At 42.7% G+C, this 72,089-nt stretch overlaps 1 long non-coding RNA gene across 1 annotated transcript; it reads left to right on the forward strand.

The window, feature by feature from the left end:
- Positions 1-29,698: 29,698 nt before the first annotated feature.
- Positions 29,699-30,710, forward strand: LOC131402547 (uncharacterized). The gene is made up of 3 exons (XR_009218761.1): positions 29,699-29,753; positions 29,890-30,011; positions 30,649-30,710. It is a non-coding gene; the product is annotated as an uncharacterized LOC131402547 (long non-coding RNA).
- The last annotated feature ends 41,379 nt before the right edge of the window (positions 30,711-72,089 follow it).

The following is a 72,089-nucleotide window of genomic DNA, read 5'->3' on the forward strand; positions in this document are numbered from 1 at the left end:
TGGCAAGGATGTTGAGAAATTGGAACCCTTGTGCTCTGATGGTGAGAGTATAAAACTGTGGAAAATAGTATGGCAGTTCCTTCAAAAATTAAAAATAGAATTACTATATGATCTAAAAATTCCACTTATGGATTCTGAAATAATAAAAAACATATTTATCGGCCTCTGCGTCCAGTTCTTGGCACAGAGCTCCTAAAGTCTTTGTAATTTCCCCAGTGATAAGAACACTAAGAGAATCTTTTGTTCTATTGAGGCAACTCTGGGTGGGCTCCAGGATGGCTCCTGGATGGGGGTTGGTCACCAGAAAGACCAAGCCCTGATTAGAAGCTTGGAATTTTTAGCCCTACCCCTTATCCTTCAGAGAAAGGAGAGGGGCTGGAAACTGAGTTAATAATTGATCATGCCTATGTGAGAGAGCCTCCATAAAAATCCCAATAGAAGGCGGTTCAGAGAGCTTCCAGGTTGGCAATGACAAGGACTGCTTGGAGAGTGGTGCACCTGGAGATGGCATGAAAGCTTTGTGTACTCTCTCCATACGTTCCGCTATGCACCACTTCCAACAGGCTTTTCTTGAATTATAACCTTTTATAATAAACTGGTGATCTAGTAAATGTTTCTCTGAGTTTTTTGAGTCACTCTAGCAAATTAATCAAACCCAAGGAGGAGGTTGTGGGAACCTCTGATTTATAGCCAGTAAGTCAGAAGTACAGGTAACAACTTGGGCTTGTAACTGGCATCTGAAGTAAAGGTGAGGTTGGGTGGGTGTGCAGAATTATAGGACGGAGCCATCAACCTGTAAAATCTGATGTATCTCTGGGTTGTCAGCATCAAATTGAGTTGAATTATGTGGCAACCAGGTGGCATTCCAAGAATTGCTTCTTGGAGGTGTGGGGAACCCTGTTATATGTGAAAAAGTGAATCTGAGGACACCATTTATGGGTATACACCCAAAAGAACTGAACGCAGAGGTAGAAAGACATATATGTACACCCATGTTCTTAACAGCATTATTCAAAATAGCCGGAAGATGGCATCAAGCCATGTGTCCATCAGTGGATGAATTGACAAAAAAATGTGGTGTATACACATAGTGGAATACTATTCATCCTTAAAAAGGAAGGAATTCGGACACATGTTATGACACGGATGAACCTTGCGGACTTTATGTTAAGTGAAATAAAGCCAGTCACAAAAGAAAAAATACTGTATGATTCCACTCATATAAGGTAATTAGAGTAGTCAAATTTATAGGAATAGAAAGGAGAATGGTGGTTCCCAGGGGCAAGATGGAGGGATAACAGGGAGTTGTTTAATGGGCTCAAAGTTTCAGTGCAATGTGAAAATAGTTCTGTGGATGGTTGGAGGTTATGGCTACACAATTATGTGAAGGTGTTGAATGTCGCTAAGTGTACACCTAAAAATGGTTACAATTTTATGTTCAACATATTTTATGACCATTAAAAAATTAATTATTTTCAACAAATGAACAAACACTAGCTACATGCAATAGCATGGATGAATATCATAACCATAATGCTGCATAAAAGAAATTATATTCAAAAGGCTATATATTTTATAATTCCATTTATATAAAATCCAGGAAAGAAACAAAACCGAGGTCTGGTTTCTACTAATGGTGGAGTAGCTTGTTGAACTAACACTCTCACAGATAACAATGATAAAATCTGCACAAAATATTATATATATTTATACAGACTCGTGTAGTTATATATAAAACACATATAATAAATGTGTATATGTGTGTATGTTTAAATCACTTCCACAAGCAAGCTGAACTGAGAGGGAATCTTCCCTTAAATGATGGGAATTGCACCAGGAGATATTTGCAAGCTTGATTCTGTTGCCTCAAAGCATTCTAAAATCTGTACATGCCTAGACAAGGGAAAAACTACAGTCTTACTTGTAAAGTTAGAGAATGTATTTTTGGGCTGGCAGAGTAGCTGTAAAGTTAGGGGAGAAATTCTGGAAGGGAGGGAGACACAAAGAGGAAAATCGCAAAATATATATGTAAGTCTCTCCCCCACACACACCAAATTGGCAGATCTTTGAACAACACACATACAGGGTAGGCCCCAGAAGGCCTAGTGAAAAAACAGCAGTTGGAAGATGAAAGAACTGATTGAGGATTTCAGCTATGCCCACTGTAAAGGAGCTAGGATTGGAATTTCAGTCCAGCCAAGTTGATTCCCTGCTAGAAAACTAACAACACTCTTCAAAGAAATACAATAGAATCCGGAGCCTCTATACCTATCTTTCATGATTTCCAGTACACAATTTAAAAGAAGCATGAGATTTGAAGAAACAGGAAAATGTAATCCATATGTGACCAAAAGCAGGCAGTAGAAACTCTCCCCAATGTGTTGTAATTAGCAGTCAAGAATATGAAAGAAGCTGTTATAAAGATGATCATGGTGGTAAAGAAAAATAGTCCTATAATGAATGAAGAGATGTGGGAACTCAGCAGAGAAGTGGAAATTACACAAAAGAACCAAATAGGAAGACGAAATAAAATAAATACTTTTGAGTTTACCAGTAGATTAGATACAGTAGAAAAAACATGAAGATACAGCAACAGAAATTATCCAGTCTGAAGAAAAGAATGTAAAAATTTTGAAGAAAAATGAAGAGAGCCTTATGACCTGTGAGATGGTTGAGTCCCCAGCAGAGAGGAGAAGGACAGAAAAGTTAAATGAGGCAGAAAGACAAATCAATAAGTAATAGCATAAAACTTCTAAAATTTGGTGGAAAATCTAAAATTTTAGATCCAAGAAAGTCAGCAAACCCACAAAATAAAACATAAAATAAAAGCATACTTAGGTACATGATAGTCAAGCTACTAAAATCCGAAGATAAAAAGAAACTCTTGAAAGCAGTCAGGGAAATACATATATACAGGGGAAGACATTACATACAGGGAGAAATAAAGTGAATGATGGATGATATATTATGAAAAACAAAAGAGACAACTGAACAACAAAATGACATCTTTCAAGTACAGAAAGAAAACCCAAAATTCAACACAAGATTCTATATTTAGCAGAACTCACTTTCAAAAATGAAGCAGAAGCCACAATAAGATACGGCACGCCTATTAGGTGCCTGAAATAAAAAATAAAATTGCAAATACCACTTGAGGAGGGGGGTGAGGAGTAAGAGCAATTAGAACTGGAAATACAACATGATAGTTGCATTCAGAAAACAGTTGAGCAGGTTCTTATAAAGCTAAATGTACACTTATTATATGACTGAGATATCCCACTCCTAGGTATTTACTGAAGAAAATTGAAAACTAATGTTTAAACAAAAATCTTTGTGGGAATCTTTATAGACATTTTATTCATAATTGCCAAAAGCTGGACATAAACTAAATGTCCTTCGTCAGGTGAATGGAGAAAGAAACTGTGATGCATCAGTACATTACAATACTACTTGGAAATCAAAAGGATAAACTCTTTTTTTGTGTGTGTGAGAAAAATAAGCCCTGAGCTAACATCCATTGCCAATCTTCCTCCTTTTATCCCCCCCAAGCCCCAATAGATAGTTGTATGTCATAATTGCACACCCTTCTAGTTGCTTTATGTGGGACACGGCCTCAGCATGGCCAGAGAAGCAGTGTGTCAGTGCGTGCCCTGTATCCGAACCTGGGCAGCCAGTAGGGGAGCGCACGCACTCAACAGCTAGGCCACGGGGCCGGCCCCAGGATAAACTCTTGATTCACACAACAAAATGGATGAATCTTGGATACATTTCTCTAAGTAAAGGAAGTCAGATTCAAAAAGCTGTATAGTATATGATTCTATTTATATGACTTTCTAGAAAAGGCAGAATTACAGAGATGGAAAATGATCAGTAGTTGCCAAGGGATGGAGTAGGGGAAGGGGTTGAATACAAAGGGATAGCATGAGAGAACTTTGGGGGTGAAAAACACAGCTCTGTATGGTACTGTGTGTATGGATGCATGACCATAAAGTCAAAACCCATAGAACTGTACACCACAAAGAGTGAAATTTACTCTGCAAATTTTAAAAATCAATCAGGATGCTGGGGAACTCAGATGGAGTGCAGTGACAAATGAATCTCACTGTATTACAAACATGTGACCTAACCATACAAAAGGGGTGGGGATGAAAGGTCTTGACCTAAGTTACTTTGGAAGACAGTGATTTGACGGGATACTGTAGAACTAAAGTACTGGACACAAACACTATACTCTAGGTGGTAAATTTGTTTTTCATAAGGGTATGGATTAGCAATTCTGAAACTAGTTGACACATTAGGAAATATATTGTAGCTAACTGGAGTTAAGTTTCTCACTGTTGGTGAAAGAAGTTACAAATAAACAAAAGGAGAATGCTAGAATAAACTCTGTGCTGCTGGATTGGAGTTCGAAGTATCAGTATGAATCCATGTCTCTTTTAATATATCTATCCGAATAGATAGACTGATATATAGATGGATAGATCGACAGACAGATGTGTCTATCTGAGTTTATATTCATACATACATTTCCAAGCTCTGCTGAGAAGGTCTATAAGCAGTGACACTCTAGTATTAATGAGCACACCTAGCTCCCAGATCTTGTTTTCTAAATATCATTCTCCAATAAAATAAAGCAGATTTTCTTGGAGAAATGGCTAATTCTATGGCTGGAGATGGAAAATACAAGATGAGCCTGGATCATCTTGTATTGACAGAAAGTAACAAAGTACTTTCAAAAAAAAAACACACAGAAAATGATGGGACGTGTCAAAAGGAATCAATCTGAAAGACTTTCCAATGACTCAAGCTGGAAAACTGTGAGCAACAAAATAAATAATGGTAGCATTGGATAATTACTCAGAGAATAAAATAAATATCCACGAGGCTATACTGATATAAAAAAGATTAAATAAGAAAGGAAGGGAAGGAAGAAAGAAAAAAGGGGAAAAAAAGAATGAGAGAATGAGAGAAAGAAAGGAAGAAGGAAGGGGGGGAGAAATCTTGCTCACAGAATTCCAAATAATAAAAGCGCTAGATAGCATGAAATAGAAAATTGCCACTTTAACACTACAGTAATAATTACTGTTGGAAAGAATGACTGATGAATGCAAAAACTGTGGATGAAACTTAAAGAAGAAACAGTACATTTGCAGAGTCTCAAAGTATTTCCTTTCCAAACACTTAACTTATTTCTCTTATTTCTTTTTTTATGATTTTACTTATTTATTTATTTATTTTCCCCCCAAAGCCCCAGTAGATAGTTGTATGTCATAGCTGCGTATCCTTCTAGTTGCTGTATGTGGGACACTGCCTCAGCATGGCTGGAGAAGTGGTGCATCGGTGTGCGCCAGGGATCCGAACCCAGGCCGCGAGCAGTGGAGCGCATGCACTTAACCGCTAAGCCACGGGTCTGGAACCTCTTATTTCTTTAAAATACCTATGACTATCTAAAGCAAAAATTATAACACTGTATTGTGGGATTTATAACATGAGTAGATGTAAAATTTATGACAGCAATAGCACAAAGGACAGACAGAGGTAAATGGAACTGTTCTGTAACAAGGCTTCCATATTTTACATTGATTAAACTGGTGAACTATTAAATCTAGGTAGGATGTGATATCTTAAAGATGCATATTGTAATCTGGACCACCAAGTAAGAATGCAAAGGTGTGTCACTTAAATGCTAATAAAGGAATTAAACAGCATGCCAAAAAACGTTTTTACAAGACTGTTCGCAGGAGATGACCTGCACGTCCCCAGGAGGAAGATGAGCGCACTTTGGGGCATCCACAGAGCAGAACGCCCTCAGCTGTGCCGAGGAGCAAATGCTGACACACACATGCTGAGAGAGACTCATCAACCTCGTGCTGAGGGAGGCAAGTTGGACAGAAAACAACACACATGAGATGATTTCAGCCAAGATGAACCTATGCTGAATAAACCAGAACAGGAGTTGCATCGGGAGAAGGAAAAAATTGCCTGGGAAGGAACAGGAAGGAGTTTTCTGAGGGTGATGGAAATATTCTATTCTTAAAGGGATGAAAGTTATATGGGCATGTTTATTTGCCAAAACTGTACGGTTGAGAGTTGTGCCTTTCAGTGTGCATACATCTTACTCACCACACATGCACAGAGGCTTAAAAGAATAATAAAGTGAGGTGGGAATGGGATGGAGTGTGGATGAAACAAAAATGGCAGATGATTAGTAGTTGTTGAAACTGGGTGACGGGCCTACTGTGCTATTTTGTATATTGTTTAAATTGTTCTGTAATAAAACACTTGTATAAGAAGACAAACTTGACAGACAGTGTTTGCTGGTAAGATATCAGTTACCTTTGGGGCGGAAATAGGGAGAAAGGGATTGTCGGGGGCCTTAATAAAGCTGGTGCTAGTTCTTTGTCACACAAGTGTGTTCACTTTGTAATAATTTTTTGTGATTTACGTGGATGACTTCTCCATATATTTCTGTACGCATGTTATACATCAATAAACATTTTAAATCCTGCATATTTGCACAAAGATACTAACTCAATATCTCAGAATAACAGCAGTGTTTTGTTTTAAAGTGGAACACATTCACTCATTACACCATTAGATGGACTTTAATACTCCAAAGTATCTATTAATGCCCTCATCCTTGCATGATCCCCTGGGTCTTTCCATTTTTGCCTCAGTTTTGTAAGTGGCATGGATTTGAGATTTTATGATGCCATCTTTCTCCAGCAAGGTCCACCCCCACCACGATGCTCACCAAGGCCTCGACACCTAGCACAGTGCCGTGTTCACAGCTTGCACTTAAGACCTGTGGGACTGGGTTGGAAGGAACAAAATGAGGAGCACACGATTTTCGTAACTTATGTCTAGGTGCCATATTGTGACTTAGGAAATTGGTAGAGTTTTTCGATAGATTTGCTATGCCTTCTAAATTTTCCTATTTAAAACAATGGGAAATAGGGTCTCAGAGTTCTTTCTCAGAGAAAGTCTGACATTTCAGGCACAGATTAATGACAATTATTAATGGCATATGACTTTCCCACCTCATCTTAGTGTTAAGTTTTTAATTCCTTACCTTGGAAATGACCTAACTTTGCTTCTTCCAAATCTTGTAGTAATACTGATGCCCCAGAAAGTCAGGCCACGGATATTCTGCTGTTGTGCGTTCTTCCTGGAAAGAAGTGGAGCTGTGGATCCACCAGTCTAAGAAGCGTGTGGTGTTGTAGTATTTGGAGTCAATCAGAAAAGCTAAGTGGAAAAACGACTTCAGAGAATTATCACCATAACCCTCCACAGCAACAAATTATTTTGTTTAATTATTTTGTGATTCTTAGGGTATATTTAAACAGGGATATTAAAACTAGTTCCCAAGGAGCCAGCCCTATAGTAGAGCAGAAATTGCATATTACCTTCCTGCACAAACTTGCCTAACACTGTGGGAAGGACCAATGGGAAGTTTCGGTGTTGTTGCCTATGTTAACGAGGCCAAGAGGTCCACACTGGGATAAGGAAGTCCAGTGAACCAGCCTGTGTGCAGCTTGGGAGTAGGGGCATGCATGTGTTCCTCTGAAGTGGCTTAGGGGTCACTTACCAGTGCACCTGAGTTTCCTGTCTATATAATGCAGGAATTGGGGCTGTCCAATGTGATGTTTTCTCCTTTTTATGACATGGCTCAGGGCAGTCCTTCTAAGACTCCTGATCAGGTATGGGCCCTTCAGACAGATTGGGTCCAAAGGGAGGATCTCTGCAGCGACCCTGACCACGGGTTCCAGAGGGAGGATCATGGCAGCCTGGTGAGATAGGGGGGATGGTAGGACAGGTTACATTGAAAGGGCAAATTCCAGGATCCCAGGCACCCGATATTTCCATTTTAGATATTGAATTTACATTTCAAATACTGGCCAAGGGGCTTCCACCAGGGCTGCAAGCAACCTCAGTAATAGCCAGGCTGGTGAGCCCCACCCCTACCTGAGTACCGGCCTCAAGGGACGCAGCCCAACCACACTGCGCATACTCTGGGGGGTGGGCAGGGCATGGAGATTGGGCGTGGTATAGAGAACAGGTGGGCAAGAGGGTGGGATGGAGAAGCTGAGGGATGGGGCCCAGGGGCCGAAGGACAAGGCAAGAGTTGGGGCCACGAGCTGTGCATGCTGGGAGCTTTTCTCTCTTAACCGCTCCCAGCTGGCAACCTGTAGGGCTGCAGGACTAGAACGCCCAGGATGCTCTGGGCACAGGGCGGTGCCTGGCCCTGGAGGGAGGAGCAGGGCGGTGTGAGCTTGGCCGAGGGCCAAACCATTGACTCAGGACTCAGGTCCTGCACCCACTCCATGTGGAATGATTCCCAGAGGGATGTGACGGGACGAAAGGGACCAGGGAGTTAGGAGGGTGTGGCAGCTGCATGGGAAGCCGCGGGCCTGCAGCGTGCAATTGCTTTTGTCCAAAATTGAAGCCCAGACTGGCGCCTCTTCCCCACCGCCTCCCTCCTTTGCTTGATTCCTCTTCCCCTCTGTGTACCTGTGGGTCCTTCCACAGCCTCCTACCTAATCCAGGGCCAGGTGCTTCTCTAAACTGCTTATTGGAACTGGTTAGGCATCCCAGAAACTTTCCACTTTGCCTTCTGCCCTCTGCCTTCTCCAGCCAAAGTGCCATCATTTCATCCGCTTTTGGGAGACATTCACCCTTGTGCTCCCTCTTGGAAGCACAACTTTGTAGTTTTGCAAGGTGGTAACATGAGCTGTTGCTTGCCTTTTTCACAGATGTGGAAGTTAAGTCATCCGTGAGGTTAATCATTGGTTTACCAGGATCTGCTAAGGGCAGAGGAGAACAACACAATTCCCAGGCAAGTATCTAGTAGGCTGTTTTCACCAACCCATTCCAGTGCAGAGGCCTCCAAAACAGCATCGTTAGGATGAGAATAGCTTAAGCATTTTGCCCTTCAGATTGATCACCTAATCTCAGCTCAGGCCTGAGCGGCCAGTCTCTCAGGGACATAAGTGATGACTCTGATCCCTCAGGAAGAGACCGGTGGTCCGGCTTTGGGAGAGTGATGTTCATGGTAGACAGCACCTGGGCGGCATTTGAAACCCGTCAGCTTTAACATCTCTGCTTTGGATTCCGGCAAGGTTCCAGGATAAACATGCCCAGGGATAGTCAGATGTAACGTATTCTTTAAAAATTGATTACAGTAGTGAAAAGGACAGAGCATAAAATATCCTGATTATTTGCAAAAGATGAAATACAAGCAAGACCTTCTTGTTAATTTTTTTATACTCATTCTCTTGGCTGTATTGTACGCTTGAATGCAGAAAAAAAATTTGAATTGAAAAGTTATCTTTTCCTGAGATTGGTAAATTAACTTAAAAGTCTTATTGAAACCTGTGGAGGAATGGTTAGCAGCTTTCACGATTTGTCTTCCCTAAAACTTTGGGTGTTGATCTCCATGAAAAAAAGTCCTTGTTTATATTACACATCCCAGTAGGTTACATTTCCAATTCCTGAATGTGGGATATTATCTAACAACTGAATAAGTTGGTCATGGAAACTGGACCCTGTCACTATGTGAAGAATTTGCCTCGTTATGAATTAATGACACGAATTCTTTAACATTTTTTTTAAAGAACGGACGAGAAACTCTGCAGTGTCTCTGAATGTGGCAAGACAGGGGATTCTCGTTGGACCACATCCTCGGGTTCATCTCTCGTGTTCAATAGACCCGGGTGATAGTCCGTGTTGTCAGGTGCAACGCCGCTCCCCCAGCCCCCAGTGTTCCATCCTACTCTGGCCTGTGACCTCTTCAGGGGGTTCTGATGACACTCGTCCACAAGGGTTGGAAGGAGACATTGTAACATGAGGATATTCATCATCTTGAAACAAGAATTAATGGAGAGGAAAGTCTCAGGGTCTGTGTGCTCTGATGCAACTGCTGTTAGGGTGTGGCTGCAGTGACCACTGTGCTCCCAGCAGTCCCCACAATGGCTGTCTCAACGTTTGATCTCCTGGTGCAACCACAGAAGATGTTGACAGAGCTGAGCGCTCGTGGTTTAGTGTCTTCCGTCAGATTTTGTGGCTCTGACCCTCCTATGCTCGCCCCCTTCCCATTCCTATCTACTGTTGATTGCTTTGTAGTTGTTTCCTAGGAGCCACTGTGTGTAACTGGATTTCACAGTGTCTTTAGGGACCCACCCTCATTACACGAGTCACTGTACAACAGCGACTTATCTTGGTGTAGCCCGTGTTCATCATCTCCAGTGGAGCTGTGAAGAACCCTGCTTTCTCAGAGCTCCTCTCATTCTCATGCTGCTGGGGCTGCTTATGAAGTTGAGCATCCCGTCTTTGGTCTCATTAACATTATTCTTTTCATCGATTATTTTGAAGCCGGATACGACTTTGTTAATAATGTGACACTGGCTGTCACAGGAACTTTTATGTATCTTTCCCAACAGCTCTGTGAAGTAGACCTGTGATCCACACATTACTGGGGGGACACTGAAGCTCAGAGAGATGGAGTAGCTTCCTTCACTTCACAGTTTCTTGGTACATTTTGTGTCTCCACCTGGAGCTCCGCCTCTCAGGTGTGCGCACTTAGCTGGTGGTCCACTTTATGCCTCTCTGCCAGTCTCCCCAAAGGCACACGCCCCATCCTGAGTCCATTGTCTGCTTGATGGCAGTCACCCTGCACAAACAGGCTCCGGGCAGGGCTAGAACTAGCAGGGCGTGGTCCTCCGGCTTACTCTGGGCAGGTACTAGGTTCATGGCGAGAGCTGGAGCAGTGGAAGATACTGACTGTCACTCACCTGGAAGGTTTGTTATGTAGAAATACTCCACTGACTTTCTGCAGGTGTCATGTCTTCTTTGTCTTCATTGCTCCTCTGGGCTTTCTCCTACAGTCCGTGCTGTGCAGTAACATAGAGTACAGAGACGAGACTGGTGAACATAATACTGTTGCCCTGCACCAAATGGTCACATCACTCATTTTTCTAATTATGAAACAAATACACATTGTAAAAAAAAGTCAAATTGCACTGATCTATGTAGAGTAAAGTGAAACATTCCTCTTTCATTCCCTCCCCTGAAAACTCACTCTCCTACTCAGAAGGAACTATTGTTAAGAGGTTGTGGCTTATTCTTCTGGAAATTTCCTATGAATTTGTAAATATACAAAGTTTTTTTTTAAACATAAATTACATAACTACATCGTTTTGCAATTTGTTGTTTCCCAAACCATATATCATTGACCTCTCTCCTTATCAGTGCACATCATTCTAACTTACCTTTTTAGAATTTTTAGAGGTATTCCAAAGAATAGGTATACCATGATCTGTTTATATCTTCTTTGATAGCAAAGGGATTACATCCAGTTTCACTATTATACATAATGCTGCTATAAAATCCTTGTGTGGAATTTATTACACTGTTTTCAACTGCTCGATTTGCTTTGTTTCCTTTTAGTCAGAGACTATGATATATTTGTAACAATTTTATGGTAATTATTTTATAGGGAAATTAATTTTATCACTGAATAACGACATGTATGGGGAAGCTGCACTTCAAGGTCATCCATCTTATTATTCTGGAGAAAAATCATGAAACTTAGAAGGTATTATGCTTGCTCCATCATATTCTAACAAGTCCTGTTAACAATTTAAAGTTAAATCTTTGAATAGCTTCTACTCTTTCTGTTCAAATGAAGGATAACTTTTTCTTGTCTTGAAAACTTCTGACTCCAGGGGCTCTCAGTTGTGCTTTAGAAAGTGTAAAATATTGGTGTTGTGTCTATTTCTCTTGAGCTATAGGCTGCGTCTTCTAAAGATCATAGAATTGAACATGGTCCAATCGATATACATGATTTGGTTCAAAAATTCAAAGTAATGAACCCAAGATAGGAATCTATAACTTTGGTTCTTAATAAAGAATTTCCTTTGATATCCTTAAGTCCCTGTCATTACTTGTAAAAACTCATCTATGGGTGAAGAGATGTGGTTCTGCTGGCAATGTCTGGCTGAACATCCATAGTTGATCCTGCCACATCTGTAGGTAGATTAGACTTGACCTCTTGATGACCTCTGCCCTTGGTCTTTGAGCTGAGAAAAATAAGAATTTAAAAAAGCTGCAGTTATTAGCACTCAATGCTAGAAAAGCCCATTAAAGAGTGAGTTTGGTTTGGTAAACCAAAAGGAGTATAAGCAGAACAAAGTCTTTAATATCTATAAAATTTCAAAAAATTCTAATTTTTAAAAATATAACTCTAATTTTGCCACAGTACAAACTGTGTATATATGAATGAAGTATCCCTCTGTCCATTTCTTAAGTTGTTTCCATTGATTTGATGGATTTATCTTCTAACCCAGATTCCAAGTGTGAAAGAAAATCTTGGTCCTTCAAAGAAAAGAAACCATTGAAATTTAATTTTCTTTTAGCTCGGCATGCCACAGGTTTGAGGAATAAATGATCATGTAATGATACAATGATTTTGAAATGTAATTGTTAATAGGGGGGTTGTAAGGGATGATTGAATGGTGGTTCATCCCCATGGTCAGGGGTATTGTACACATGGACGTGTAAACATGATTCAGGAAGCTGCTTCAGCTCCGTGACATCCCTAAGAACCACAGTGCAGGAGGATCTAGGTACACAGCCGTTTGCCTCGATCTCCTGGGTTACATGTAGATCCAGGAGTCTTAACAGTGGCTTCAGAGCAGCTAACTTTTATCTATTTCTCCCCTTCCTTATCTCCAGTTTATCTTGAACAGTCCTGACTACCATATTTTAAAGTAAGACCAATTGTAGTTATCTACATGAGTTTCTTGTTCATTATTGCAGAGTAATAATCAAGGATACCATTAAATATCATTTAATTGACCTTATTAAATTTGTTGTACCTTATAAATGATTAGAACGCTGCGTTTAGGTCGGCGTTTGATATTCACCAAGCGTGTTAATCTGCTTACAACTGCTATGTGCCTCATTCCTCTTAGAATTGTATCTTTGGCCCATCACAAGATTTTATGACTCAAATCATCATAAATTAAGATAATGTACTCTCTTTTGGATGATAGGGAGGCATATGGGTCCATTTTGGAAATATTCCCATCTGTCTTTGCTCCCCGTGGGAAGTTTCTGGTCACTAGGTCTCCAGGAAATCATTCTTTCATATCCAACCCATAACAGTTTCATCATTTGCTCTAATAAGACAATTTCAACTTAATAAATAAAACCAAAAGCATCCCTTGTGTATGAATAAAGTTAGTGAACTTTACAGAGAAAAGAGCATATTTGCACAATCTCATTAAAGCAAACAGAAGAACTGAATGATGATCAAGTCTCATTCAAGCTTATCTTTGAAAGTCAGTAAGACTAGGTTATCTTTTCAAAGATGTGTGTAGAGCTGTCAGCCTTGGAAGATAGAAATGGTGGCCTCCTCTGGAGCAAAGGTGGCTTCCACAAGCCCTATGTCTGTAATAGTTTGGTGCCTCTCCTAATTGGGGTAGAAATAAAGGAGATTAGAGTGACTTATTAAAGTTTTTGTTGCATGAAGTCTTCTATGAAGACCATCCATGCATATTGTTCTGGATAGCTCTCTGTTCCTAAGACTACTAGTTACTTTAAGGGCTTGTCGGGAACTGTGAAAGGTCTGATATTTTACCTTTGCTGCAAGCTAATAAGTTAGCCTACAAAGGTTTTACAGATGCTAGCAGAAGACACGAGACCCATGGGTCAGAGACAAAGGACTTAATGACACAACAATAGCAGTGGCCAGAGTATCAGCATTTGCACCGGTTCACTAAATCTCACTTCCTACAGGGTGATACACAGTGGGTCAGGGGACATGCAGAGGGTTGCAAGATCTCAGAGCCTAAGGAACTCAAATCTTGGATAACGGGCAAGATGTCTGCTAACCTTTGCCTTGGGGGGGGTGTTATTTTTATTATACTGGGCAGTAAGCAAGCCTGCCCTTTGCTCCAGAGGAGGCCACTATTTCTATCTTCCAAGGCTGACAGCTCTACACACATCCTTGAAAAGATAACCTGGTCTTACTGACTTTCAAAGATAAGCTTGAATGAGACTTGATCATCATTCAGTTCTTCTGTTTCCTTTATTGAGATTGTGCAAATATGCTCTTTTCTCTGTAAAGTTCACTAACTTTATTCATACATAAGGGATGCTGTTGGTTTTATTTATTAAGTTTAAATTGTCTTATTAGAGCAAATGATGAAACTGTTATGGGTTGGATATGAAAGTATGATTTCCAGGAAAAATGTGAAAGAAGATTAGTGCGCACAGAACTTTGCCACAAGGAGCTGATAGCAACTTAAATGATTTTAATTTGAATACTGTTTTATACAACTTTCTTCCATTTACTTCATCCTCTCTGCTTCCTGTAACACTCATATGGGAATGGGGCACTTTCAGGGATTCACTGAACTCATTTACAATATTCAAATGTTTTTGTCTGTTGTGGGTTTTTTTATTGAGGTAAAGTTGACATACAACATTATATCAGTTTCATGGGTACAACGTAATTATTCAGTGTTTGAGTATATATTGAAATGATCACCACAATAAGTCCAGTTAACTTTCGTCCATACATAGTTACAAATATTTTTCTCTTGTGATAAGGATATGGCATATTTCAAGGTGCAGAAGAATCAAAGATGGTGTCATACTTTTCTATATACAGCTTGATGAATTAGGACATAAGTATACACCCTTGAGATTGTCATCACCATCAAGACCACAAACATATTCATCACCTTCCAAAGTTTTCTCTCACCTCCTTTATTACTATCACTCTGTGGTAAGAACTCTTAGTATCTACTCAAGTAGCAAATGTGATGTATGCAATAGAGTTTTGTTAGCTGAAGGCACTACGCCATATCCTACATCTCCAGAACTTATTTATCTTGATAACTGAAACTTTGTATCCTTTGATAATCAGCTCCCCATTTCCCCATCCATCCAGCCCCTGGCAACCACCATTCTAACCTCTGCTTGTATGAGTTTGACAATTTTACATTCCACATATAAGTATTTGCCTTTCTCTGTCTGCCTTATTTCACTTAGCATAATATCTTCTAGGTCCCTCATGTTGTCAAAAATGGCAGGAATTCCTTCTTTTTTCAAGGTTGACGAATATTCCATTTCTTTATCCATTCATCCATCAATGACGTTTAGGTTACTTCCATATCTTCGCTATTGTGAATTAGCTGCAAGGAACATTAGAGTACAGGTATCTCTTTGAGACCTTGATTTCAATTCCTCTGGGTATACACCAGAAGTGGGATTGCTGGATCATAGGCTAGTTTTCTTTTTTGGAGGAACCTCCATACTGTTTTCCATAATGGCTGTACTAGTTTACATTCCCACAAGGTTTCCTTTTCTCCACATCTTCACCAATATTTGTCATCTTTAGGTTTTTTGATAAACGCCATCTTAACAAGTGTGAAGTGATACCTCATTATGGTTTTGATTTACATTCCCTGATGATTAACGATGCCAAACACCTTTTCATACACCTATTGGCCACTTGTATGTCTTCATTGGAAAAAGTCTATTGTGGTCTGTTGCTCATATTTTAAATTGATTTGTCTTTTTTTATTGAGCCAACAGAAAAAAAGGAGAACAAAATTTCCAGGCGTTATGGGTGCTTCCCAGTTGATGCAGACAGTTTTGTGTTTACAGTGGTACCAAAAGGTCATGTTTCGTGCTTTTTCTTCAGCTTGTTATAAGACCAGCAGTAGCTGCGGCATGGCAGATAATCGGGATCTTCTGGGTTTGGAGGTTTACAAAATAGATGAGTGGTAAGGAATTTTTTATATTTCCAAGGAAATTATTGTGATCGTAGTCCATGGAATCCAGGATTAGATAGGTGTAGGAGGAAATTAAGGTGAGGATTGGTGATCTGGCATTACTTCTGATCTTGAGTGACAGGTATCTACTGTATGAGTGTTTGAATAAAAATATTAGAGATCAGGAATTTGTGGTGGGTGAATATGTTTTCTGAATTATTTACTTTTGAAAATAACCACTAGGATTATGTGAACAGCTGGGAGATTGGAGGAAGTCGTTAACAGAGGGTGGTTGATAATATCACTATTGATTTAACCTCTATGAACACCAAGTGGTCAATGGATTAAGCAAATGAGTAGACAGAAAACACAGAAATGGTAAGATTTGGGTTTTAGTAAAGAACTGGGGACTGACTGTCCTGAGTGGGAGTGCCAGGACTTGTGCGGTTGAGAGTGACAAGGACAAGAAGAGAATAGAATCACACTCAAACAAGGAGGGGGTGTTAACAGGATGGAGGGGGAGAAATGATCTGGAGTACTCTTGAATTTTGACCTTGAGCTTTCTGTCTTGATGCAAATCTGCCTGATGACATCCCAGGACACAGGTCAGATCTGTCTCCAGAGGACAGAGGGGGGATGGAAGTACAAAACAGCCAGGATAATTGTCCTAAAAAGACAGGCTTCTTTTATCATTTGACCCACTTTCGTGATTGGTTTTTGTAGAGTAAGAGGAAAAGAAGGATGATAAGAAAGATGACAGTCACGTCTTCGCAGAGGAAGCAGCATAACTGTGAAAACCAGTCCAAACCAAAGCCTGGTTTAAACATCTCCATCCCTTTGAGGATGTCCAGTGACATATTCAAGAGGACCGTGACTAGAATCCCATCACATTCTGGCAATGACGGGTCTCTGGGAGGATTCCTTGGACCAGCCCCACCAAGTCTGCTGGGCCCAGGGACCGCAAGGACTCCAGACCTGCAGCAGTGCAGGACAACTAGTAAGTCCTTTCAATCTTGCCAAAGCATTGCAAAAATTTGCACCTAGTCACACAGGTGAATCCCTGCCAGGTGTGCTCGCAGGTGGTCTGCATTCCAGGTCCCTTGAGCACTCCTACTGGTCTTCAGATTTGGCAGAGATGATTCCAGGAGCTGATATGGGCATTCCACAGCTCGACTGCCAACAATTTCTGACGACTGAGGAAGGTATCAGGAAGGAGGAAAGGGCAGTGAAGAGCACAGGAGCGAGACTGGTGATAGCACTGATGGCGGACAGACTTGCTAGCGAGGCAGACAAAGTGAGGGGCCAAGAAGGCCGTCCTGACAGCAGAGGAAATGGAGCAAGCACCTCAGTGAGGTCTCATGGCTGCGTCCCTAATGTTTCCGTGCTTTGAGCTCTTGAACTTTTAAAATATACCAATACTTTTCTTTTATTAAACTCTGCTGTGTGACATAGAAAATATAGATAGCGGTTTCTTTCTGAGGTGAGTGGTTGAGTTTCAGGTGAGGAGAGAAAGATCTTCCTTTTTCATGCTGTTTTCCCATTTTCTTTTACTATGTACAATATATATTTGTACTTTAAAGTCAGCAGCCAGTTATGAACGTCACGGGATGATTCAGCTTTTCCCATCACAGTCACAGTAAAACCTACGTAAAGTGGATTATTCCTTTTGTGTAATATTCCAATAGACTCCAAAATATTATTTCAAATCACTTTTGTGTCTATGTTCTCAAATTAGATATTTACTTCTAGGTCTCCATTTTTCTTTTCTCTGTTGCATGCCAATTCAGAGTTGCATCTGAGGAAATACCAGATTTCCCACAGTTTTTTAGATCCATGTGTGTTGGAAATGTGATTCATGGAAATGGACATGGCAGTTGGGGAATCGTGCTATTACCGAAAGAGATCTTTTCAGCATCAGTAATGCTGAAAGAAACCACTGCTTGTTGGGATTTAATTGTCTATTTGAGGGATCAAGCTTTCACTGTTGGCACTTCTCTTTCTCTTTGGAGGGAAAATACAGCCTTCCTAGTGTTTCCATTACCAAATCACTTTCCTGGGTGGCTGTGCCATGTCAGGAAGGTCTTGAGATGACGGGAACCAGGGTTCATCCTCAAATTCTGGCTGTTCTGACAAGGCTTCCCTGGCAGAGTGCAGCCTGTGTGTCTGGGTGACACTTGCAGCCATCAGAAAGGAGAGGATACCACACAAGTGCCAAGCGATTCATCTGTCCCTTGTCTTACAGGGTGTTCCTAAGGGATGAGGTTCAAAATGCCACTTGGTAACCATTTGAAAGCTCCTAGTCATGGGGTGGGTTCTCTGTGTGAGCTCAGAACAGTGTCTGTTCACCACCAGATGGGAAGAATTTCAGTATTTTAATTGGTAAGGCTGTGTTCATGCACGTCCATGGACCATCAGTTCTGTGGCATTCCCTGCTGGAGCCCCCCACACCCCTGTCATACCTCATCTTTCAAAGCTCCAAACAGTCTTCACACCCCAGGAGGTTTTGGTAATGTAACCACAGCACAGGATTGGGGGAAAAAACATAACCACCCAGGGGTGACACTGTTTAAGGGCTCGGGCCCAATTGCCCCATTTGGACGAGTTGGTAACACCAACACTTAGTGTGTAAACTGGATGATTGTCCAAGATCATGGACCTCAGAACGACATGGGCTCAGATGTCACCTTGGACAGCAAGGGACAGTGTGGGGTCACTCACTGGCCAGGATTATGGTCCCTTATACTGTCAAAGTAGAGCTCACCGAGGATCCTCTGGCCAAGCCAGAGAGGAGGCTTGGGACCTTCTAGGGAAATTCTGCCCTAAAGGGAATTGCTTAAGGAAGGCAGGGGTGCTGAAAATCCTAGTTTACAGGGAGCAGTCATGTTTATGGAACGAGGCCCAGCAGTAGCCTTAAAAGCTGTATCACAAATCTTTCCGCCTGGATACAAAACAAGCAAGAAAAGGAATTCAGAGTCTTGGACAAGGATCACAGCAGGATTCAAATCCGTGTCAGGGGTGAACAGGGAGCCTCTAGAGGGGCTTCAGGAGAGAGGTCCTTCCTGCCTTTAGTCCATTTGCAAATGAGCTTCCTTGGGCCTTGTCCTCTCCAAGTGCACGTTTTGATCTTTTTACATTGTTTTCCCCACTTAGAGCTGATGCAATTCCAGAGATTGAACTAGAAAACTACAAGTTCCTAAAATTTAGTCAAAAGAAATCTCAAAAAGAGAAGCAGAAAACGTTCCCTGTTCCTCAAGAATGTAGAAAGGCAGCCCCTGCCTGTGGCACGACATGGTCCTGGGTAGTGCTGTTTTAAAGACACCCACATTTCAGTGGTTGTTGCTCTGCCTGTGAAAGTACTTTCAACCTTTAAATCCCAAGAGAACGGGCAGGGGGACACGTCTGCTCCTGGAGGAGCTGAATCATACTGAAATGAACTGGTCTTCGGAATTAGGGGGATTTGGGGGTGTCACCACTAGCCAGGGAAGGGGCTGGCCCTTCTCCCTTCTCCCACGTACAATAAGCTGATGACCCAGAAGAGTTCGTGATTCAAGGAGAAATGTGAGATTCAGTGTCTCACTTACATGCCTACAGAAAGCGAGAGAACCACACCACAACTCCCAGACCGTAAAGGGAACAGGACTTTAATATAATATTCAAATATGACATTTATTGTTTACAACAAATAACTTCTGTGCCTCCCCAGTGGGTGAATAGTTGCTGGGGTAGAGATGTCAGGGAGCTGAGGTGGGTGTGTTCCCTCTCTCTTGGGCGTCATGGGTCACAGGAATCAGCTTACAATGTTCCCCTTCCTGCCAGGTGGGAGGAGCTGGCCCGGTGCATGGAAAACCTCCCAGCTGTGTCCCCGCTGCAGAAGATGGGGCTGTGATCAGCCACTGGTACGGGGCTCAGTGTTGGGGCCTGGGGACTGAGTAGAAGAGTCGAGTTATCTTGGTGGCCTGGAAGAATCATGGCCCCCACCCTGTCCCCAGTACACTGGCTGCTCCAGACACTGTGCTCAGGGTTGTCAGCCACCAGTACCCCATTTGTCCCTGACACGCGAGCGATCATTTAGTATCACCTATTTCACAGAGAGGGAAATGGAGTCTCAGGAAGGTGAAGAGAGTCACTCCAATCACAGGACTGCTCAGTAGTGGAGCTGGGATCCCATTGCCAGCTGTTCGACTACCCAATGCCATGCTTACCCCGAAGACTTACTGAACCCCTAGGAGTCAGTCACCCCGGCCCAGACACTCACTCACCCCTGACCTTGATGATGGCGGGTTCTTCTTGGCCTTGAGTATTCTGCTGGCCAACTAGGTCTGGGGGTCCAGCTGGCAGGACAGGTTGTAGCTCCAGGACAGAGAGGCACCTGTGAACCTAAGAGAAACCACACCTCACATGTCCACCCACTGCCTGCCCAGCAGCTGGAGTCTGGGTGTCCCACAGGTCGCCATGCAATAAGGCCTGGGGCTGAGTGGGGGGCCACGGAGACAGGATCTCTGGACTGGCCAACAGGGAGAGTCCACCCATGCCCTCACCCAACTCCTGCCCGGCCTCAACTATCATTCTCGTTGAGCAGCTCCATGTCCTGGAACCAGGCCCCAAATCGCTCCTCGGGCTCTACGTTGTAATTCTTTGTGGCCACCTGGAGCAGCAGGATCTCCCTCATGACTGGGTATCCCTGGGACCAGAAGGAAGGAGAGGCTGCAGTTAAGGCCTGGGTGAGGGATGCTGCATGGGCCTTGTCGGGTGTCAGGGGTGGGGCGGGGACCAGTCCTGGGAATCCTCCTTCCCTCCAGTTCCTACCAGGTTTTACCTGTTCTCAGAATGGGAATAAGCAGCGCCTCCTCCAGGACTTTTTCCTTGATGCCATCCTCCCCTCAACCCACCTGTCAACTGGATGTGTCTCCCACTTCTCTGTTATCAAACTCTTCCACTCAATGTAAGATACAGGGGGTGGAGCCAGGGACTGTTCTGCCCAGAGGGTCTCTGAATTCCTCCTCCTTCCCCTCCCCTGAACGGGGTGTGGCAGCTGTTCACTTCAGTCCTCTTCTCAGGTTGATCTCATTCCCCTGGAAGGTACAGAGCCAGAGTCCATCAGACAGAGCTCCCTAGACTGACTAGCCCCCTAGGCCCACCCCTTCTCAAGTTGCACTACTGCCAGGTCCCCAGAGGGGGCCGGGCATGCAGAGAAAACAGGACTTGGAACTAGGCCTGGCTCTGGGCTCCAGAGAAGGAGGACATGGGGGAGAGGCTAAGGGACCTGGCAGCACAACCCTCTCTGATGACAGACTTGGAGGCTGAGGCCTCAGGCAGAGGGGACTGCTCAGCGACTTATGTGCTGCCTGACTTGGAGGGGCCCGAATCCTCTCTCCCATCACGGGCAGCATGGGAGGGAGAGGCTGAGTCCAGCTCAGATAAAACTTCACGCAGCTGTGCCATCAGGCAGCTCTGAGCTTCCCCAGCCTGGGGAATCGGAATGGGTGTCTCAGGTGGAAACTCTGTTCTCTCATCCCTAAGATGTGCCTGATGCCCCAGCTCCTAGAGGCGGCTGTGAGGCTCTCAGGAGAGATGTGCCAAGTGCTGAGAGCTCAGAGCTCAGTTCAGGGGCTCCCACATCCCAAAGCTCAGGATCCTGGTCCTCAATGCCTGGTCCTCAGGTGCACCCACCTCGAGATTATCACCCATCAGCAGGTGCAGCAACAGCAGGTGACCAAGGAAAGTGACAATATAGGGGATGACACTCTGTGACATCAGAGTGTGGGTGGGATGAGCCCTTGCTCTCAAGTCAGCCCCCTGCAGACACTCCCCTGTAAAGTCCTCACCCTCAGCCTCCTTACGCACCCCAGGGTTCCCACGGGGAGCAGCCTAGGACTCTTAGCAGCCTCCCCTCAATTTCTCCTCCCTTCACACCATAAGAACACCACACTCCTCCTCCTCACCTCCCAGGGCTGGCTTCTGGCAAATCACAGGGCATGCAGTCCCTGGCCGTCCCCACAACAATCATCCTGCACCAGTTCTCCCAGGCCCTCCTCCTGGTCACTTCTACTGGGGGATTCAGGCACTGTGGCAGCAAGAGGAAGGGCCATCCTCTCTTGATTTGAGGCCTCCAGCTGGGAGGGGAGAGCCCCTCCCCCACAGGCACACTCACCTGCTGCTGCTGCTTCTCCAGCACTCTATGGGGACTGATCTGCGGGGGGGCAAACGTCGAGGGCCCCTCCTGCCAGGGTAGAGGAGAGTGTCAACGGGCCATACTCCCCTCACCCCATTTCTCTCCAGCACCACTGGCCTCCGAACCTGGACATCTGACTCGAGTCAACTGGTACCAATGCCAATACATCCTCCAAGGTTTTGTGATTCTAGAACAAGCCCAGCTCCAACTTGCACTCTGGGTGTGAGCTTGGGCTTTCGGTCTGGCCTTCCTGAGCCTCTTTTCTCATTTGGAAAGTGTGAGAACTCCAGCTACCTCACAAGTACTCCTGAGGACTCAGTGTCACATGACTGTCATCATTGTGCTCGCCCTCACCCCTCCAGGTGGAGCAGGCAGAAATCTCCCACAGTCCTTTCCTCACCCTTAACTCATCATCACCGTGGGAGGCCTGCACCACACAATCACCATCCCTCCCTTCCCTGATGAGGAGAGAGAGGCCCAAACAGGGGCAGTGAGTTGCTCAGGGGCCCAAAGAGGAGAGGCTGCTTGCTCCTCCCAGCCAGATGCCCTGTTCCCACATCCTCACCTAACCCTCAGCCCCACCACTGACAACAGTCCTGTCCTCTGAGCTCTCACAGCTTGGTCCTGGGCCGAGCAGTGGAGAGGACGGGGTGTCTTGGGAGTCTGGTTGCATGGCTCCTGCCTGCCCCAGTCTCGTGGAGTGTCTGGCCCCCAGGCTGGGCCAGAGGCCATGCCAAAGCCTTCTCCTCACCAAGGAACCCCTCAGGACATTCCCCTGCCCTGAACTCTTTCTTTATCCACTCAGGAATTGAACCCCCAATGTGCCACATCTGATCCACAGGGAAGGTGGTGACAGGACGCTTTGCTTCCTCATTTACGTGAAGCTCCAAACGTCCTTTCAGCAGGATCCACTAAGAATCCATGAGTTGCCTAGATGCTTCTCATAAGCCCCTGGGGGCATATGTCATTGCCAATCAGGCACTCAGATGAGACTCTTGTGGTTGACTCGAGTGACTGCTCTAGGCGTCCGGGGGGGTCCCCAAAAGCACACACATCTGTCTCTGGTCCAGCCGTTCAGGCCCAAGGATGAGCAGCCTGTTTGTCCACCTGGACCATGGGAATCCTCTGCCATGCATGTCCCTGGGACAGGCTGGGTGCCCTCCCCTTGGAGACATGGTGAAGACAGAAGGAGCAGCAGGGGCCTGGCTTCCTGAGGACAGGTTTAGGCTGAGGGCTAAACCCACCGCAACAGCTTGGAAGAAGCTACATCCAGCAGGATGGACGTGCATGGAAGCCAGAGACCTGCTGATGGCACCAGCTCAGCAACTCCTCCTGGAACAGCACAACCAACAACACTGTGTCCCACGACCAGGGCCTCCTGCCCAAAAATGGCACCCTGCTGCCCGTTAGCTGAACAGATCCCTCTGCTTGTTAACCTGGACAAGATAGACTGGAATGTTTCAGAGAAATTTCAAGTGAGAAACTATCAAAAGCACAGCCTGCCCAGTACCCCTGCCGCCTCCCCCCTCCTCTCTTTCCAGACCCACAGCCTCCACTCTATCTTGGTCATCAGTTCTCTGCTTAAGGACTCATCTTGGCTATAGACCTCCTTAAGTTTTTCAGAGCTTTACCCGAGGGGAGAGGAAAGAGGGAAGGATAAATTTAGGGATAATGTGAGGGGTCTGAGTGCAAATCCCTTTTCTTTGACAACCCAAGAGATTCAACCTGCCTGAAGGAGTGTTCTCACTGGGCTCCTCTGAGCGCTAAGGTCTCATGGGACTGGGAGGGGACTCTCCTGTTGGTCACTGGGGTCTCCACTTCCCAGCTCTACAGAGCAGCTCTGTTTTGAGCACTATGAGTTTCAACAGGCCATAGAGTTCTGTTGTTATAAACACTTGAAAATCTCCAATGTGGCTCAACCTAATAGCTGACATTTAGGGAAACCGAGTCCTGAAGCAGAACATGTTCACTAAGGACACCAGGAGACTTAGAGACCAACTGCCCACTCCCAGGCCCTGTCCCCAGCATTTGCTGCCTCCCAGGAGTTCTCGGCTGACTGAGGCGCCAATGGCAGACATACAGGAGATCCCCCATCCATCCTGGTCCTCCTATGGAGAGAGGCCTACCTCTCTTCCCCGCGTGTGTTCTTCAGGTGGCTTGTGGAGGTTTTCTGCAGAGCAGAGATGAAAGTGCGAGGCGAGGAGAAGTTCTTCCAGATCTCGCACTCCTGGGGAAGGGAAGAGAATGAAGTGTGAGGTTGGGCACTGGAGCCCCGCTTGCTCTCGCTTCAGTCCCCTTCTATTTACATCTCCCCTCCTGGATGAGACAGATGCTCAGGGAGCCCCAGAAGGACATTTAGGACCCAGAAAGTAAGACTCACAAGGAGGAGTTTAGCTCAACCCAGGGAAGGAGCCAGGTAGGAAGTGAGCATCCTCCTACTGGGACCTGGAGTCAAAGTCAGCGGGGCCCCTGGCAGGAAGGGCCTAGGGACCTGCAGGAGCTTAGACCACACACTTCAATCCTGGGAGCTGATAAAGGTGGAGAGGCAATTCCAAAGTCTCCAGAGAGGGGCTCTACTGGGCCTCCCACGGCACACCTGGGCCACCTGGACCCAGAGCTCTACCACCATCGCCCTGTCCTGGGCTGTCATGCTCGCGTCCCCGAGGCAGGTGGTGATGACGAAGCTGGCCACCCTTCTGAACTGGTCGATGGTGGCCTGGATGGTGGGTGTCTAGTGCTCACTGCCAGGCTTATTCTTCTTGTGCCAGGTGGATCCCAGGCACTGAGAGGGCACCACCTTCCAGAAGAGCTCCTGGGGGACAGGGGAAGTGTCATCCAGCCCTGCCACAGGCCACCTCTGTGTCCACAGCCATTAAAGTCCCACACAGTTGTCACAGTTTAGAGCTGGAGCTCAGGAAGCTCAGGATGTGGCCTGAGCCTTGTGAGAGTCCCTGGGTTTTCTTCTCTGTCCACCGAGGGTACACAACACAGGATGACCCAGGACCCACTCCCGGCAGGGAAGGTAGAGGGGCATTTGCACCCAGCCCGTCCTGGCTAACTCCAAGCTCCAGACGGTGGCTCAACTCTGCTCATGCCAAGGGGGTATCTGCCACCACCCTGATCTCCGTTCTGGTCTCACTCCCCATTCTGATGCACATTCCCCCATGGCAGCTACAACCACTGGTCTTGTTTGTCTCCCTTGTAGTGAAGCACACATCAAGTGTCAAGTCCTGAGGCTGTTGAGCCTCCTGAGGAGACGGCTCGGCCACCGTAGACCTGGCTGCACACAGTGAGTTCCCCTCCACCACTGATGGGCCAGGACCTGTCAAGCTTTCCATCTCTTAAACCTCATGGAGCTGGCACAGCCACTCTGTGGAGCAGGTCCTGTTACTGTCCAACTCTACGGTCTGCAGGTGGACAGCAAAGGCTTGGCGGTTCCGGAAGTTGCCCAGGGCATATGGTTGGTAAGGGGTGGAGCTGGGATTTGGGCCCAGATCATGGGAGTCTGGATCAGGTCTGGGGCAAGGATGGAAGAGGCAAGGCCTTCTCCACCCCACACTGAGATCCCAGCTGTTCACCACATCCATCACGGTCAACTGCTCCACCACCAGCTTAGGAGAGAAGGCAGTGAGGTTGGGCTTCTTCTCACGCTCCTTAACAGCCACAGGTGGAGATGGACTTCCCACTAGAAATGATGGTGCAAGTGACTCCAGCTCAGCAGCTCTCACTCCTACTGGAGCCGTTGTTGGCCCTTGCTCCAGCTCCAACACTGCTGATGGAGGGGACGCTGGCGTCAGCTCTAGTAGTGGTGATGTGAACGGAACTGGAGCCAGTTCTACCTCCACCACTGCCCACTGCTCTGCTTCTGCCACTGGCTGGAGCTCTGCAGCTGGCGCTACAGTGGGATAAAGAGAAAGATTCACCCACATAGCTGACTTTCCATGTGTCCTTCTAAACACAGGAAAGATCCCACTTCCCTTCCAGGAATATCCAGCCTGCAGTCCCCCTTACTCTCTGCCTCTGCCTCAGTGGCCTCCAGAAGCTCACACTGGGCAAGGGTAAGAGCGTCATGGCAGCTCAGCTCCGAAACAGGCAAGGTTACCTGCGTGTACATCCCCTTTAGCTTGAAAAAGGGACAGCCCCAGTCTGGTCACTCCCTAGTTCTGGTCCAACCTGGTCATCTCAAGGTCCTGAGTGTGGAGACCCTCTGCTCCTGTTCTCATCTCAGAGCAGCACTGGGTGGTGTTTGTGGCCTCAGGCACCTTCCCCTTGCCTAGTGAGTTGGTGAAATTGAAACCACTGGGCAGCTCCTTGATGACCTTCTTACTGGAGTTCTGCAAAGACTGCTCTGGAGCTGGACCTGAAGGAATCAGAGGTTGCCTGCACACTGCCACTGAGGTCATCCTCCAAGAGAAAGTCTGCTCCTCAGTTCAGGCACAGAGGGACATCCCTGCAAAGAACTGTGGTCAGGCAGGAAAAGAGATGAAACCTCTATGGCTCAATAACATAAGAGTAGAGGAGATCACCTTCCCATGCTGCCAGCCATGACCTGGGCTATGAACATGACAGGCCCACCATGCTTCCGACACCTAACAACCAGCTCCTGCCCAGGAATGGCCTGCCCCTAATACCCTGCCTTCTCTCCAAACAAACACACACAGACACACACACAAGATGAGGGACAGGGGTGTGGGGCTGATCAGGTGGGATCACAGTTGTGTCCTGGCCTACACTAGCCTTTCCTGGGTTGCCCCGTGTTACCCTTCACTGTCTCCTGCCAGACGCCCAGATGCGTCGGGGATGAGGGCTGAGCCAACGTCGGCAACGACCAAAAAGTTTCTCTTTCTGGGTTTTTTGTGCCTAGATCCTCCAAAAGTTGGGATACAACAACAAAATATTTTTTCCTGTTGACTGCCTCCAGTCAAGTGAGCTGGATGGGGGACTGTGGGTGCCTGGTTACCAGAGTTCTAAGATCTTCTGAGGTCTATGACCAAGGAAGTGAGGTCTTTTTTCAAGATTCCTTTACCTAGGCCCCTTCCCTCTATCAGACTTGTCCAGAGCTGCCCCCTGTGCCCTGGCTGCTAACCCTCCTCCCCTATGTCATCTCCTGAACTGTACACAAGGAGCCTACACAGCCCTAGCCACAGCTCCCTGGAAACCTAAGTCGGGTCGTAGCTTTGAGGAGACAGAGATGAATGCAGACTTCCTTTTTCTTACCAGTTCTTCATCCTGAGAATGTCCCTGTACCTCTCAGATCTTCCCCAGTCTCTAAACCTGCACCATGGGGATCAGGCTAGAATCTACTTCTTAGGGATGTCACCCGGTGTATATGACATAATATCTATTACCCCTGTGGGCTGGTGTCACATGTACCTAAGGCACAATCTTAGAGATGGAAGAATAACAAGAAGGGGTGACAGGTAGCACAGAACACCACTCAAAACAAGCCTGGGTTCTAGCAATGTGATATTGGAACAGTCGCTTCCAACTTGGCCTCATTTTCAGGTCAGCATCATGAGGGGGTTGAAACTAGTGGAAATTTACATACTGCCATCCTGCAGCATAAAACCATTCAATTGTTTCCTGTTTAATGGAGAATGAGACCCAAGTGTCTCTTCTTGTCCTATGAGGTGGGCAGCCTCCACAGTGGTACCCAGTAAGCCCCACCCATGGTATAGCCATCCCAGTGGAACCACTAAGTAGTTAGTAACTGGCTTCTTAACATAATAACAGCAAAAGTGATGGGATGTCTTGTCTAAATTTTAACTAAAAAAGTCTCCCACTTCATCTTACTCCCTCTTTCATGTTCCATCTCTCTCTCTCTCACTCTGTCGATTCCCTGTAATTGAGGAATCAAATACCAGTGTTTTAGGGCTGCCCAATGTGGACGCCTAGAGAAGAGAGAAGCACGAGATCGCCCAGGACAACAGACAGAAAGAAACTCAGGCTCTCAGTCCAAACTGTACCCTAAAAGCTGAGAGTGAACTTCGGGGCCAGTCCTCCCCCAGTTGAGCCTCAGTTGCAGGCCACACAGGGTGGTGATGAGGTAAGAGGGAGGAAAGGAATGTGGGAGCTTTCTGCCTGCTCCACCTGGAAGGGTGAGGGCGAGAACAATGTCATGTGACACTGAGTCCTCAGGAGAACCTGTGAGGTAGCTGGAGTTCTCACACATTCCAGATGAGGAAACAGGCTCAGGGAGTCCTGGCCCAAAGCCCAAGCTCACACCCAGTGTGAGAGTTGGAGCTGGGCTTGTTCTAGAATCATAACATCTTGGAGGATGGAGTGCTATTGGTACCAGTTGCCTGGAGTCAGATGTCCAGGGTCAGAGGCCAGTGGTGCTGGAGAGAAATGGGGTGAGGGGACTATGGCCTTACTGACACTCTCCTCGACCCTGGCAGGAGGGGCCCTCCACGTTTGCCGCCCCACCGCAGATCAGCCCCCATATAGTTCAGGAGAAGCAGCAGCAGCAGGTGAGTGTTCCTGTAGGGGAGAGGCTCTGCCTTCCCAGATGCAGGCCTCAAATCAAGAGAGAACAGCCCTTCCTCTTGCTGCCACAGTGCCTGAATCGCCCAGTAGAAGTGACCAGGAGGAGGGCCTAGAAGAGCTGGTGCAGGATGGGTTGTTGTGGGGAGGGCCAGGGACCGCATACCCTGTGATTTGTCAGAAGCCGGCCCTGAGAGGTGAGGAGGAGGAGTGTGGTGTTCTTGGGGTGTGAAGGGCGGAGGAATTGAGGGGAGGCTGCTAAGGGTCCTAGGCTGCTCCCCGTGGGAACCCTGGGGTGGGCCAGGAGGCTGAGGGTGAGGACTTTTCAGGGGAGTGTTTGCAGGGGCCCAACTTGAGAGCAAGGACTCATCCCATCCACACTCTGATGTCACAGAGTGTCATCCCCTATATTGTCACTTTCCTTGGTCACCTGCTGATGCTGCACCTGCTGATGGGTGATAATATCGAGGTGGGTGCACCTGAGGACCAGGCAGGGCGGATCATGAGCCTTGGGCTGCGGTAGCCCCCGAAGTGATCTCTGAACTCTCAGCACTTGGCACATCTCTCATGAGAGCCTCGCAGCCGCCCCTTGGAGCTGGGACATCAGGCACATCTTAGGGATGAGAGAACAGAGGTTCCACCTGAGACACCCATTCCGATTCCCCAGGCTGGGGAAGCTCAGAGCTGCCTGACGGCACAGCTGCATGAGGTTTTATCTGAGCTGGACTCAGCCTCTCCCTCCCATGCTGCCCATGGAGGGAGAGAGGATTTGGGCCCCTCCAAGTCAGGCAGCACATAAGTCGCTGAGAAGTCCCCTCTGCCTGAGGCCTCAGCCTCCAAGTCTGTCATCAGAGAGGGTTGTGTTGCCAGGTCCCTTAGCCTCTCCCCCATGTCCTCCTTCTCTGGAGCCCAGAGCCAGGCCTAGGTCCAAGTCCTGTTTTCTCTGCATGCCCGGCCCCCTCTGGGGACCTGGCAGTAGTGCAACTTGAGAAGGGGTGGGCCTAGGGGGCTAGTCAGTCTAGGGAGCTCTGTCTGATGGACTCTGGCTCTGTGCCTTCCAGGGGAATGAGATCAACCTGAGAAGAGGACTGAAGTGAACAGCTGCCACACCCCGTTCAGGGGAGGGGAAGGAGGAGGAATTCAGAGACCCTCTGGGCAGAACAGTCCCTGGCTCCACCCCCTGTATCTTACATTGAGTGGAAGAGTTTGATAACAGAGAAGTAGGAGACCCATCCAATTGGCGGTGGGTTGAGGGGATGGTGGCATCAAGGAAAATATCCTGGAGGAGAGGCTGATTATTCCCATTCTGAGAACAGGTAGAGCCTGGATTGAACTGGAGGGAAGGACAGTTCCCAGGACAGGTCCCCTGCCCCACTCCTAACCCCCCACAATGTCCATGCAGCATCCCCCACTCAGTCCCTATCTGCAGCCTCTCTTTCCCTCTGGTCCCAGGAATACCCAGTCATGAGGGAGATCCTGCTGCTCCAGGTGGCCACAAAGAATTACAACGTAGAGCCCGAGGAGCGATTTGGGGCCTGGTTCCAGGACATGGAGCTGCTCAACGAGAATGATAGGTGAGGCTGGGCAGGAGTTGGGTGAGGGCAGGGGTGGACTCTCCCTGTTGGCCAGTCCACAGAGCCTGTCTCTGTGGCCCCCCACTCAGCCCCAAGCCTTATTGCATGGCGCCCTCTGGGACACCCAGACTCCAGCTGCTGGGCAGGCAGTGGGGGGACACCTGAGGTGTGGCTCCTCTTAAGCTCACAGGTGCCTCTCTGTCCTGGAGCTACAACCTGTCCTGCCAGCTGGACACCCAGACCTAGTTGGCCAGCAAAATACTTAAGGCCAAGAAGAACCCGCCATCATCAAGTTCAGGGGTGAGTGAGTGTCTGTGCTGTGGTGACTGACTCCTATTGGTTCAGTAAAACTTCGGGTTAAACGTGCCCTTAGGGAGTCGGACAAATGGCCCTGGGATCCCAGCTCCACTAATGAGCAGTCCTGTGACTGGGGTGACTCTCTTCAACTTCCTGAGACTCCGTTTCCTCCTCTGTGAAATAGGTGATACTAAATGATCGCTCGCGTGGCATTGACAAATGGGGTACTGGTGGCTGACAGCACTGAGCACAGAATCTGGAGCACTCAGTGCAGGGGGGACAGGGTGGGTGCCATGATTCTAAGAGAGGACCCCCAGGATAACCCGACACTTCTACTCAGTCGCCAGGCCCCAACACCAACTCCCGTACCAGTGGCCTATCACAGCCCCATCCTCAGCAGCGGGGACATAGCTGGGAGGCTTGGGCTGCACTGGGCCAGCTCCTACCTCCTGACGGGAAGGGGAGAATTGTAAGCTGATCTCCGAGGTCCCCTTAAACCCAAGAGAGAGGGGACGACCCCACCCCAGCTCCCTGATGTCTACACCCCAGGACCAATTCACACATTGTGGAGGGATAGTAGTTATTTGTTGTAAACAATAAATGCCATATTTGAATATTATATTAAAGTCCTGTTCCCTTACAGCCTGGGAGTTGTGGTGTGGTTCTCTCGCTTTCTGTAGGCATGTAAGTGAGACACTGAATCTCACATTTCTCCTTGAATCACGAACTCTTCTGGGTCATCAGCTTATTGTATGTGGGAGAAGAGAGAAGGGCCAGCCCTTCGCTGGCTAGTGGGAACAGACCGAAGTCCCCCTAATTCCGAAGACCAGTTCATTTCAGTATCATTCAGCTCCTCCAGGAGCAGACATGGCCCCCCGCCAGTTCTCTTGGGATTTTAAGGTTGAAGGTACTTTCACAGGCAGAACAACAACCACTGAAATGTGGGTGTCTTTAAAACAGCACTACCCAGGACCATGTCGTGCCATAGGCAGGGGCTGCCTTTCTACATTCTTGAGGAACAGGGAACGTTTTCTGCTTCTCTTTTTGAGATTTCTTTTGACTAAATTTTAGGAACTTGTAGTTTTTTGGTTCAATCTCTGGAATTGCATCAGCTCTAAGTGGGGAAAACAATGTAAAAAGATCAAAACGTGCACTTGGAGAGGACAAGGCCCAAGGAAGCTCATTTGCAAATGGACTAAAGGCAGGAAGGACCTCTCCCCTGAGGCCCCTTTAGGGGCTCCGTGTTCACCCCTGACCTGGATTTGAATCCTGCTGTGATCCTTGTCCAAGACTCTGAATTCCTTTTCTTCCTTGTTTTGTATCCAGGCGGAAAGATTTGTGACGCAGCTTTTAAGGCTACTGCTGGGCCTCATTCCATAAACAAGACTGTTCACTGTGAACTAGGATTTTCAGCACCCCTGCCTTCCTTAAGCAATTCCCTTTAGGGCAAACATTCCCCACAAGGCCCCAAGCCTCCTCCCTCGCTTGTCCTGATGGACCCCAGGTGAGCTCTACTTTGCCAGTATAAGCGACCATAATCCTGGCCAGTGAGTGACCTTACATGTCCCTTGCTGTCCAAGGTGACTTCTGAGCCCGTGTCATTCTGAGGTCCATGGTCTTGGACAATCCTCCCGTTTAAACACTAAGTGTTGGTATTACCAACTCGTCCAAATGTGGCAATTGGGCCCAAGCCCATAAACTGTGTCGCCCCTCGGTGGTTGTGTTCTTGTCCCCAGTCCTGTGCTGTGGTTACATTACCACCACCTGTTGGGGTGTGAACACTGTTTGAAGCTTTGAAAGATGAAGCATGACAGGGGTGTGGGGGGCTCCAGCAGGGAATGCCGCTGAACTGATGGTCCATGGAGATGCATGAACACAGCCTTACCAATTAAAATACTGCAATGCTTCCTATCTGGTGGTGAACAGACACTGCTCTGAGCTCGCACTGAGAACCCACCCCATGACTAGGAGCTTTCAAAGGGATACCCAGTGGCATTTTGAACCTCATCCCTTGGGAACACCCTGTAAGACAAGGACCAGATGAATCGCTTCACACTTGTGAATTGTCCCCTCCTTTCTGATGGCTGCAAGTGTCACCCAGACACACAGGCTGCACTCTGCCAGGGATGCCTTCTCAGGACAACCAGAAGCTGAAAATGAGTCCTGGTTCCCGGCATCCCAAGCCATTCCTGACACGGCACAGCCACCCAGGAATGTGATTTGATAATGGAAAGACTGGGAAGGCTGTACTTTCCCTCCAAGGAGAAAGAGAATTACCAACAGTGAAAGCTTGATCCCTCAAATAGACAATTAAATCCCAACAAACAGTGGGTTCTTTCAGCATTACTGATGCTAAAAAGATCACTTTTGATAATAGCACGATTCCCCAACTGCCATGTCCATTTCCATGAATCAAATTCCCAACACATATGGATCTAAAAAACTGAGGGAAATCTGGTATTTCCTTAGATGCAACTCTGAATTAGCATGCAACAGAGAACTGAAAAATGGAGACCTAGAAGTAAATATCTAATTTGAGAACATAGACATAAAAGTGCGTTTGAAATAATATTTTGGAATCTATTGGAATATTATACAAAAAGAAGAATCCACTTTTAGTAGGTTTTACTGTGACTGTGAGGGGAAAAACTGAATCACCCCGTGACATTGATAATTCGCTGCTGACTTAAACGTACAAATAAATAATATACATAGTAAAGGAAAATGAGAGAGCAGCATGAAAAAGGAAGATCTTTCTCTCCTCACCTGCAACTCAACCTCTCACCTCAGAAAGAAACTGTTGTCTATATTTTCTGTCTCGAAGCAGAGTTTAATAAAAGAAAATATCGATATATTTAAAAGTTTCAAGAGCTCAAAGCAAGGAAACATTAGGGACGCAGCCAAGAGACCTCACTGAGGTGCCTGTTCCATTTCATCTGCTGTCAGGACGGCCTTCTTAGACCCTCACTTTCTCTGCCTCGCTAGCAAGTCTGTCCGCCATCAGTGCTAACACCAGTCTCGCTCCTGTGCTCTTCACTGCCCTTTACTCCTTCCTGATATCTCCACAGTGGAGCTGTGGAATGCACAGATCAGTTCCTGGAATCATCTCTGCCAAATCTGAAGTCCAGCAGGAGTTAGCATGGGACCTGGAATGCAGACCACCTGCGAGCACACCTGGCAGGGATTCACCTGTGTGACTAGGTGCAAGTTTTTGCAACGTTTTGGCAAGATTGAAAGGACTTACGAGTTGTCCTATGCTGCTGCAGGCCTGGAGTCCTTGTGGTCTCTCGGGCCAGCAGATCTAGTGGGGCTGGTCCAAGTTGTCCTCTCAGAGACCAGTCATTGCCAGGATGGGATGGGATTCTAGTAACTGGCCTCTTGAATATGTCACTGGCCATCCTCAAAAGAATGGAAATGCTTAAACCTGGCTTTGGTTTGGACTGGTTCCCACAGTTACACTGCTTCTTCTGTGAAGACGTGACTTATCATTCTTCTTTTCCTCTTACCCTATAAAAACAAATCATGAAACTGGGTCAAATGATAAAGGAGGCCTGCCTTTTTAGAAGAATTATCCTGGCTGTTTTGTACTTCCACCCTCCCTTTATCATCTGGGGATAGATCTGACCTGTTTCCTGGGATGTCATCAGGCATATTTGCATCAAGAACAGAAAGCTCAAGATCAAACTCAAGGCTCCTCCAGATCATTTCCGCCCTCCATCCTGTTAACACGCCCTCCTTTTTTGAGTGTAATTCTATTCTCTTCTTTTCCTTGTCACTCTCAACCGCACAAGTCCTGGCACTCCCTCTCAGGACAGTCAGTCCCCAGTAAATTACTAAATCCCAAATCTTACCATTTCTGTGTTTTCTGTCTACTCATTTGCTTAATCCATTGACCACTTGGTGTTCATAGAGATTAAATCAATAGTGACGTTATCAACCACTCCCTGTTAGCAACTTACTCCCATATCCCAGATGTTCACATAATCCAAATGGTTATGTTCAAAAGTAAATAATTCAGAAAACATATTCACCCACCACAAATTCCTGATCTTTAATATTTTTATTCAAACATTCATACAGTAGATACCTGTCCCTCAAGATCAGTAGTAATGCCAGATCAACCATACTCACCTTAAGTTTCTCCTACATCTATCAATCCTGGATTCCATGGACTATGATCAAAATAATTTCCTTGGAAAAATAAAAAATTCCTTACTACTCATTTATTTTGTAAATCTCCAAACCCAGAAGATCCCGATTATCTGCCCTGCCGCAGCTCCTGCTGGTCTTATGACAAGCTGAAGAAAAAGCATGAAACATGATCTTTTTGTACCACTGTAAATACAAAGCCATCTGCATCAACTGGGAAGCACCCATAATGCCTGGAAATTTTGTTCTCTTTTATTGTTTGGCTCAAAAACAAAAAGACAAATCAATTTAAAAAATGGGCAAGGGACCAGAGTAAAATTTATCCAGTGAAGACATACAGGTGGCCAACAGGTGTATGAAAATGTCTTCAGCATCACAAATCAGGGAATGCAAATCAAAACCACAATGAGCTATCATTTCACACCTGTTATGATGGCGATTATCAAAAAAACTAAAGATGACAAATAGTGGTGAGGATGTGGAGAAAAGGAAACCTCGTGGGTATGTAAACTAATACAGCCATTATGGAAAACAGTATGGAGGTTCCTCCAAAAATGAAAACTAGCCTATGATCCAGCAATCCCACTTCTGGTATACACCCACAGGAATTGAAATCAGCGTCTCAAAGAGATACCTGCCCTCTAATGTTCATTGCAGCAAATTCACAATAGCCAAGATGTGGAAGTAACCTAAACGTCACTGATGGATGAATGGATAAAGAAATGGAATATTCGTCAACATTGAAAAAAGAAGGAATTGCTGCTATTTTTGACAACATGAATGCACCTAGAAGACATTGTGCTAAGTGAAATAAGGCAGACAGAGAAAGGCAAATATTTCCTTATTTGTGGAATCTAGAATAGTCAAACTCACACAAGCAGAGGTTAGAATGGTGGTTGCCAGGGGCTGGGGAGATGGAGAAATGGGGAGCTGATGTTCAAAGATACAAAGTTTCAGTTATCAAGATAAATAAGTTCTGGAAATCCAGGATAGGGCATAGTGCCTACAGCTAACAAGACTGTACTGCTTGCGTTACATTTGCTAATAGAGTAGATATTAAGAGTTCTTGCCAGACAATAATAGTAATAAAGGAGGTGAGAGAAAACTTTGGGAGATGATGGATATATTTGTGGCCTTGATGGTGGTGACAGTCTCAAGGGTGTATGCTTATGTCCAAATTCATCAAGCTGTATATGGAAATGTATGACACCATCGATGATTCTTCTGCACCTTGAAATATGCCATGTCCTCATCACAAGAGAAAAAATTTGTAACTGTATATGGGGACGGATGTTAACTGGACTTATTGTGGTGATCATTTCAACATATATACAAACATTGAATCATTATGTCATACCGCTGAAACTGATTTAATGTTGTATGTCAACTTTATCTCAATTAAAAAAACACAACAGACAAAACCATTTGAATACTGTATATGAGTTCAGTGAATCCCTGAAACTGCCCCATTCCCATATGGGAATTACAGGAACCAGAGAGGATGATGTAAGATGGAAGAAAGTTGTACAAAACAGTATTGAAATTAAAATCATTTAAGTTGCTATCAGCTCCTTGTGGCAAATTTCTGCGAGCACTGAACTATTTTCACATTTTTCCTGGAAAAACATACTTTCACATCGAACCCATAATAGTTTCATCATTTTCTCTGATAAGAAAATTTAAACTTAATAAATAAAAAGAAAAGTATCTCTTATGTATGAATAAAGTTAGTGAACTTTACAGAGAAAAGAGCATATTTGCACAATCCCAATAAAGGAAACAGAAGAACTGAATGACGATAAAGTCTCATTCAAGCTTATCTTTGCCAGCCAGTAAAACCAGGCTCTCTTTTCAAGGATGTGTCTACAGCTGTCGGCCTTGGAAGATAGAAATAGTGGCCTCCTCTGGAGCAAAGAGCAGGCTTGCTTACTGCTCAGTATAATAAAAATAACACCCCCCCAGGGCAAAGGTTAGTAGACATCCTGCCCATTATCAAAGATTTGAGTTCCTTAGGCTCTGAGATCTTGCAACCCTCTGCATGTCACCTGGTCCACTGTGTATCACCCTGTAGGAAGTGAGATTTAGTGAACCGGTGCAAATGCTGATACTCTCGCCCCTGCTATTGTTGTGTCATTAAGTCCTTTGTCTCTGACGCATGGGACTCGTGACTTTTGCCAGCATCTGCAAGACCATTGTAGGCTAACTTATTGGTTTGCAGGTAACGTAAAACATCAAAGCTTTCACAGTTCCTGACAAGCCCTTAAAATAACTAGTAGTCTTAGGAACAGAGAGCTATCCAGAACAATATGCATGGATGGTCTTCATAGAAGACTTCATGCAACCAAAACTTTAATAAGTCTCTCTGATCTCTTTTGTTTCTACCCCAAGTAGAAGGAGAGGCACCAAGCTATTACAGACTTAGGGCTTGTGCAAGCCACCTGGAGACCTAGTGACCAGAAACTTCCCATGGGGTGCAAAGACAGATGGGAATATTTCCAAAATGGACCCATGTGCCTCCCGGTCATCAAAAAGACCGTGCATTATCTTAGCTTATGAGGACTTGAGTCATTAAAATCTTGTGATGGGCCAAAGATACACTAACAAGTGGAGTGAGGCACATGGCAGTTGCAAGCAGATTAACACACTTGGTGCATATCAAACTCTGAACTAACTCTAGTGTTCTAATCAATTAAAAGGTACAACAAATTTAATTAGGTAGATTAAATGATATTTAATGGTATCCCTGATTATTAATCTGCAATAATGAACAAGAAGCTCATGTAAATAACTATAATTGGTCTTACTTTAAAACATGATAGTCAGGACTGTTTGAGATAAGCTGGAGAGAAGGAAGGGGAGAAATAGACAAATGTTAGCTGTTCTGAAGCCACTGTCAAGACCTCTGGATCTACATGTAACCCAGGAGATCGAGGTAGATGGCTATGCCCCTATATCCTCCTGCACTGTGGTTCTCAGGGATGCCACGGAGCTGAAACAGCTTCCTGAATCGTGTTTACACGTCCATGTGTACAATACCCCTGACCATGAGGATGAACCACCATTCAATCATCCCTTACACCCCTCTAATTAACAATTAGATTTCAGAATCATTGTATCATTACATGATAATTTATTCCTCAAACCTGTAGGATGCCGAGCTAAAAGAAAATCAAATATCACTGGCTTCTTTCCTTTGAAAGACCAAGATGTTCTTTCACACTTGGAATCCTGATTAGAGGATAAATCCATCAAATCAATGGAAACAACTTAAGAAATGAACAGAGGGATATTTCATTCGTATATATACGTTTTGCATTGTTGCAAAAATAGAGTTACATTTAAAAAAATAAGAACTTTTTGAAATTTCATAGATATTAAAGACTTTGTTCTGCATGTACTCCCTTTGGTTTACCAAATCAAACTCAAGCTTTAATGGGCATTTCCAGCATTCACAGTTAGTAACAACAGTTTTTTTAAATTCTTATTTTTCCCAGGTCAAAGACAAGGGCAGAGGTCGTAGAGAGGTCAAGTCTAATCTACCTAGGGATGTGGCAGCCTTAACTATGGATGTTCAAGCCAGACATTGCCAGCAGAACCACATCTCTTCATCCATATGTGAGTTTTTACTAGTAATCACAGAGACTTGAGGATATCAAAGGAAATTCTTCATTAAGAACCAAAGATACAGATTCCAATCTTGGGTTCATTACTTTGAGTTTTTGACCCAAATCGTATATATCGATTGAAACATGTTCAATTCTATGATCTTTAGATGATGCAGCCTACAGCTGAAGAGAAACAGATACAACACCAACATCTTATCCTCTCTGAAGCCCAAATGAGAGCCCCTGGAGTTAGAAGTTTTCAAGACAAGAAAAAGTCATCCTTCTTCTGAACAAAGACTGTAGAGGCTATACAAACATTCAACTTTATTTATTTTGCTTTTTATTTTTGTTTTGTGAGGAAGATCTGCCCTGAGCTAACATATGACAATCCTCCTCTTTTTGCTGAGGAAGACTGGCCGTGGGCTAACATCTATGCCCATCTTCCTCCACTTTATATGGGATGCTGCCACAACATGGCTTGGCAAGCTGTGCGTCGGTGAGTGCCCGGGATACGAACCTGCGAACCTCGGGCCGCCGCGAACCACGGGCCGCCACAGCAGAGCCCATGTAATTAACCGCTTGCGCCACCGGGCCTGCCCAAACATTCAAATTTAAATTGTTAACGTGACTTGTTAGAATGTGATGCAGCAAGCATAATACCTTCTAAGTTTCATGAATTTTCTCCAGAATACTGAGATGGTTGACCTTGAAGTCCAGTTTCCCCTTAAATGTATTTATTGTGATAAAATTAATTTCCCTATAAATTAATTCCCACAAAATTGTTACAAATATATCATAGTCTCTGACTAAAAGGGAACAAAGCAAATTGAGCAGTTGAATAGCAGTGTAATAAATTCCATACAAGGATCTTACTGCAGCATTATGTATAATAGTGAAACTGGAAATAACCCCATCTCTATCAAAGAAGAACAAAACAGATCGTGGTATTCCTGTTCTTTGGAGTAGCTCCAAAACTTCTAAAAAGCTAAGTTAGAGTGACGTGCACTGATAAGGAGAGACTTCTATGATATATGTTTTGGGAAACAGCAAATTGCAAAACGATGTAGTTATGTAATTTATGTGAAAAAAACTTTATATGTATTTATAAATTCATTGGAAATGTCCAGAAGAATAAGCTGCAACCTCTTAACAACAGTTCCTTCTGAGTAGGGGAGTAAGTTTGCAGGGAAGGGGATGGAAGGGGAAGGTTTCACTTTACTCTACATAGATCTGTATAATTTGACTTTTTTTACAAAGTATGTAATTCTTTCATAATTAGAAAAATGAGTGATGTGACCGTTTGGTGCAGGGCAACAGTATTATGTTCACCAGTCTCTGTACTCTATGTTACTGCACAGCATGGACTGTAGGAGAAAGCCCAGAGGAGCAATGAAGACAAAAAGACATGACACCTGCAAAAAGTCAGTGGAGTATTTCTACATAAGAAACCTTCCTGGCGAGTGACAGTCAGTATCTTCCACTGCTCCAGCTCTCGCCATGAACCTAGAACCTGTCCAGCGTAGGCCGGATGACCACGCCTGCTAGTCCACTCCCCACCCAGGGCCTGTTTGTGCAGGGTGACTGACAACAATCAGACAATGGACTCAGGATGGGGCGTGTGACTTTGGGAATCCTGGCAGAGAGGGACAAAGTGGAACACCAGCTAATTGCACACACCTGAGAGGCGGAGATCCATGTGGAGGCTCAGAATGTACCAAGAAACTGTGTGAAGTGAACGAAGTTACTCGACATCTCTGAGCCTCAGTGTCCCCCTCTGTAAAATGGGGATCACAGGCCTACTTCACAGAGCTGTTGGGGAAGATACATAAAAGTGCCTGTGACAGCTAGTGTCCACATTATTAACCAAGTCATATCCGACTTCAAAATAATCGATGAAAAGAATAATGTTAATGAGACCAAAGACAAGAGGCCCAGCTTCGTAACAGCCCCAGCAGCATGAGAATGAGAGGAGCTCCAAGTAAGCAGGGCTCTTCACATCTCCCCTGGAAATGGTGAACACGGGCTACACCAGGATAAGTGGGTGTTGTGTAGTGACTCGTTTAGAGATCGTGGGTCCCTAAAGACAATGAAATACAGTTACATACAGTGGCTCCTAGGAGACAACTACAAAGCAACCAATGCAACAGATAGGAATGGGAAGGGGCCGAACAGAAGAGGGTCAGAGCCACAAAATCTGACGGAAGACACTGAAGCACAAGCGCCCAGCTCTGTCAACAGCTGCTGTGGTTGCGCCAGGAGATCAAACCTCTGAGGCAGCCATTGTGGGGACTGCTGGGAGCACAGTGGTCACTGCGGCCACACCCCAACAGCAGTGCATCGGAGCACACAGACCCCGAGACTTTCCTCTCCATTAATCCCGGTTTCAAGATGATGAATAGCGTCATGTTACAATGTCTTTTTCCAACCTTTGTGGACGAGTGTCATCAGAACACCCTGAAGAGGGCACAGGCCAGAGTAGTATGGAACACTGGGGACTGGGGTGGCGGCGCTGCACCTGACTACACGGACTATCACCTGGGCCTATTGAACACGAGAGAAGAACCCAAGGATGTGGTCTAATGAGAATTCCCTGTCTTGTCACATTCAGAGACACTACAGTTTCTCATCCTTTCTCTACAAAAATGTTAAAGAATTCGTGTGTCATTAATTCATAAAGAAGCAAATTCTTGACAGAGTGACAGGGTCCAGTTTCCGTGACCAGGTTTTTTCACTTGCTTTGATAATATCCCACATTGAGGAATCGGAAAGATAACCTATCGAGATGTGTAATATAAACAAGGACTTTTCTTCATGTAGATCGAAGCCCAGATTTTTAGGGATGACATAAATCATGAAAGCTGCTAACCATTCCTCCACAGGTTTCAATAAGACTTTTAACTTAATTTACTAATCTCAGGAAAAGAGAATTTGGCAATTCAAGTTTTTTGTTTCTGCATTCAAGTGTACGGTACAGGCAAGAGAATGACCAGAAAAAATTAACAGGCAGGTCTTGTTTGCATTTTATCTTTTGCAAATAAGCAGGATATATTATGCTCTGTTCTTTTCACTACTCTAATCAATTTTTAAAGAATACCATACATCTGACTATCCCTAGGCATGTTTATGTGGGAACCTTGCCGGAATCCAAAGCAGAGATGTTAAAGTTGATGGGTTTCAAATGCTGCCCAAGTGCTCTCTACCTTGAACATCTCTCTCCCAAAGCTGGACCACTGTTCTCTTCCTGAGGGATCTGAGTTGCCACCCATGTCCCTAAGAGACTTGTCGGCCACTCAGGCCTGAGCAGAGATTAGGTGATCAACCTAAAGGGCAAAATGCTTAAGCTATTCTCATCTTAAGGTTGCTGTTTCGGAGGCCTCTGCACTGGAATGGGTTGGTGAAAACGACCTACTAGATACTTGCCTGGGAATTGGGTTTTTATCCTCCGCTCTTAGCGGATCCCTGGGAAACCAATTATTAACCTCACAGATACCTCAACTTCCACATCTGCAAAAAAGGCAAGCAACAGCCAATGTTACCACCCTGCAAAGCTCTTAAGTTGTGCTTGCAAGAGGGACCACAAGGGCGAATGTCTCCCAAAAGCTGATGAAATGATGGTACTTTGGCTGGAGAAGGTAGAGGGCAGCAGGCAAAGTGGAAAGTTTCTGGGATGTCAAACCAGTTCCCATAAGCAGTTTAGAGAAGCACCTGGCCCTGGACTAGGTAGGAGGCTGTGGAAAAACCCACAGGCATGCAGGTAGGAGGAGGAATCAAGCAATGGAGGGAGGCGGTGGGGAAGAGGCATGAGTCCAGCTTCAATTTTGGACAAAAGCAGTTGCACGCTGCAGGCCCGCAGCTGCCCATGCAGCCGCCACACCTTCGTAATGACGTGGTCCCTCTCGTCCCATCACATCCCTCTGGAACTCAGTCCACACAGAGCAGGTGTAGGACCAGAGTCCTAAGTCAACGGCAGTTTGGCCCTCAGCCAAGCTCACACCACCCTTCTCCTCCCCCCAGGGCTAGGCATCATCCCGTGCCCAGAGCATCCTTTGAGTTGTAGTCCTGCAACCATGCAGGCTGCCGGCTGGGAGCGGTTAAGAGACAAAAGCTCCCAACATGCACAGCTAGGGGCCCCAACTCCCGCCTTGTTCCTCTGCCCCTGGGTCCCGAACTTCTGCTTTCATATCTCAAATGGAAATACCAGGTGCCTAAGATCCTGGAATTTGCCTTTTCAAGGCCATCTGTCCTACGATCCCCTCCATCCTTCTAGGCTGCCATGATCCTCCCTCTGGACCCCATGGTCAGGGTCGCTGCAGAGACCCTCCCTTTGGACCCCACCAACCTGAAGTCCCCATACCTTGGTCAGGCGCCTTAGAAGGACTGCCCTGAGCCATGTCATTAAAAGGAGAAAACATCACAGCGGGCAGCCCCATTCCTGCATTATACAGACAGGAAAACCACGTGCACTGGTAAGTGACCCCTAAGCCACTTCAGGGGCCCACACGCACGCCCCTTCTCTGAGGCTGCACACAGGCTTGTTCACTGGACTTCCTTATCCCAGTCTGGACCTCTTGACCTCATTGACACAGGCAACAGCACTGAAACTTCCCGTTCGTCCTTCCCACAATGTTAGGCAAGTTCGTCGAGGAATATAATATGCAATTTCTGGTCTACTATAGGGCTGGCTCCTGGGAACCAGTTTTAATATCCCTTTTTAAATATACCCTCAGAATCACAAAATAATGAAGCAAAATAAGTTTTTGCTGTGGGGGGTTATGGTGATAACTCTCTGAAGTCATTTTTCCATTTAGCTTCTCTGATTGACTCCAAATACTACAGCACCACACGCTTCTCAGACTGGTGGATGCACAGCTCCACTTCTTTGCAGGGAGGACGCACAACAGAAGAATATCCGTGGCCAGACTTTCTGGAGCTTCAGTATTACTACAAGATTTGGAAGAAGCAAAGTTAGGTCATTTCCAAGGTAAGGAATTAAAAACTTAACACTAAGATGAGGCGGGAAAGTCATATGCCATTAATAATTGTCAGTAACCTGTGCCTGAAATGTCAGACTTTCTCTGAGAAAGAACTCTGAGATCCTATTTCCCATTGTTTTAAATAGGAAAAATTAGAAGTCATAGCAAATCTATTGAAAAACCCTACCAATTTCCTCAGTCACGTTATGGCACCTAGACATAAGTTATGAACATCATTGCTCCTCGTTTTCTTCCTCATTCAACCCAGTCCCACAAGTCTTGAGTTCATGCTGTGAACACGGCACTGTGCTAGGTGTTGAGGTTTTGGTGAGTATCATCGTGGGGGTGGGCCTTGCTGGAAAATGATTGCATCATAAAAACTCTAAGCCATGCCACTTGCCAAATTGTGGCAAAAATGGAAAGATCCACAGTGCTGCACAAGGGTGAGGGTATTATTAGATACTTGGGAGTATGATAATTCATCTAATGGTGTCATGAGTAAACGTGTTCCACTTTAAAACAAAACACTGCTCTTAGTCTGAGATAATGAGTTAGTATCTTTGTGCATATATGCAGGATTTAAAATGTTTATTGATGTATAACATGTACAGAAATATATGCAGAAGTCATCTATGTAAACCTCAAAGAATTATTAAAAAGTGAACACACTTGTGTGACTAAGAACTAGCACCAGCTTCACTCAGGCCCCAACAATCCCTTTCTCCCTCCTTCCTCCCCAATGATAACCAGTATCTTACCAGTGAACATTGTATATCAAGTTTGTCTTCTTACACAAGTGTTTTATTACAGAACAATTTAAACAATATACAAAATAAACAAAATAGCATAGTAGGCCCGTCACCCAGCTTCAACAACTACTAATCATCTGCCATTTTTGTTTCATCCACACTGCATCTCATTCCCACCTCACTTTATTATTCTTTTAGTCTTTTGTGTGTGGGGGTGGGGTAAGATGTATGCACACTGAAAGGCAGAAATAAGAACAGTATAGTTTTGGCAAATAAACATGCCCATATAACCTTCACCCCTTTAAGAATAGGATATTTCCATCAATCCCAGAAAACTCCTTCCTGTTCCTTCCCAGGCAATTTTTTCCTACCCCTGAAGCAACCACTGTTCTGGTTTTTTCACCATAGGTTCATCTTGGCTGAAATCATCCCACGTGTATTGTTTTCTGTCCACCTTGCCTCACTCGGCACGAGGTTGGTGAGGCTCACACAACATGTGTGTGTCAGCGTTTTCTCCTCGGCACAGCTGAGGGCATTCTGCTCTGCGGATGCCCCGCAGTGGGCTCATCTTCCTCCTGGGGATGTGCAGGTCATCTCCTGCGAAAATTCTTGTATAAACGCTTTTTGTATTCTGTTTAATTCCTTTATTAGCATTTAAGTGACACACATTTGCAGTTTTTAGTGGTTGGTCCAGATTACAATATGCATCTTTAACATATCACAGTCTACCTGGACTTAATAGTGCACCAGTTTATTCAATGTAAAATATGGAAATCTTGCTACAGAACAGTTGCATTTACCTCTGTCTGTACTTTATGCTATTGTTGTCACAAAATTTACATCTACCCATGTTGTAAATCCCATAATACAGTGTTATAATTTTTGCTTTAAATAGTCATAAGTCTTTTAAAGAATTTAAGAGAAAAAAGTTAAGTATTTGGAGGGAGATGCTTTGAGGATCTGCAAAGGTACTGTTTCTTCTTTAAGTTTCACCCACAGTTTTTACATTCATCAGTCAGACTTGCCCACAGTAATTATTACTGTATCGTTCTAGTGGCGATTTTCTATTTCATGCTATCCAGCCACATTTATTATTTGGAATTCTGTGAGGAAGATTCCCCCCCTTCCTTCTTCCTTTCTTTCTCTCTTTCTCTCATTCTTTTTTCCCCTTTTTTTCTTTCTTTCTTCCTTTCTTATTTAATCTTTTTTATATCAGTATAGACTCATGGATATTTATTTTATTCTCTGGGTAATAATCCAATGCTACTGTTATTTATTTTGGTGCTTACAGTTTTCTAGCTTGAGCCACTGGGATGTCTTTCAGATTGATTCCTTTTGACACATCTCATCATTTTCTGTGTTTTTTTAAAGCACTTTCTTACTTTCTGGCACTACAAGATGCTCCAGGATCACCTTGTATTTTCCATCTCCAGCCTTAGAATCAGTCATTTCTCCAAGAAAACCTGGTTCTTTTTATTGGAGAATTATATTTAGAAACCAAGATCAGGGAGCTAGGTATGCTCATTGATACTAGAGTGTCATTGCTTCTAGACTCTCTCAGCAGAGCTTGGAAATGTATGTATGAATATAAAATCAGGTATACACACCTATCTATAGATCTTTCAATCTATCTAGCAATCTATCTTTCTATTTGGATAGATATATTAAAAGACACATGGATTCATACTGATACTTCCAACCCCAATCCAGCACCACAGAATTTATTCTAGCCTTTTCCTTTTGTTTATTCGTCACTTCTTTCACCAACAGTGAGCAACTTAACTCCAGATATTTGCAATATTTACTAATGTGTCAACTAGTTTCAGAATTACTAATCCATACCCTTATGAAAACAAATTTACCACCTAGAGTACAGTGTTTGTGTCAAGTACTTTAATTCTACAGTATCCCATCAAAACACTGTCTTCCAAAGTTACTTAGGTTAGGATCTTCCATTCTCAGTCCTTCAGCGTGGTTATGTCACATACTTGGAATACAGTGAGATTCATTTGTCACTGCATTCCATCTGAGTTCCTCAGCATCCTGATTGATTTGTAAAATTTGCAGAGTAAAATTCACCCTTTGTGATGTACAGTTTTACGGGTTTTGACAAATTTATGGTCGTGTATCCACCTCCACAGTACCATACCGAGCTGTTTTTTTCACCCCCAAAATTCTTTCATACTGTCTCTTTGTAGTCAACCCCTTCCCCCACTCCATCTCTTGGCAACCACTGATCATTTTCCATCCCTTTAATTCTGACTTTTCTAGAAAGTCATGTACATGGAATCATAGTACATAGCCTTTTGAATCTTGCCTCCTTCACTTAGAGAAATGCATTCAAGATTCATCCATCTTGTTGTGTGAATCAAAAGTTTATCCTTTTTACTGCCAAGTAGTATTCTAATGTCCCAGTGCACCACAGTCTCTTTCTCCATTCACCTGATGAAGGACATTTAGTTTATTTCCAGCTTTTGACAATTATGAATAAAATGGCTATCAATATTCACACAAAGATTTTTGTTTAAACATTAGTTTGCAATTTGCTTCAGTAAATCCCTAGGAGTGGGATATCTGAGTCACATAATAAGTGTAGGTTTAACTTTATAAGAACCTGCTAAACTGTTTTCCGAATGCAACTATCATGTTACATTCCCAGTTCTAGTTGTTTCTAGTCCTCACCAGCACTTGGTATTTGCAATTTTATTGGCATTTGCAATTTTATTTTTTATTTTAGCCAACTAATAGGTGCCCGGTATCTTATTGTGGTTTCTGCTTCCTTTTTGAAAGTGAGTTCTGCTAAATATAGAATCCTGTGTTGACTTTTGGGTTTTCTTTCTGCACTTGAAAGATGTCATTTTGTTGTTGCTTTGTCTCTTTTGTTTTTGATAATATATCATTCATCATTCACATTATTTCTCCCTGTATGTAATGTCTTCCCCAGTATTTCCTTGACTGCTTTCAAGTTCTTCTTTTTACCTTTGGATTTTAGCAGCTTGACTATCATGTGCCTATGTATGGTTTTATTTTGTATTTTATTTTGTGAGGTTGCTGACTTTCTTCGATCTAAAATTTTAGATTTTCCACCAAATTTTGAAAGTTTTATGCTATTACTTGTTGATATGCCTTTCTGCCTCATTTAATTTTTCTGTCTCTCCCCTCTCTGCTGGGGACTCAATCATCACACAGGTAAGGCTCTCTTCATTTTCCTTCAAAATTTTTACATTCTTTTCTTCAGGTTGGATAATTTCTATTGATCTATCTTCATGTTTCTTCTACTATTTCTAATCTACTGGTAAACTCAAAAGTATTTTTTTATTTCATCTTCCTATTTCGTTCTTTTTTGTAATTTCCATTTCTCTGCTGAGTTTCAACATCTATTCATTCATTATGAGAATATTTTTCTTTACCACCATGATCATCTTTATAATCGCTGATTTCTTATCCTTGTCTGCTAATTGCAACACGTTTGGGATAGTTTCTAGTGCCTGCTTTGGGTCATATATGGATTACATTTTCCTATTTCTTCAAATCTCATGATTTTTTAAATTGTGTACTGGAAACCATGAGTCATAGTTATAGAGACTCTGTATTCTATTGTATTCCTTTGAAGAGTGTTGTTATTTTTTTAGCAGGGAGTTAACTTGGCTGGACTGAAATTCAAATCTTCTCTCCTTTACAGTGGGCATAGCTGAAATACTCATTCAGTTCTTTCATCTTCCAACTGCTGTTTTTACACTAGGCCCCCTGGGGCCTACCCTGCATGTGTGTTGTTCAAAGACCAGCAAATTTGATGTCTGTGTGAGGGAGAGTTACACACATATTTTGAGATGTTTCCTCTTTATGGTTCCCTCCCTTCCAAAATTTCTCCCCTAACTTTCCAGCTACTCTTCCAGCCCCAAAATACATCCTCTAACATTACAAGTAAGACTGTAGTTTTTCCCCTGTCTGGGCCAAGTACAGATTTTGGAATGCTTTGAGGAAAAAGACTCAGGCTTGCAAATATCTCCTGGTGCAATTCTCATCATTCAAGGGAAGTCTCCCTCTCAGTTCTGCTTGCTTTTGGAAGAGATTTATACATACACACGTATACACATTTATTGTACCTGTATTATATATAGATACATGATTCTATATAAATATATATAATATTTTATGCAGATTTTATCATTGTTATCTGTGAGAGTGTTAGTTCAACAAGCTACTCAACCATTACTGGAAGCCAGATCTCAGTTTTGTTTCTTTTTTGGATTTTATACAAATGGAATTATAAAATATATAGCTTTTTCAATATAATTTCTTTTATGCAGCATTATCATTGTGATATTCATCGATGTTGTTGCATGTAGCTAGTGTTTGTTCATTTGTTGCAAATAATAGTTTTAATGGTCATAAAATATTCATAACATAAAATTGACAATTTTAACCATTTTTAAGTGTGCAGTTCAGTGACATTCAATACATTCACATTATTGTGTAACCATAACCTCTAACCATCCACAGAACTATTTTCACCTTGCACTGAAACTCTGTGCCCATTATGCAACAACTCCCTGTTGTCCCTCCCTCTTGCACCAGTCTCCTTTCTGTTCCTATAAATTTAACTACTCTAAGTACCTTATATTAGTGGAATCACAATATTTTTCCTTTTGTGGCTGGCTTTATTTCACTTAACATAAAGTCCTCAAGGTTCATGCATGTCATAGCATGTGTCAGAATTCCTTCCTTTTTAAGGGTGAATCGTATTCCACTGTCTGTATACACCACATTTTTTTTTTTGTCAATTCATCTATTGATGGATACCTGGCTTGTTTCCAGCTTTTGGTTATTTTGAATAATGCTGTTAACAACACGAGTGTACATATGTCTTTCTACCTCTCTCTTCAATTCTTTTAGGTGTATACTCATAAATGGTGTTCTGAGATTCATTTTTTCACATGTGGGAGAGTTCTTTACACCTCCAACAAGCAACACTTGGAATGCCAGCTGATGATCAGATAATTCAACTCAATTTGATGCTGTCAACCCAGAGATACATCTGATTCCACAAGTTGAGGGCTCAGTCCTATAAGACTGAACACCCACCCCAACCTCACCTCAACTTCAGGTGCCAGTTACAAGCCCAGGTTGTTACCTGTACTTCTGACTGACTGCCTATAAACCAGAGGTTCCCACAACCTCCTCCTTGGGCTTGATTAATCTGCTAGAGTGGCCCACAAAACTCAGAGAAACATTTACTAGATCACCAGTTTATTATAAAAAGATATAACTCAAGAACAGCCTGATGGAAGTGGTGCATAGGGAAAGATATGTGAGAAGGGGCACAGAACTTTCATGCCATCTCCAGGTTCACCACTCTCCAAGCACTCCTTGTCATGGCCAACCTGGAAGCTCTATGAACTTCCTTCTATTGGAATTTTTATGAAGGCTCCCTCATATAGACATGATCAATTATTAACTCAGTTTCTAACCCCTCTCCCCCTGTGATGGATAAGGGGTAGGGCTAAAAATTTCAACCTTTTAATCAGGGCTTGGTCTTTCTGGTTACCAGCCCCCATCCAGGAGCCATCCAGGAGCCCACCCAGAGTTGTCTCAATGAACAAATGATTCTCCTAGTGTTCTTATCACTTAGGAAATTACAAGTGTTTTAGGAGCTCTGTGTCAGGGATGGAGTCAAAGACAAATATTAGAACAAGAGATGCTCCTAGTGTCCTTATCGTTTAGGAAAGTACAAGGGTTTTAGTAGCTCTGTGCCAAGAATTGGAGGCAGAGACCAATAAATATATTTTCTATTATTTCAGAACCCATAAGTGGAATTGCTAGCTCATATGGTAATTCTATTTTTAATTTTTGAAGGAACTGTCATACTGTTTTCCACGGTTTTATGTTCTCACCATCAGAACACAACGGTTCCAGTTTCTCAACATCCTTGCCAATCCTTGTCATTTTCTGATTTTGTGATAGTAACTATCCTAATGGGTGTGAAGAGGTATCTCATTGTGGTTTTATTTTGCATTTTCCTGATACTTAGTGATGTTGAACATCTTTTCATGTGTGTACTGGCCATTTTATATCTTCTTTGGAGAAATGTCTATTCAAGTCCTTTTTGCATTTTTAAATTGTGTTTTTTTTAATTGTTGGGTTGTAGGAGTTCTTTATATATTCTAGCTATTAATCCCTTATCAGATATGTGATTTGCAAATATTTTCAACTGTTCTGTGGGTGACCTTTTTACTCTGTTGATAGTATCTTGTGATACAGAAAACTTTTGCATTTTGATGAAGTCCAATTTGTTATTTTGTTGTTCTTGTTGCTTAAGGCTTTGGTGTCAGATGAAAGCAATCATTGTTGGCAATGTCTTTTGGACCCAATGACATGCAGCTTTTACCCTGTGTTTTCTTCTAAAGATTTTATAGCTTCAACTCTAACATTTAGATCTTTGATCCATTTTGAGTTAATTTTTGTATGTGGTGTAGTGTAAGAGTCCAACCTCATTCTTTTGCATGTGGGTATCCAGTTTTCCCAGAACCATATTTAGAAAAACTTATCCATTCTTCAATGAATGGTCTTTGCACCCTTGTCAGAATTCATTTGACCATATATGCAAAGGTTTATTTCAGGGCTTTCTATGCTATTTCATTAGTATATTGTGTGTATTTATGCCAGTACCACACTGTTTTGTTTACTTTGTAGTATGTTTGGAAATCAGAAAGTGTGAGTTCTCTAACTTTGTTCTTCTTTTTCTAGATTGTTTTGGCTATTCAGAGTCGCTTGAGAGTTCACATGAATTTCAGGATATATTTTTCTATTTTTGCAAAAAAATCATTGGAATTTTTAGCTCCTTGAGTAAGTTGGTTCTTAAGTATTTTACTGTTTTTGATGCTACTGTAAATAAAAATGTAAAGTTTTTAAATTTCTTTTTCAGATTACTTATTATTAATGTATAGAAGAACAACTAATTTTTGCATATTTATTTTGTGTCCCACTACTCTGCAGAATTTATTAGTTCTAAGAATTTCTTTGTGGAATTTTTAAGGGTTTCAACATATAAGATATTATTTGTGAAAAAATACAATGTTATTCCTTCCTTTCCAATTTGGATGCTATTTCTTTCTTTTTCTTGCCTAATTGCTTTGGCTAGATCTTCTAATACCATGTTGAATAGAAGTGGTGAAAGTGGATCTTCTTGCTTTGTTCCTGATCTTAGAGGAAATACTTTCACTCTTTCACACTTGAATACATTGTTCTCTGTGGATTTCTATATATGACTTTTATTATGTTGAAGTAGTTTCCTTTTACTATGAGGTTTTTTTGGTGTTTTTAACGTTAAAGCATGTTTACTTTTGTCAATCACTTTTTCTGCATCCATTGAGATGATCCTGTGTTTTTTTCCTTCATCCTGTTAATGTGGTTTATTACATTGATTCATTTTCATATATTGAAACATGTTGAATTCCAGGAATAAATCCCACTTAAAATGGGCTGGCTCCATGGCTTAGCGGTTAAGTGCACGTGCTCCAGTTTTGGCGGCCTGGGTTTGGATACCAGGCGCATACTGATGCACCGCTTCTCTGGCCATGCTGAGGCCACGTCTCACATACAGCAAATAGAAGAATGTGCAGCTATGACATACAACTATCAACTGGGGCTTTGGGTGGAAAAATTAAGTAAATAAATAAAATTATTTTAGAAAAATGAAGCATAATCCTTTTAATATGCTGCTTAATTTGGTTTGTTATTATTTTATTGAGGATTTTTGTATCACTCTTCATCAAAGATATTGACCTCTAGTTTTCTTTTCTTTTAATCGATTTGGCTTTGATATCAGTGTAGTGCTAACCCAATAGGATGACTTTAGAAGTATTCTCTCCTCTTCAACTTTTGGAAAGCGTTTAAAAAGAATTGGTGTTTGTTACTTGAAAAAAGTCTTTGGGTCCAGGAATAAATTCAGCATAAAATAAATAAAAATAAATATTTTTTTAAAATGTGAAAATGTTTTTTCCTAAAAAAATTAAAAATTAAGCAAGTATATCACTCATCACTTTATTTCTAGAAAATTTTTTTAACCTAATAGTAAGCATAAACAAATTGTTAGAATTAAAATGACTCAAGTGTTAATTTTCTTCTTGCAAATTTTCTGACAGAGGTATATGATGCCATTATGTATGACATCTTTTATGAAAAAATGGTCATTTTTTGTAGTATTTGAGAACATTATGAATTTTTCCAGTGGCATCTGACAATACTCTGATATGCAAACTTATCTTTTCAACATATGTGTGTTTACCAAATTAACAAACTCTGTCAGGTGCTAATTAATCAACTACTTTTCATATGATTCAGGCTCTCCACCATCAACTTCCTTAACCATCAAGAAATTCTACAAATTCTGCAAGATTAACTATTTTACTTTACACTGTACTTATCTCATGTGTTTTAAAGCATCCAAAAATCTTTTATAAACTGATCCTGCCTGAACTAAATCATGGTGAATTATAAAAAATTGTCTCTGTTAAGTGCGGAGGGATTTCAGGTTGAACTTAATTTTATAAGTGGTCAATTTATTACAGTGTATTGTTCTGTTATGTATTTCACTTCTTTTTTAAAAAAAGTGATAGTTGAGGACACTTAGATAATAAAAAGTTGAGAAAATAAGGAACTGATATACTCTGTAAACTTCAAATGTTTTGAAGCATAAGATACAATAAGAACTAAAACTAACAGTTGGGAAGGGGGGAGAGGAGGGCGAAAGGGATAATTCGGCACATGTGTGTGGTGATAGGTTGTAATTAGTATTTGGGTGGTGAACATGATGCAATCTATGCAGAAATAAAAGTATAATGATGTACACTTGAAATTTATAGAATGTTATAAACCAATGTTACTGCAATAAACAAAAGATTAAAAAAAATGAATTAAAACTAAGAAATGGCAGAGGAAATAGAGATAAGAGGATGAAATTGCAAAACTGAATCTATAATAATATCTCAGTGGCTAGCGTTGTGGTGTCAAGAAGGTGGTGAAGTCAAAGAATTTATAAAGATGATAATAAACAGACTGCAAAGAAAAAATACTGAAATTTTTATAGAGAGAATTTTTACAGCGATATTACAAATAGAGAAAAGGGAAGAGATGTTGGAGAAAGAGACTATCTGCTTCTTAAATTATTTTTACTATAGAGAACAAAAAACCAATTTGCTGAAATATTTATTCCCCTCTATGACCCTATCTTTACCTGCAAAATCTCATCTCTAAGCCTCCTTTTCCATACTTGGGGAAGAGAGCAATTAAGCTCATCTGAAACCTCAACTGCCCAGCCTATGAAATAAGGCCAGCCATCCATTCTCACAAAGGAGACAACTGGAGGTAGGATTTTTGGTTCTGAATTCAGCTAAACATCTTCAAAGAATTGTATCTGACCTTCCTTATCCAGGGCTATCAGTGAAGTGCTGGCTGGCTTTCAGAGAAGAGCAATTCACAGTCAGTGGAGACATTTTCTGTTGAGCTCTCTAGAGAAGGCTGTGGGGCTTGTCAGTAAGAGTTGATTGCTATACGGGCTACTTTTTTGTATTTTATTCAGAGATTTATAAAGAAATTTACATGATAAATATTACTTATTATCAAGAAAAAAGGTTGTCTATTCTCTGGTCATTTAAGCAAAATCCTTCTTTCAGGGCCCACCCATGGCCAAAGCCCAGATTTAATCTCCAAGAGTCTGCCAGGCACTCTGTGGTCTGTGGGAAGCCCTCAAGTTGGCAGCCTGTTCCCTTGTGTCCTGTGCTGGTACTTAATCTTCCATCTCTTCAGAGTACAACTAGACAGAAGCTCAAAGGACTTGACATTGGAGAAATGTACTTTTCATTATCTTTAGACTTCTACACTTTTCCAAAAGACTTTCAGCATTTCCAGTAATTGTGCAGCAATTTACCCAACACTAAGGTTATCACTATTAAAAATTAAAATAAATAAATTTTGAAAATGGAAAAAGTGATCTTTGCAATTTTGTACAGAATCTATATAATGGGTGCATCCTTAAAAAATGGAGGAAAGATAACAAATTTAACTGTTTTGGTTAGTTAACACAGTAAATAATATATTGTCTATATTATCAATTCTGAGATTATTTGTATTTAAAAATACTGCTTCAAACCCTTAAATCATTGTATGTGGTAGAGTCTGTCATCTGCTTTGGCTGAACAATTAAATACAAGTCAGACAAAATTCCTCCATTCCTGTATAATCTTATATGTGGGTGGTAATGGTTAGTTCTTATAGATTGTTTGAAGACGTGCATATCACAAAATACAAGTGGCCATTAAAAATTAAAATGTTCACCAAATACAAGATCATCTGATTTCCAGAAAAGGAAAAGGTTAATGTAACATTAAGGCTACAACTGTCAAAAAGGAAGCCCAGATACACTCAAGCCAAGCTTTTGCTCAAAAGTTAATTGGCTCATCTTTGAAACTTTATCATGTTTATTATGTAAGCAAGATACTTTCAGAGCCTAGACTATGGAAAGTGCTTATTGGTAAGTTAACATTCCGGTCATTTATTTTGTAAATGTTAGTATGAGTTATATAAGTCATTTTCTACTATATTCAGATTTTCAAGTTCTGCTAAATCTAAGGCCACATTACTGGCAAGTTGGGACTATCTCTAGACATATGAAAAATATGAGTCCTACACAAAAGCTTATACATTCTCTATTCATCAGGTTCCAAATTCTAAAACTTTCTAAGGTTTTGGAACAAACCAATGGCATTCCAAATTGACAGTAAGTTTGCATGTGCCATACATGATCCTATAGGAAGAGAAATCCAGATTTTAAATAGAGGAGATTGTGCACAAAAATGAAGTACGTATTCAAGTCTGAAAGGGGATTTCAAGGAAGAAGGGATTCTCAGAACATGTGGTAAGTGGTAAATAACTTACCAAAGGCTCTCTAAAGGAGAACATTTTGTGGAAAAAAGAGCTTCACAGGTAGAGAGCTAAGATGGCATCTCTGGAAACCTTACGATGAAACAGATGCTGACTATTTTTTCCTAAAATTTAAAATGCATCTTATCCTCCAAACAAATACCACCTCCCTGCCTTGCAGCTTACCTGGACATTGTGACAGGTTGGAATCATTTTTCTAATTCATTGGTTCTTAAACTTGATGAGCACCAGAAGCACGAGAAGCACCTGGGGGCCTTGTTGAAACCCAGATGGCCAGGCCCCACCACAGAGTTTCCAGTTCAGCAGGTCTGCAGCAGCACCAGAGAATTTGTATTTCTAACCCAGTTCCCAGGTGCTGCTGATGCTGCTGGTTCAGGGAGCCCACTTTGAGAACCACAGCCTGATTTATACCCTATATATGATTACAAAACCCATTATTTCATCCTTTGGCTGCTACTTTTCCTTTATCACATCAGCACCTTAGCTTTGAATCTCCTCACATAGCAATGAGAATTCTTGGAGAGTTTCACAGCTGGTCCTCATTTCCGGCTCAGTTCTCCCTCTTCCTCTCAATACCGCATTCTCTTGTCAGGTAATTGTTCCTTAAACATGAGTTCATCATAGATCTTCCTTGCTGAAAAACTCATGGCTAGGGGCCAGCCCCATGGCGTACCAGTTAAGTGCTCACACTCTGCTGCTGGTAGCCCAGGTTCGGATCCCAGGCGCGCACCGATGCACCGCTTGTCAGGCCATGCTGTGGTGGCGTCCCATATAAAATGGAGGAAGATAGGCACAGATGTTAGCCCAGGGTCAGTCTTCTTCAGCAAAAAGAGGGGCATTGGCCATAGATGTTAGTTCAGCTCTGATCTTCCTCACCAAAAAAAAAAAATCATGGCTCTTATGCTGAGCACAAGACATTTTAAATTCTCTACTTGGTTCATAAGGTCTGTAATAGCCTTACTTTAATAGCAAAATATGGACACCCTGTTCCCTACCCTACTTACTATAAAGGAGTATGTGAGGATTACATAAGATACAGGGAGTTCTAATTATGCACAGTATGACATTCTATAAAGTCACTGTGAACACTGAATCAGTGAATATGACCCACTGCTCCTACGGTAAATGCAGTGTTAGGTTCCTGCAAGCCTTAGTCACATTTTCTTCAACTGATCAATACATAACCTTGTTCTCTGTGTTTCTCTTTAAAGTCACCTTATTTAATATACGTTGTTGATATATTAACATTGAATTCACACCAACAGCACTGTAACTCGTGTCTGAAAGAAGCTTGTCGAACATGCATACTTTCTTTGTAAAGGCACGTCACAGACTCTTGCCCTGAGGAACACCAGGCAGCATTGCAGCACTACACATGGGGGACATATTAAACAGCAAAGTCACCAACACAAGGCACAAAAAGATGAGAAATGGGGCACTAAATAAACTGCAAGAAGGACACTTGTTTACAGTATAGGCTGAAACAAGAGGGCAGAGCGTCACCTGGTTCCCCTTCAGTTGAGAACATGCACGTCAAGAGAATCAAATTTCTCACCACTTTGTGCATATCTTCAAATGGACATGAAAGCCCTGAGAGTGTTGATTTGGGGGCTGCCAGTACATTTTAGCTAGTGGGCAAGTGTGCAACCACGGACTCCACAAATAATGAGGATCCACTATATTATGAAAGCATCTTTTCAAAACCAGAGTATTGTTCAGAAATAAGAGCAATAATGATAACATAACAGCTAACATTTTAGTGCCTACTATGTGCCAGGAGCTCTTTTAAGTACTTTACATTAGTTAATGCATTTAAATTTCACTAAAACCCTATGAGACAGGAGTTCTCAGTAGCCACATTTTATAGATGTGGAAACTAAGGCGCAGAGAGTAAATAATTTGCACAGATTCCCCAGTTAAAAGTGGAATCACTGTGATTGGTGCCCAGACAAACTGGTCCAAAGCCCAGAGCTTCAACTATTAATGGTAGGAATGTCAGCGAAATTTCTACCACTCCCTGAAAAACCCCTTCTGCTCCAGTCAGTGTGGTCTCCCAAAAACTTATTCACTCATCAAACATTTTCTGAGTGCACCAAAGGTGTCAAGTACTGTGTTTAGATACTGGAGGGACAAATAGAATGTCGACGCAAATAATCCGTAACCAATCTATAAATCAAAATTGGGGTGAGTTTATTATGAATCAACCTTTGAAGACCATATAGCCCGAGAGAGTCCTTTCATGAAGAAATGGAACACTCCAAAGTAGTGAGGTGTACAGGGTCAGCCCCATGACTTAGCGGTTAAGTGCACATGCTCAGGTTTGGATCCTGGGCGCGCACCGACGCACCGCTTCTCTGGCCATGCTGAGGCCGCGTCCCACATGCAGCAACTGGAAGGATGTGCAGCTATGACATGCAACTATCTACTGTGGCTTTGGGGGAAAATAAATAAATAAATAAAATTATTAAAAAAAAAAGAAGTGGGATGTACAGAGTGGTTATATACCATCAAAGAGCGTGTACCACATGTGATTGCAATGTCCTTTTTACAATAGCCACGACATTGACCTGCCGGCACGTCAATTGTTGGATACAGTGGGTATCAGTTCTGTTGTTTCCATGGGCATGGCTGTTGTCTTGAGTTGGGTGGTCACAGGATGGGCACAGCAACCAAATCCTAGCTTAGGGAGAAATGCTTATCCTTAAGGAAATGCCAATGTGGGGGAAGTTGCATTTACATCTTAAGGGTATTGTTCTTGTCTTTGGAACATGTTAATTGCTTAAAATAGATATATAATGGATGAACAGAGGCTACAGGCCCCTTTTGGAAAAAAAAAATCTAGGTCAAGCCCAACTAGTTTTACACCAAATGATTTCCTCATGTGCTCCAATATATCCTATTGCTTACCATTTATTTATCATTTTCCCCCTTTTGATGTATAATCTTTTGATAGAAAGCATTGATGATCAAAATATTTTCCCTCAGAGTCAGGGGGGTTGCTGCATGCCCTGATTCTATCACGTCCCTCGGTGCCAGGCTTTTATCTCATCTATTTGCTCAGTTGTTCACTTTGGGTGGAATTAGTTGGATATTGTGGACTAGCAAAGACGTATATATATATAAACGGAGCAAGCATTTCATGGATTTTGGATTAGTTTTAGGTTGTTGCACAAACATTTTATATGTGCTTTTTTTAAATATATATAGCCCCTTATGCTACATTGTGCACAATTGTAAAACAAGTACAGTAACAATGATAATAATTAAACATTTTTTTAAAGATTAGTTTAAAATGAGTTTTTAGGCATAGTCCTTATCAGAAAAGGAAATTTGTCCAGGGTTATAAGATTGATCAGCCATCTCAAGTCACCGAGCCACCATTACTCTAGTTTGCATGTCAGTCTTACAACACTAGGTAAAGAAAACAACAGTTTGAACATAATGATTAGTACAAGAATTCCAAAAAGTAATAGAAATAGGAATTGCAATCCAGATCGAAAAAGGGAACCAATACCAGAAGGGAGCCAGCCAAACAAATCAAGGCTGGGTGTAGGATCACTTAAGGCATTCACCTGTTTTTCCATGTGCTTTAGTAGAGGTGACACATTGGAAGACTCGTAAGGTATAAACACACAGCATTCAGTTTGATCGCACATGTACCACCTTGGGTTGCTGTAAGAATATCTCAGGCCATTCTATTTTGAAGGACAGCTTTTCTCATTAAAGATATTTCAGTATTTAAAAAAGTTATTCTTTCCTGAGTATCGTTAAGGGCTTGTTGAGTAAATTTTGTCAGAGACTCTATATGTGATATGACATCTTCCAGCCCCAAGGAAGGAGCAAATATAGCTACTAGGTGGTCATACAAGTATAACACTGAATGAGCCCATCTGGCCTTAAGGAGAGGCAGATTGGCCACAGATGTTAGCTCTGGATGAATCTTTCCCTGTATGCAAGAGAAGCCCAGAGTGCAGCGCCCTAGCCATCCTGGTGACAGCCAAGGCCAGAGGTTTGTTCGACATAACCAGTGAGTTCCATTAGGAGCCATCCAATAGACACCTGGTCTTCGAGACCAGTCTGTTCCAAACCAATCATTTTTTTACGTATAATAGTATTCTGACATGACTCGGTGGGTATCCAGCCCATCTTTAGAGTGTAATTTGGTAGATTTTGTTTGGAATGATTTCTCTGTTCCCAACATAAAGGTGCTGGTATGTTTAAAGATCCATGACTAGGAGTAAGCCAAACATATCTATCCCAAATTTGTGTGAAACCTTCCATGGTTTTTACTGTAATGTCTGGTTTCTTTTGTTTATCTGCAATTTGTTGGGATAATTGGATGGTTTGAGTAATAGAAAAGAATAACCGTGTCCTGTATTACTAATAGTATGGGCTATTGACCATGTTTCAGGATCATAATTAGTAATATCAGACGAACTGTGAACATTAGAACTAGATCTTTGTATCACAATAAATTGCTTTAGAGCTTTCCAATCTGTGCCTCAAAAGGGAAAGACCCACCAAGGGTCTTAGAAAGTGGAAGTTGGCCACATAGCCAACAAGTAGACAGATTTTTATGTGTAGCAAAGGAATGTGCCCATTGCAGAAAAACATTGCCATCAGAGGTCCATTCAGATGTAGATTGGAAAAACAAACATAGCATTAGGGAAACCTTAAGTGGCATTTATATTTTGTAATCAAGAAATGGTTTTGTAATTAGGTTCTAATCTATCTTATAAAGTTGAAGGGTAAAGCATTGGTTTAGGAAAATTGTAAGACAATCTAGAAATTGATTATTTTAGCAATTACATAAAGCTTAAACACTACAAAGGTTTAAATGAGGAGATATAAGGTTAGGAATACAGGCCTGGTCCAGAGTCTCAGGACAGCTGCCTACAACAGATGTCATCTTCTTCTCATCCTGATTTGGTGATATTCGTGTTGGTCTGTCGAAGTTGGGTGTCAGAGACTGGAGTTGAAGTCCATTCAGGTGGAGAAGTCTTTTTTAAATGAGAAATGTGAATTCATGAGTTTACGCCTTTTAATTTTGCAGCACACGGATTGGTTAAAAACACCTGATATGGTCCTTTCCAATGGAGTTGCAAAGAGTCCTTTATCAGGTGTCTTTTCCAATAAACAAAATCTCCAGGTTGTAATCCATGATCCTTAAGGTCTTCATCTCCTGGGAGCTTACTGGGAAAAGAATTAGCTACCAATTTCTCATTTCTCTTAAGAGCCTCAATGAGACCTTGACAATAAGTAAAGTTGGTTCCTACATTTCTTCATCTAATTGCATAGGTCGTCCAGTTATTATATCAAAAGGAGACATTCGATGATTACCAAAGGATGTAGATCTAAGACTGAGGAGCACTAGTGGAAGAGATTTTGGCCATAAGAGATTAAATGCTTCTGAAAGCTTTGCCAACTGAATTTTGATCGAGCTATTAGTTCTTTCCACCGATCCTGAGGATTGGGGATGGTAAGCGCAGTGGAAATTCTGCGTTTTTATCCAAATATTACAAATGGATTTAATTATTTGTCCGGTGAAATGAGTTTCCTGGTCGCTATGTAACTCGGTAGGAATTCCCCAAGCAGGAATTATTCTCTCTAATAGTAATTTACCTACTGTTAGAGCCGTTGCTCTTCTGCAAGGAAGGGCCTCAACCCAATGTGAGAACACACAGATTATTACCAAGATATATTTATATCCTTGAGATGGTGGCATTTAGACAAAGTTCAATTGCCCTCAAAGGGTCCCTTAGGAAGGGGAAAGTGGCCTTGTGACCCATGAAGTGGTTTCCCTGGATTATACTTTGGGCATATAACACAACGAGTATAAGTTTTATGGGCCACTGTGGGAAAAAGTTTCCAATAGTATTGTTTTCCCCATAAAATCACCTTTTCAGGTGCCCAGTGGGTTAGTTGGTGTATATGCTGGAGCAGGGGCAATTGTGCTCCAACAAGTACCATGGATTTCCTATTAGGCCCAAACCATATCTGTGAGGGAGTGTCAAAAATTCCCCCTTTTGACTGCCATATGTGTTTTTCTTCTCCCATGGCCACTTCTTGGGCCTGTAGAAGGAAGTCTTTTACTGGGTTAGCAGAGTTAATAGGAAGCAGCAGGCATTCTCGAGGCTGGGTAGGGCAAGCCTTCAAGGCTGCTTGTTTAGCAGCTGCATCAGCAAGCTGGTTTCCTTTAGCTTCCAAAGTATCAAATTTTGGATGCCCTGGCATTTTAATAATCGCTAGTTGTCTCGGTATCTGTATAGAATATAATAATTCTGCAACCTGTTTCCCCTGCTTTATAGGCTGATCTGAAGATGTTAAAAACCCTCGTTGTTTCCACAGCATTCCACAGTCATGTGTTGCTCCAAAAGGATAACGACCGTCAGTGTCGATATTTGCTACCTGATCTCTGGCCAATTGACAAGCTCAAGTTAAAGCAATTAACTTGGCTTGCTGTGCTGATTTTATCTCTGCTAAGTAAAAACTCTCGATTACATCTACTGAGGACGTTACTGCATATCCAGCTCGATAACATCCTTGTTCATGCTTTGAGTAAGATCCACCTGTAAACCAAATTAGATCAGCATTATCAATGAGAGTTTCTTGCAAATCATTCCTAGGAGTAAGTAGGTAATTGGTTAATAAATGTAGTCGTGGCCATCTTCTTCTTGTGATGCTAGAAGTAAAGTTGCAGGGGTAAGATTATTACATAGGGCTAAGGTAATATTAGGAGCAGAGAGCAACAGAACTTCATAGGAGCCTAGTCGGCTGACAGAGTAATGCTGAGTGTGATGAGAATTTAGGAGAGATTTGACTGAGTGAGGAACATAGATAGTCAAAGGAGACCCCATCAGCATTTCTTCACTGGTCTTGAATAAGAGCCCTGCTACTGAAATGGCTCTCATACAAGGTGGAAGCCCTTCTGCCACTGAGTCTAACTGCTGACTATAATAACCTATAGGTCGATGTCGACCTTCATGTTTTTGAGTTAAGATACCTAAGGGATTTCCTTTATCTTCATGTGTGAAGAGGAAAAATGGCAAGCTGTAATTAGGATGTCCTAAGGCTGGTGTTTGGGCCAAAACAGACTTTAAGGTAGTTGCTGCCTTCTCTCCTTCTGGTGTCCATGCAATTAAATCAGGCTGGTGAGACTTTAGTAATGTGTATAAGGGCTGGACAATAAGTGAAAAGTTAGGTATCCAGTTCCTGCAATATCCAGTTAGTCCTAGGAATCCTCTTAACTGTTTCTTTGTCTTAGGGAGAGAAAAAACCAGGATTCCTTTAATCATTTCAGAATCAATCAACAGTCCATCCTTAGATATCAAGTGTCCTAGATATTTTACAACAGGCAGGCAAAAATGTAATTTGTCCTTGGACAATTTATGCCCCTTAGATGCTAGCTGTTGCAACAGATAAATTGTGTCCTGAGATTCCAACTTAGTGTTTGAACGCAAGAGAAATCATCCACATATTGAATTAAAGTGCAGTCATTAGGGAATTCGATATTCACTAAGTCAGCCTTGAGTATCTGGGAAAAATATGTGGGCGTCTCAGTATAGCCCTGTGGCATCACTGTCCAGGTATACTGGCGATCTTCCCGCATCAAGGTAAAAAGATATTGACTATTCTTTTCCACGGGAATGCTGAAGAAGGCACTACTCAAATCAGTGACTGAGAAATAGCAGCTTTTAGTTGGAATGGCCGAGAGCAAAGTGTGTGTGTTAGGAACCACAGGTTGTCGGGGAATCACGATGTTCTTTATAGGTCTCGGATCTTGAACAAATCTCCAGCCTTTCCCATTCGGCTTTTTTACAGGCAAGATATGTGTATTACAGGGACTAGTACAAGGAATTATAAGTCTCTTTTCAAGAAATTCCTGAATGATAGGGCTTATCCCATTTAATGCCTCTGGTCTAAGTGGATGTTGCCAAATGTTAGATAGAGGCTTAGAGTTGTCAAAGTCACCTTAATAGGAGTGGCTGATTTAATTTTCCCAATATCTGAAGAGGATGATGACCATAATTCTCTAGGCACTTGTAATAACAGGTCATCAGTTTTCTCTTCTGTTTGAGTCATTGATTTCACAATCATCAACCTTTCAGCAATTACAGTCTGGTCAGCATCCCAATTTTCTGAATCTAGAAACATTTCACCCTTTTGTGAAAAGGACGTTGTATGCTTCTAGAAGATCTCGTCCAATCAAATGAATTGGAACACATTTAACCAGGAGAAGCACATTTTTTCCTGTGATGCTTCTTAATTGAAAAATTACTGGTTCTGATTTAAAAACCTGCATTGGAAAATTCGAAACCCTTACCATTTGAACTGTCTGTTTACTCCGAGGGAGAGGGCAATGAATAAGGGTAGGGTTGAGGACAGATAAGGTAGCCATGGTATCTACAAGGACCTTTAAAGTTTCTCCTCCAATAGTTATCTCAATTTCCCCTACGGCATTTGTGAGGAGGAGGGGAAATGCCCTCTCGTAATCTTCGGAGCAGCCCTATTCCTGTTTATCATTGTCACCCCCTAAATCCCATTTGAGTTTATGGCAGTCTTGTTTGAAACGACCAGGCTTTTTGCAATAGTAACAGAAATGGTGATTTCGTTTCTGGTTAGATTTTTTTTTTTAATTTTTTGTTTATTGCGGTAACATTGATTTATGACATTGTAAAAATTTCAGGTGTACATCATTGTCCTTCTATTTCTGCATAGATTACATCATGTTCACCACCAAAATACTAATTACAACCCATCACCAAACACATGTACCGAATTATCTCTTTCACCCTCCTCCCTCCCACCTTCCCCTCTGGTAACCACCAATCCAATCTCTGTCCCTATATGTTTGTTTATTGTTGTTATTATCTACTACTTAATGAAGGAAATCATACGGTATTTGACCTTCTCCCTCTGACTTATTTCACTTTGCATTATACCCTCAAGGATAGCCTTTGTTGGGCCACGAAGCTGTTGTAGCTGTATACTCATAACCTTAGTGGCCTTTTTTTTTCTGGAAGGTTTTAGATAGTTTATCTGTAATAGTGACAAGAGCACTAGTGTGCATTAAAGTCCAATCCAGTTCATGTCTCTTAATTAACATTGCTAATTCCTCATCTAATCCTTCTAAGGAAATTGAATTGAAAATTGAATCATTTCAATGATCCTCAAAACATTCAGGAACCATCCCAAAGTGCTGTTTGAAGGTTCTCTCAAGCCTTTCAAAATAATCAAAGATAGAATCCTCGGGTCTATGCTTACATTGATGGACGTTAGCCCAATCTATCTTCCTGGGAAAAACTACTGGAATGGCTTTGTGTAAGTTTTGAGTGATATCCCTACAGTATTTAAGGTCATGAGGCTCATGCCTATGGAAATCCTCCAGGGGGTTTCTCCAATCTGCCTCTTTTATCCATTCATTTGCTTTGTTCTCAGACACCAGCAAATGCACAAGCTGATATAAATCTGAATATCCTGTGCATATGTTCTAACAATAAAATCAAATTCTTGTGCAAACCCTAAAGGATCTTGCAAAGGGTCTGGGAAGTCCTTCGTCAAATTCTTATATTCACTTCTAATCCAAGGAGTATACACAAGAGCAGGCTCACCTCACCCAGTAACAGGTTTCTGCTTAAAGGCAGCCACTACAACTTTAGGACTTTCAGTATCTGTTCCCTGAGAGTTACTCCTTGTTTTCTCTAGGAGTGGAGGAGGAGGCAATGTTAAGGAGGATGAGAAGGTGAAGGAGGAGGAGGAGGAGAGGGAGGAGGAGGAGGTGAGGGAGGAGGATGTGAGGGAGGAGGAGGTGAAGTGGATAGGTCAGGGCATGGAAGGTCAGAAAGGAAAGGATACACGGGTGCTGAGGGAGAAGGAGATGAGCTCTGAGGTGCTGAAAGCGGAGGCGGTGGAGGAGGTAGAGGAGGTGAGGGGGGTGGACAGCTTGTGACTTCTCTCTCTTTAATTCAGAAATGGTCTCAGTCAGTTTATGGTTAGTCTCCTGCAAAGAAGTCATTTTATCATTATTATTCTTTGAAGCCTCTAAATGCCAATCATAATAAGCTTCCTCTTCTTATGTTTTGGTTTTATTGCAGGCTTTTTCAACCTGTGTGTGCAAATACAGTAGTTTTCAGAAGTCAAACATTCACAAATTTGGTCATTTACGACCTAAGTCATCCTTAGTTAACCTTTCCCATTTAGTTAAATACTTGCAAAGATTCTTTCCGTATGCAGTATACGTGAAACCAGCGGGAGTCCCCATGGGGGGTTGTCCATCTGGAAGCCAGCAGGCTTTTGGAGCATGGTTTCCCATTTTTAGTTCTGTTTTTTTGTTTGTTTTTTTATAAAGACTGAACAACTTCTAGGAACTGTGTAGTGGGTCACAAGTGTGCTGCTTTGAGTGTTATTCCCTAAAGGAATGTCATAATCACTCTCTTACCTGTCTCGATTTCTCCCGCTGACAGTCTAGGACCACCGAGGGGGTTCGGAGTGCGGGTGACAAACACTCATGTGCCAGTCCCCGGACGAAGCTATAATTAATTAATGTGAATGATAATGGAACGCCCTATAGGACCGCTATACGTCTTGAGGATCACCTCTGACACTCCTACTGAGGATTTTCTGTCACCTGTAAAACGCCTTTTCAGCCGGGAGGAGCCATGTCTCTTTTCTTCATAGTTGAACAAGTTCAGACTCTCATTTCTTTATCAAGCAGTTTTGTTCATACCTTATAAACATAATTCTTTCCAATTTTAAAGCCAAATTAAAAGGACAACCAACTCAGTTTACTCCAAGCTTCCCCTAAGGTCCCTTGGCCTAGGAAATTCCCTCTAGGTTTTTCTCCACCTAGGAAATGTACCGGTATCCTTCAAAGCCTCTAGTCTCAAGACCTTAAAAGAGCTCAAATAAACTCCTGGACCATCAACTTATTTTTTTTTATTATTTTATTTTTTGTGAGGAAGATCAGCCCTGAGCTAACTTCTGATGCCAATCTTCCTCTTTTTGCTGAGGAAGATTGGCCTTGGATTAACATCTGTGCCCATCTTCCTCTACTTTATATGGGATGCTACCACAGCATGGTTTGACAAACGGTATGTCGGTGCGCACCAGGATCCAAACCTGTCAACCCGGGGCCGCCACAGTGGAGCGTGCGCACTTAACCGTTGTGCCACAGGGGTGGCCCCTCTCTTTATTTCTAAAGCTGAAATGTCTAAATCATTCTCTGGGCTAGTTGGAGTTTCCATAAAATGAAAATGTACATTCCAGAAAAATCCTTAACATTCCAGAATAATCCTTAATATATTATGGTAAACACCTTTGCAAAATGTCACTGATTTTCAATGTCAGTGCCTCCACAAGGGTATCCTTGCATTGTCTCCCCTCCAACCACCTCTCACTTTGCCCCTCCCCAGGCTGATGGGCTCAAAGTGTTTACTGAGCAGTAAGAATGATCAGAGTCTGAAGGAGACTTCAAGGATGACTAAGCCATGTTTTCTGACCCCAACCATCACTCTCCATCTCTCCTTTAACTTCTATTTTTCTTATTCTGGTTTCTATTTTAGTTGTTTACTTGTCTTGTGAATTGTTGTTTAGTGGTTTATAATTATCAAGTAAATTCATATTACTTTTCACCTTAGAGTTTTTCATAGTCCTTTGATGTCTCTAATACCGTCCAATGCAATTCAAGTGGCTTCTTGTTTTTATGTCTCCATCATTATTCCTTCAGAAATATGTTCATCCAACACTTTTAATCTGACCAATGTTGCTTTACTCTTTAAACTTTTCTATGCCAAGACTCACGTGAGAATTCCCTCAAACACCATGAGGAGGAGGAAGTCAAGATGGCAGCACAGGCAGACTCTGAACTCACCTCCTCCCGCAGACACGGCAAATTTACAACTACTCGTGGAAAAATTACCGCTGAGACAGAACTGAAAACTGGATAAGAGGAACTCCCGCAACAACGGACAATCCTAACTGAGGTATAAGAGGGAGAAACTCCCTTCTGGAGAGGAAAAATGCCACCTTCCCAAGCCACAGCGCCTCACGGCCGCCCAGGAGTCGCCCAAAGGTAGGCAGCCCTCCCTCGAGGAGCAGGGCCCTGAGCCGGGGAGCACTCCCGCTGTGGGCATGTTGTGGACCCAGCACAATCGAGATGAGTGGCAGAATAACTGACTTTGCCTGTTACTAAAACATTAGGGAGTACCACCAGAAAAGCTGGTTCACAAACAAATTAGAAACCGGCTCTTAAAGGGTCCATGCACAAACTCACCCGTTTCAGAAAGCAACCTAAAATCACCAAAAAGAAAGGTGTACAGTGTTTTGGTGGAAAGAGACTCACCTAATAGGCCTTGTGTGCATCTCGGTGAGAGGTGAGACCTCTCCAGGTACTGGGACTTTGGTGGCGAATATTGTTGTGGCCTGGTGTGGGCGTGCTGACATAGACGCCATTGGAGTTCTCCCTGAGGTCTGCTAGCCCAGGGTCTGTCCCACCCGCTAGAGCACCAATTTAATCCAGCTCAGCCAGGGTGGGCAGCCCACCCTAGAGACTGGCCCCACCCAACAACAAGCCCTCAGGCAACTTGTGGGCCTGCATAGATTGGTGACTGTATTCTCTGCAGCCTGGCAACTGAGACAACTTCATTGGGGCAGGGCGTGCACAAGGAGCAGGTGGAGTGTGTGGGGCAGTGGTGGAGTGTGTGGGGTTCCCGCCATGGAGAGACTGGGTCCACTTCAGGAGGTTGGGGCATGCACACGGGGCAGGACTGTGTTGACAGTGTGTGTGGACCTGTGGGCGGCAAGGCTTGTCAGCTGCAGAAGACTTGTGCTTCTCAAAGACCCACAGATGGTGTTTGCCACACCTTCCAAAGCCTGAAACAATTGGGTGCTCCCATGCCTGAGGCCAGCCCCAACCAGCTGCAATCCTCAGAGAGATGACAAGAGACCTAAAGGCTGGAGGCTTATAGCAATTGTAAGGCCCTGAGCCTAACAACCTGCCACGCTGGGCGCCTACTCACTTAAAAGAAATACTGCAACACAAATGTGGTGTTAGAACTTGCAGCCAACTGTGCTGGGGCTCCCCACACCTGATAAATAGACTGAAGGGCCCACAACAACTAAAAGCAGCTGAGCATTACAACAGCTGGCCAGGAGTATAACTCAGCCTCCCTGGGCGCCTACAGGGAGAGCAAAGTGGCCACAAAAGAAGGACATGCGTAGCCCGCATAGTGGTCACCACTGGAACATTGAGAACTTAGGGAAGCACATTGCAGGCCTCCTAAGCTATCACTTACATAAGGTCACCTATCCAAGAGCAGAAGATGTAGTTCACCTACGTAATATGTAGACACAAGCACAGGGAAAGAGGCAAAATGAGGAAGCAAAGGAATACATTCCAAGTAAGGGAACAGGACAAAACCCCAGAAAAGGAACTAAGTGAAAGGAAATGAGCAACCTACCTGACAGAGAGTTCAAACAAAGAGTGTTAAGGATGCTCACTGATCCGGGGAGAATAGATGATCTCAGTGAGAATGCCAACTAAGTAATGGAAGATATAAAAAGAACCAATCAGAAATGAAGAATACAATACTGGAAATGAAAAATTCACTAGAGGGACTCAAAAGCAGAGTAGAGAATACAGAAGAACGGATCTGTGAGATGGATGAATGACTAGAAGACATTACCCAAGCTGAACAGGTAAAAGAAAAAGAGTTAAAAAGAGTGAGGACAGTCTAAGTGACCACTGGGATAACATCAAGCACACCAACATCTGTGTGATAGGTGTCTTGGAAGGAGAAGAGCGAGAAAAAGGGGCAGAGAATCTATTTCAAGAAATAATAGATGAAAACTTCCCTAACCTAAGGGACAAAACAGACATCCAAGTACAAGAAGCACAGAGAGCTCCAAACAAGATAAACCCAAAGAGGCCCACACCAAGACACATCATAATCAAAATGTCCAGAATTAAAGATAAAGAGAGACTTCTAAAAGCTGCAAGAGAAAGACAAGTTACATACAAAGGAAACCCCATAAGACTATCAGCTGAATTCTCAGCAGAAACCTTACAGGCTAGAAGAGAATGGTATGATATTTAAAGTGCTAAAAAGGAAAAAATTTACAGCCAAGAATACCCTACCCATCAAGGTTATCATTCAAAATGGAAGGAGAGATAAAAAATTTCCCAGACAAGCAAAAATTAAAGGAGTTTATCACCAAGAAACCAGTGCTACATGAAAAGTTAAAGGGACTGATTTAAGGGGAAAAGTGAAGAAAACAAATAGGAAAAATTATTTATTTCCATCATAAGAGGGTAATGGATACAAATGCAGAAAAAGAGGTTAGATATGATATCATAAACATAAAAGGAGGGAGGAGGGAAGTTAAAGAGTAGAGCTTTCAGACAGAGGTCAAACTAAAGAGACCATCAATTCTGTATAGAAGAAGAAAGGAACAGAGAACGACTACTAAAACACTGAGAAAAAAATTTAAAAAATTGCAGTAAGTACATACTTATCAATAGCTACTCTAAACGTCAATGGACTAAATGCTCCAATTAAAAGGCATAGGGTGGCTGACTGGATAAAAAAACAAGACCCATATATATGCTGCATACAAGAGACACACTTCAGACCTAAAGACACTCACAAAGTGAAAGTGAAGGGATGGAAAAAAATATTCCATGCAAATGGCAATGAAAAGAAAGCTGGGTTAGCAGTACTCATATCAGACAAAATAGACTTTAAAACAAAAACTGTAAAAAGAGACAAAGAAGGGCATTACATAATGATCAAGGGAACAATCCAACAAGAGGATATAACACTTGTAAATATCTATGCTCCCAATGTAGGTACACCTAAATATATAAAGCAATTATTAACAGACATAAAGGGAGAAATAGACAGTAACACAATATTTGTAGGGGACTTTAACACTCCACTTATACCAACGGATAGATCATCCAAACAGAAGATCAATAAGGAAACATTGGCCTTAATGTTACACTAGAACAGATGGACCTAGTATATATATACAGAGCATTCCATCCAAAAACAGAAGAATACACGTTCTTTTCAAATGCACATGGAACATTCCTCAGGATTGATCACATATTAGGCCAAAAACAAGTCTCCATAAATTTAAGAAGATTGAAATAATACCAAGCATCTTTTTTGACCACAACGGTATGAAACTAGAAATCAACTATAGGAAGAAACACAGAAAAGCCACAAATACGTGGAGATTAAACAAAATGCTACTGAACAACGTCTGAGTCAATGAAGAAATCAAAGAAGAAATCAAAAAATACCTGGAGACAAATGAAAATCAAAATATGACATACCAGAATTTATGGTATACAGCAAAAGCAGTTTTGAAAGGGATGTTTATAGCAATACAGGCCTATCTCAACAAACAAGAAAAATCTCAAATAAACAATCTAAAAATGTACCTAAAGGAACTGGAAAAAGAAGAACAAACACAGCCCAAAATCAGTAGAAGAAAGGAAATAATAAAAATCAGAGCAGAAATAAATGAAGTAGAGACCAAAAAAAAAAATAGAAAAAATTAATAAAACCAAGAGTTGGTTCTTTGAAAAGATAAACAAAATTGACAAATCTTTAGCTAGACTCACAAAGGAAAAAGGAGAGAAGGCACAAATAAGTAAAATCAGAAATGAAAGAGGAGAAATTACAAAAGACACCTCAGAAATACCAAAGATTATAAGAGAATACTATGAAAAGCTATATGCCAACCAATTCGACAATCTGGAAGAAATGGATAAATTCTTAGAATCATACAAACTTCCAAAACTGAATCAAGAAGAAGTAGAGAATTTGAATAGACCTATCACCAGTAAGGAGATCGAAACAGTAATCACAAACCTCCCCAAAAATAAAAGTCCAGGACCAGATGGTTTCCCTGGTGAATTCTACCAAACATTCAAAGAAGAATTAATACCTATCCTTCTCAAACTCTTCCAAAAATTTGATGGAGGGGGGAAGCTCCCTAACATATTCTACGAAGCCGACATTACCCTGATACCAAAACCAGACGAGGACAACACAAAAAAAGAATATTACAGGCCAATATCACTGATGAACATCGATGCAAAAATCCTCAACAAAATACTAACAAATCGCGTACAACAATACGTTAAAAGATTATACACCATTATCAAGTGGGATTTATTCCAGGTATGCAGGGATGGTTTAACATTTGCAAATCAATCAACGTGATACACCAAATTAATAAAATGAAGAATAAAAATCACATGATCATCTCAATAGATGCATAGAAAGCATTTGACAAGATACAGCATCTATTTATGATAAAAACTTTGAATACAATGGGTATAGAAGGAAAGCACGTCAACCTAATAATGACCATATATGACAAACTCACAGCTAATATCATCCTCAATGGTGAAAAACTGAAAGCTATCCCTCTAAGAACAGGAACCAGACAAGGATGCCCACTCTCACCACTCCTATTTAACATAATACTGGAAGTCCTAGCCAGAGCAATCAGGCAAGAGAAAGAAATAAAAGGAATCCAAATTGGAAAGAAAGAAGTGAAACTGTCACTACTTGCAGATGACATGATTTTGTATATAGAAAACCCTAAAGAATCCACCAGAAAACTTTTAGAAGTAATAAACAAATATGATAAAATTGCAGGATACAACATCAACCTACAATAATCAGTTGCATTTCTATACACTAACAACGAAGTAGCAGAAAGGGAAATTAAGAATACAACACCAGGGCTGGCCTGGTGACGCAAGTGGTTAAGTGCAGGCACTCCGCTGCGGCAGCCCGGAGTTCGCTGGTTCAGATCCTGGGTGTGCAACGACGCACCACATGTAAAGCCATGCTGTGGCGACATCCCATATAAAGTGGAGCAAGATGGGCACGGATGTTAGCCTAGGCCCAGTTTTCCTCAGCAAAAAAAAAAAATGGGGGAGGATTGGCAGATGTTAGCACAGGGTTGATCTCCTCAAAAAAAAAAAAAAGAATACAACCCCATTTACAATTGCAACAAAAAGAATAGAATATCTTTTACAATTGCAACAAAAAAAATAGAATACCTAGGAATAAACTTACCCAAAGAGGTGAAAGAGTTGTACACGGAAAACTATAAAACATTGCTGAAAGAAATTGAAGAAGACACAAAGAAATGGAAAGATATTCCATCCTCTTGGATTGGAAGAATTAACATAGTTAAGATGTCCACACTTCCTAAAGCAATCTATAGATTCAATGCAATCCTTATCTAAGTTCCAACAACATTTTTCACAGAAATAGAACAAAGAATCCTAAAATTTATATGGAACAACAAAAGACCCCAAATAGCTAAAGGAATCCTGAG

Source organism: Diceros bicornis, unplaced genomic scaffold (assembly GCF_020826845.1).
Source record: "Diceros bicornis minor isolate mBicDic1 unplaced genomic scaffold, mDicBic1.mat.cur scaffold_145_ctg1, whole genome shotgun sequence".
In the NCBI taxonomy this organism is placed as follows: Eukaryota; Metazoa; Chordata; class Mammalia; order Perissodactyla; family Rhinocerotidae; genus Diceros; species Diceros bicornis.